General features: G+C 42.5%; 2 protein-coding genes across 2 annotated transcripts; one reads left to right on the plus strand and one right to left on the minus strand.

Moving 5' to 3' along the window:
* Positions 1-2,032: 2,032 nt before the first annotated feature.
* Positions 2,033-3,581, minus strand: GVQW3 (GVQW motif containing 3). Its single transcript, XM_049780559.1, is given in 5 exon segments — positions 2,033-2,257; positions 2,259-2,322; positions 2,324-2,514; positions 2,517-2,691; positions 3,313-3,581. Coding segments are annotated over 5 exon segments (924 nt in total).
* Positions 3,582-4,043: 462 nt separating this feature from the next.
* THAP12 (THAP domain containing 12) lies at positions 4,044-31,433 on the plus strand. The gene is made up of 5 exons (XM_049780263.1): positions 4,044-4,197; positions 18,677-18,797; positions 23,290-23,397; positions 27,262-27,298; positions 29,232-31,433. Exons 1-5 carry the CDS (start codon positions 4,109-4,111, stop codon positions 31,163-31,165), a joined length of 2,289 nt encoding a protein of 762 aa, XP_049636220.1. The 5' UTR covers positions 4,044-4,108; the 3' UTR covers positions 31,166-31,433.
* The last annotated feature ends 40,656 nt before the right edge of the window (positions 31,434-72,089 follow it).

Genomic DNA, 72,089 nt, shown 5'->3' on the forward strand with positions numbered 1-72,089 from the left:
ACTGGAAGATGTAATGATCCTAAAATAGAATGTCTATAAATTGCTAGATAGGCAAAACTATAAGTTCTTGCTTGGTTTAAAACACTCTTGTTATAATAATATCTTTTATTTGGGGGGCTAGGGGCTAGATTTCAGTGTACCTCAAAAATGACAGGCATTACATTAAGAACTTATGATTTTTTTTGGATAGGAGTAGAAATAATAGAAGAACAGAACCAAAAGTAACAGGGTTGAATAAGTAGATATTGGGCATCCCCTATCAACTCATATTGTCTATATATTAGTCTACTAGTAGAAAAAGGCTATTTGTAAAAAAAAAAACAACTCAGGTAAAACAGTCATTGGCTACTCCTATAAGAAGCTGTTACTCTCTATCCCACCTTCCCCTTGTTCTATCATCGGACATTCTGATACATTTCCTGTATTTGTGTTATTACTTGGAACCTGTCTGGAGAAATTTTCAGCCTGTAAGTTTTGGCAGAGGCAGAATGAGATAAAAGGAATATGAATTCACAGATTGCTTTTTGTAAGGTCTGATGAGAAAATCAGATGAGCAAATAAATGAATATCAGCCTGTCCATAGACCCGGGTGAAACAATATAAGAACTCCTGGCAGAGAGCTGGGCACAAAGAAGAGGAAGCAGATTACCCCTGTACAGCTCGTCTTTTGCAATTACCACTGTCATACTGTCTGACTTTGTGCTTTCAACAATTGCCATCATCTTCCTGTAGATGTAGGCTCAGAGTGGCATGCAGTCCTCCTGCCTGAGCTGCTCCTCACAGTAACTAGCCTCTCTCACTTTCCTTTTTAGATTCAGTTCAAAAACACTTCATTCAAAAAGCCCTTGAATATCTTGTCATTAATTTCAACTGGTTCATGTCCTGCAAGGTTCTAAAAACTTAAGTTCTCAAAAGACCTGATAACTTTGGCATTTGTTATGCAGGGAAGTGCATAACATACACATAAGCAGCATTTTTCTTTTGGGGGGGGAGAAGCACACTTGATAGTGCTCCAGGATCATTTCTGGTGCTGAGAGTACTGTATAGGGTGTCAGAGAACAAATCCCCATCAGCCACAGTAATGTAAGTGCCATATTCACTCTATTATCTCTTCATACAACAGTAGACTCTCTTAATTCAGCCTAGAGTGGCATCTGGTCTTCCTCCCCACAAACCACAGTCTGGGCCCGAGACCCTTGGTCTCTATTTCCTAGGTCCAGTTTTTTTGGTATCTTGCAGCAGAGCAAACACCCAAAGCTGTGGGTATACAACGAACAGGACAAAAAAGAAACACAGGCAGTTCTGTGAAGGGTAAGTTTGTGAGATCATTTTCAGCCAAGCCCTGAGTTCTGAAGGGTCATACTGAATCATCTAAATTGGAGCATACTTTAGCTTTGCATACCACATCACCACATCAACATGCCTTTTTTTTTTTTTTTTTTGGTTTTTGGGGCACACTCGGCGGTGCTCAGGGGTTACTCCTGGCTGTCTGCTCAGAAATAGCTCTTGGCAGGCACGGGGGACCATATGGGACACCAGGATTTGAACCAACCACCTTTGGTGCTGGATCGGCTGCTTGCAAGGCAAATGCCGCTGTGCTATCTCTCCGGGCCCTCAACATGCCTTCTATACTGTACTTCAGACCCTGACTATGAAGCTGGCTAAGAACTGCAGACCTTTGGGGATCCTCTCAGAAGACTTTGCCTTCTTTGGGAGGTTGTTTCCACCTTTCACTAGGATGGCCTCCCAAGGCTAAAGATCCTCCAGAGGCAAAGAAACAGAAGGGCCATGAGCTAAGGTCTAAACAGTAAAGAGATTTGAGATTCCAAATGGTTACAAAAGGAAACCAAGAAAAAGCAAACACCAAAATTCAACAGCCAAAGACACTTCAATATTGTGGAGATCAGAAAGACTTAAGGTCTGCCCCAAAGTTGAATATAGAGAGTCCATGGCACCTGGAGAAGTGGAAGGAGTGAAAAAGAAGACAAATAGATGAGCAGCCAATGAATGTGACAAACAGTAAAGTGAATTTCTAACTTGGGTTGAGCCATCTCATCAAGACTGAAACCACTCTTGAGCTGGCTCTCGTAGAAGGCTGGCTGAGGATGTGGCCTGCAGAAGGTGGCTGCCAGGGCAGGGCATCCTGTGATAGGATCCAGGCAGAGGCCTTTTCCCTGCTTTCTTGACACTGCTGAAGCATCCAGTTCCCAGAACTAGCTACCTTTTTCCCTAAGCAAGGATTACTTTTTTCCATTTCCCACAGAAAAATCACACTGTAAGTCTAGTTTTACAGATTGAGGCTCATCCTTCAAAGTACCAGATGACTCTTGCAGAAACTTTCTTCCTGTTCAAGTTTTCTTTTACAATGAGTCTGAAGGTTTCTATATCTAAACTTAACTCTTCAGCCATCCTCCTCACAGTGAGCTGCCTGTTTACATAAACTAAATCCTTGACCTCCTGTATATCCTCATCTGGGTGGTTAACTGGACAACTGCTCCGGGCATCATCTAGATTCTAGAACATCTTCCTGCTCTTTCCTGGCACCTTTTGTGCCAATCAAAAACCCTGGCCCTTGACATGATTTCATTCCCATAGGCTTCTTTTAAAGGACGATGAGTTTCATTTGCAGACTTTTTTAGATTCACGTAAAATGTGATACTAATCCTTTGTTCTAGAGCAGGGGTCTTCAAACTACGGCCCGTGGGCCACATATTGTATTTATTCCCATTTTGTTTCTTCACTTCTAAATAAGATATATGCAGTGTGCATAGAAATTTGTTCATAATTTTTGTTTTTACTATAATCTGGCCCTCCAAGAGTCTGAAGGACAGTGAACTGGCCCCCTGTTTCAAAAGTTTGAGAGGTCATTCATTTGGCTACCAAAACACAGGTATTGCGTGTGTGTGTGTGTGTGTGTTGGGGGGGGTAATTGTAAAACTAATCACCATACAGTTTCAGGTGGAATCATATTATCGCTTTTCTTGTTCCTCTGGAAGCTTCACGGGCAAGAATAATAGCTTTTACTTTTTAACAGTTTCTGCTTCTCAGCATCTTTTTTAAAAATGTATTTAATTTATTCAAATATAAACATGAGGATTTCTTTTTTCCTTTTTTAAATATCTTTATTTTTAATTAATATCTTTATTTAAACACCTTGATTACAAATATAATTGTAGTTGGGTTTCAGTCATGTAAAGAACACCCCCCCCCCCTTCACCGGGGCAACATTCCCACCACCAATATCCCAAATCTTAAGCTGGAGAGAACAATTCTGGAGAAAACTAAAGGGACCAACAAACAGTTAAGTTGCACAGCTGCGTCTCACAGAGAAGTCTGCGTGGGGTGTGCAAATCCATTAGCAGCGAGGTCCTTAAGCTTCTAAGGCGGTTTTTGCAATAGGAGCCAAAGCGGGGGTGACTTTTAACTGAGGAGAACCGCACCGGTGATGTAACGTGCAAGCTCACCCCTAGCTCTTCTGTAGACCCAATCGACGCTCGCCAAAACCACCACAAGCAAGCAAGAGAGCAAGTAAGCAAGCAAGCAGCCCGGACTTCGCTAGCTCGAGTCAGACGAGCCCGCATGCGCAAACCAATTCTCCCCCCCCCCGCCCCCCGCTGTTCGCAGGCGCACTGCGGCCTAGGGCACTTAGCTCCGCCCCCTCCCCTAGCCACACCTTTGTTTGCGCATGCCTAAAGGCCGCGACCTCGCGGAAAGGAAGGGGCGGGCCGGAAACAAACTGGGGGAAGAGAGGACCCTCGCCTCCCCCCGCGCGCCGAGGTGCATTGTGGGAAGGAGGCGGCAGCGTCCCGGGCGGGCGGGAGGTGCAGCGGCGGCCGCGGCGGCGGCAGCAGCGGTAAATCCTCCCGGCCGCTCACAGCACTGTGGAGCCGCGTCCCTAGCCCGGCCTCGCAGCGCGGCGCCCCTCCTGCCCCTCGCGGCTCCTCGGCCCCGGCCCCTCCCCTCCGCTCCCCGGCGCGCCGGCCCCAAGAGCGCTCGGCCGCCCGGCCCGGCCCGGCCCGGCTCGGCTCCCCTCCTCTCCCCTCCCCGGCCCCGACGGGCGTCGAGCTGCCCCGAGGCGGCGGGGAGGGGGGCGCGGGGCCGGGCGACCATGCCGAACTTCTGCGCGGCCCCCAACTGCACGCGCAAGAGCACGCAGTCCGACCTGGCCTTCTTCAGGTTCCCGCGGGACCCGGCCAGGTAAGCGGCCCGGGCCCCCTCCGCGCTGCCAGCCGCGGGCAGGAGGGACGGACGGACGGACGGACGGACGGACGGAGGGAGGGAGGGAGGGAAGGAGGGAGACGGGCTGCTCGCTCGCCGCGGCGGGAGCCCAGAGTCACCACGGACGGAGCACGTGCGCCGGCGGCCGCCCCTCCACGCCGGGGACACTGCGGGCTCTCGGCCTGGCTCGCCCGCTGTGGAGGTGGCCCCCGGGCAGGTCGCTTTTGCTCTCTGGGCATGTGGTTCTCTAGCTGTCACTTGAGGGCCGGGGTTCTCACCAAGCCCTAATCAATCAGTCAATCAATCAATATCTCTCCTCTCTGTCTCCCCCCCGTTCTACTGTGCTTTTCTCATATCTTCTCTCTCTCTCAGTTGAGGGCTGGGGTCCTCCCCAAGCTCTAATCAATAAATCAATCTCTGTCTCTCTCATTTGAGGGCTGGGGTTTCCCCCCAAGTCCTAATCAATCAATCAATCAATCAATCAATTTCTTCTGTGTCTCTCTCCCTCCCTCCCTTTCCCGCCACCCGCGGGACTTTTCTGTTTGGAGACGGGCCACCTTTGATCTCCAGCCTGGTGACAATTGCCTCCTGCTTGTTGGTGCTTCGTTCAGCCTAATGCCTCTAACCATCATTATTCACGATCTCTGCTGTTCCGGGGATAACTGGGACGCAGTGGTGCTGAGGCAGGGGAATTGGTGCTGAAACATTTTACTTGAGGCCGCCTACACGCTTCGGTTTCTTACTTAAGAGATCCGGAGTGTGGGAATGATTTGAATGGACGAGCATGTTCTTCGTGTTGGAGGTATAGGTCTCTGTGAAACGTCCTGAAAGGGGGTTCGATAGCAAACAAACTCCAGTGCAGTGTTCTGTTTCAGACTACATGCAGGCCCCATGGGTATACTGAAAGGCTTTAGCCAGGAGCTCAGTAGGGGTCCTCTTAGGAGTAGGGGACAGGTTTACATCATGTGGATGTAAGGGGGGGGGGACCCTCAACCTCTACCTATACTACAGCATTAGCTCTAGATGAGGTTAAAGAGACATGCATGCCCAACTGTCCACAGTGTCCTAGGCATGAGCCTAGGGAACCAAAAATGGTATCCAATTTAGCCAGACAGGGTGGGGACCTTCCCTCATCCTACTATTGTATGATCTAAGGCAGTACATGGCGTATGAGTTTGAACAGTTTACAATTACAAACATGGATGGTACAACTGGTTTAGTCCAACTCCTTGGTTACAGGCCATGAAAGGAGCTCAGGGAAATCTACCAGACCAAAGCAAGAGTGTGCAATAACGTGTTCACATCAACGGAACCAACTAACTACAGGCAAGAAATCAGCCAGGCAAGACAACAGGATGTGTTCTTCAGGTTAACTACAGCTTTGTGGATAAGGTCAGACACACCATTGGCAAGATAATGCCAACTTTGGAAGACTTTCTCCTCACTCTGGCAGACTACTGTCGCCACAAAGCCACATGGAAAGATGTGCTAATAGATGAAGCTGGGGAGTACAGAGAAAAAGTTTGTCACACTGGTGAAAACATATTTAATTGGATTGAAGAGAAGACCAAGGAGTATTAAGAAATGGTTTAGGGCATCTGCCCAAGATGTCTATTGCAAGTACAGGGTTGTGGACAACTACAATCATGAATGCCTGCATACCAGGTGGCTTACCTGTGAACACCAGATTAATATTTTCCAGGCTGATCTCTTAGGGTCCAAGTGCAGTGATAATATGTTACCTCACATCTTTGGGTCAGGGGATGACATTTTCCTGGTGTCCCTTGTGTTTCTGAGTGACTTCGAGCCTGAAGTAGCTCCAACCATATACCTGGCAACCATGGTTTGGACTTGGAATGAAGACCATGAAAAGATTAACTCAACAAGGTTACTGCCAGGTTTCAGTTTGACTAGGGAAAAACCAATCATCAGTATCGTCTCTGGATTTGTTTATGCAGAAGATGAATGGGTCTGCATCAAACTCAGTTGGTGGCCCATCCATAGCACCATTGAGGCACTGTTCTCAGAAATAATACCTGCATTTAGCCTACTAACTCAGGTATTAAGAGGGCTGTGGGCTCTATTACATCATATGGTACCATTGCATTTCTTAGTCTGTCTGGTAAAAGTGTTCAGAGGTCAATGGATTCAGGGGCTACCATGGTTTTTTATCTTCATAGCTTCCACAGAATCATATGAATTTCATGGTGCCAAAGGATTGGTACCTAAAGACTTGATGAGGGAGAAACCCAAGTGCCCAGAGTACATATCAGGGTGGCTCAATTGGAGAGATGGCAGACAATACATGAGTCTAGGGCATTTCAACAACTCAGTGTATGCCATTCACAAGTGGCAGTGTAGTTGTGGTGGGAAATGGTTGGATGATTCATTCTTTCAACCAGTTAAGGATGTTAAAGGAGAGAGGACCATGAACAAAGGCAAAAATGTCTTCAGATTATATATCAAACAATTCAAGAGGATGGCAAGAATAGAGTTCCACACAGGTTGGGACAAGACCAGGTACTACACCAGAAAACTTGTGCCTTGTGAAGGGAAGAACATAACTGTCATGGGAAAAAGAGGAGGTGGAGAAATGGCCTGGTGGACTGTGGAAGAAAACAAGAGGGCAGGCCCCTATGACTTTATGGGTGGATGCAGCTACTGGATGACATTAGATGAGGGTAAAAAAAGTGCATTCTGGCCCCTATCTTTGTGTGAAGAAGAAAATAACATCTTGAGAGCATGTAGGAAGAATTGCAGGGTGGACAGCTACATACAACTTAGTAGACAGGGTGATTTTGCATGTATGAGTGGGGGTAGGGAGTGGAGAATGAAACTATTCAAGCAACCATACACACCAATTTCTTGTGACCCAATAATCTCATCAAGTAAATCTACTAATGTCCCAGGAGAACGTATGGTCAAGTACAGCCAAGCACCAGGGAATAGGTGTTATGAAAGGAAAGACAAACACTGGAATATGGTTGTCAAGAAAGGGATCTATCAGTGTTGGTTTTCTATAAAGGGCAAACCACTAGAATTGCCTTCAATACATGAGTTGCTCCTGGTTATGATACTGGCATTGCTGGAGAACAAGTACATCCTGTGGGGGTATTTACTGTGGTTCTTGTTGAGTGCTGAATTCATACTCACAACCAGCGCAGTGGGTATAGAAACCATCTTGCTTACAGGAGCTTGGGAATTGGAGTGGATTGGCATTATCCTGGTGCTCTCTGTTGTGCTATTAGTCAAAGAATCTCAGATCTGCACTGCTGTGCTAGTTTTGATGAATGCCACTATAGGGCACTGGAGGACATTAACCATTGTTTTGCTCTTCCACCAAGCTGGTGGGGCTGAAGCTTGGGGGCTAGGAGAACCAATACCAGAATCAGCACTGGAGACAAAGCTGTGGAAAATCATATCTAACTACAATATACTGATCCCAACTTTCCTTTTGGTCAGTCTACTCACTGGTGGATTTGACTTCAAAGAGAAGGTGAGAGAGTTAGATCTCATGTTTGAGGCCAAGAAGAAGGGCAGAGTGACCAAGGAAGTCTATGAGATGACAGCAGCTAGAACCAAGCTAGATGAAGCTCCCGATGGAGTGATGATGTTGATAGCAGAAATACTATTGGCTATTATACTTTGTGTACAGATAGCTATGTACTCCTTGGCTGATCTTGCAGGATACTTAGTGGTCCTCCCATTTTTCCAAGTTGTCAAAGGTAGATATCTGCTATCTGAGACAGGGCAACGTTGGCTCGAACTTGAAGATGAAGATTGGTTTGTGTACAACAAATTAACAAAACCAATAGAGGACCTGTGGAGAGCTAGGGAAGGATTTTTCAGAACAGCAAGCTGTGAGAGGATATCTAATGTCAGGGCAAGCCTGATGTTGACACTCCGGTCTGCCCTAATAGTACTGCTGGGTTGGAGATTCCGTGTGATTATCCAAATTCAGTTGTTGCTTGAAGGCTTCCTAATCTTACATATAGTGTTCAGGAGAGAACTGTCCAGGGACACAGGACTCAAAGGCACAATCATATCCTGGCTGGCCAGAATAGAGACAGTTATAAACGATAAGACTATTTCTAAGCTTGAGAAGATCAAGATAATAGGCCGCAAGGGAGGGGAAGTGCTGATGAAACACAAAGTTAAGAACCGGTCACTAGTCTCTTGGTATGGGGAGGAAGAAATTTACGGGTCAGGAAAGCTGGGCATAGTTCTAACTATGAGGTTTACTGAAAAAGTGGCTCAAAACAAAGTGTTAGAGGCATGTTATGAACTCAAGACCAGTGAGAAGCATGATTTATATAATCCAGACAACTGCTCCTGCTCAAGCTGTACCAGAGACTGGATATGGACACACAATCTAACTTCTAGTCACTCACATTCCTTGAACAAACCAGACAACTTTTTGTCACAACGCTTGAGCTGTGAAGTACTGTTGGGTGAGTTGGCATTGAACACCCCAAGAGGGAAGAGACAGGTAACTTCACAAGACTTCACACTAAAAGAACAAGTCTTGACCAGTAAGTTGTGGCAGTCATTAAAGAGTTTACCCATTCTGGCAGTTAGACAAAACATGCTGTTAGTGGGCAATCTAGGCTATGAGTTAGCTGGATTCAGTAGTCATGGTTGGGAGATCAGAGTTCCTGAAATGGTACAAAGAATGACACAACATACAAGGACAGGCCAAATTTCTTAGAACAGGTTCAGCGCTTCGGGAAAATGCCAACAGCAGTGCCAAAAAGATACATGCAGTCTCCCCAACTGTCTGCTCTGGATCAAGAAGGAGTTTGAGAGAGGTGCCTATACCCATGTATGTGACAAGACCAAATGATTTGTTCTTCAAGACATCAGAGGGTGCTTTTAGGATAAAGATACACAAAGCCAGTGCAACACTGGACAAGGTAGGACATGGTATCAGAACTGACCAAGAGTACAGAAGGTACCTGGTGCCATGCCTTCAACCCAGAAGCAATAAATATCAAAGGTGACAAAAGGGTGGTCGTCCATCTGAGGAAAGTGAGGGCTGGATGGTTTTGCACAATGGCAGGAGGGACTAGGCTAGACAGCCAGTTCCAGGAACTTTAAGGGCACGTACCAGGACAGTTAGATAAACTAGCAACCGGGGGTGGGGGGGGGGCTGTGGGAGATAAACCTTATTAACTGCATGCCAAGGTTGTAGGTGCCCAACAGGTGCCCGAACCCCTCCTCTACTTCAGACAGCCAGTTTAAACCTGGTTGATGCAATATATAGTTTTGCCCCTAGACTGAACCCCCAGCAGCCCAATAAAAGGCTTGCAAGTCCCATCTGGGTGGTCGTCACCTGGGAGAGGTGCGGCCCTGCACACTGTTAATAAACTCCCCTGTATTTGCGTTACTGATTTGTCTCTTAGTGGTCTTTGTGGGTCGTATATCAAGTTCAGAGCTAGCACGGGGAACTCTGCTTCATCCATTTGGTTCAGATCAGTACTTAATGTGCTGAGCCTTGTTGCTGGAAATTTGGTGGTGAATATGACCAGCTGTTTCTCTCCATGAAATTGCAATACACTAAAGAGACAGAACCAGTCAATTGTATTAGCACTCCCAATTATTTACTTAGAGGTATAGTAGGTGCTTGGCAACTTTCTGAACTTTGGGGGCGGGGGTGTACAGAGTTGAGCCCTGCTCTCATTGGAGTTTACATTCTTGGAGGGGTGGGGAAGATAATAGATACAGGACGTTTTATATTAGTAGTAAATGCTATGGGGTGGGTAAATCAAATAATAAGATAGGGGTAGTGAATAAGGAGTATCTGGGAACCACAGTTGAGATTTTAAATTGAGGCCCAGAGTTACCGACAGGATTTGATCCGAGAACTGCCAGGAGTAATTCCTGAGCACAGAACAATAGTAAGCTCCGAGCAAATCCAAAACAAAAAATAAAATTGGATGTTGAGGGAAGCTCTCATGAAACATGAATTTGAGCAAAGATTAAAAGTAAGTGGGGAAACTTAACTATGGAGCTAGTTGGGTTAACATTCCAGTTTGTGGAAACCATCGAATATCAAGGCAGATATATTATTTACTGCATGAGCCAGAGGTGGGGGATGAGGGTAAGGGTAAAAATCGGGGTTGGGGAAAGTCTGATTCAAGGAAGATCAAGAGATGAAGTAGGACTGGAGCAGTGGTGTCAGAGGTAAGGTGTCTTGCCTTGTGCATGCTAGCCTATGCTAGGCCATGGTTTGATATCCCCCCCTGCCCCCCCCCCACCCCACCCCGTGTCCCATATGGTTCCCCAAGCCAGGAGCGATTTCTGAGCACATAGCCAGGAGTAAAACCTGAGTATCAATGGGTGTGAATGAAAAACAAAACAAACAAGCAAAAAGAGATCAAGTAGCCCTTAGGTAGTTAGCTGATTGGGGGCCACTAAGAAGAGCTGAGTGTTAGCATTGTAGACTGCAATTTTTAACTGAGATGGGAGCTGCCCCAGCAGTAGGTGGGTGATTGGGAGATAGATCATTTGAAAGCAAATTTTTATGAAGGTTGGAAAGGAAGTTGTGTTGTTAGCTTAGATGTTTCCAATTCACTATAATGGGCAGATGGGTATAGATGCAAATATATTAATGGTTGCCTAGGACTGGAGGAGGGGTTAAAGGGAAATCAGGGTGAGGCAAAGTAATGGACACAACAGGAAAAATATATGAATGTTCAGAAAATACATACACAACAGGAGAAATATATGAATGCTCAGAAAAGGGCCAGAGAGATAGCTGGAGGGCATGAGCACCTGCTTTGCTTTCAGAAGGCCTGTGTTGGATCCTTACCTTTTTGGTTCCCAAAGCACAGACCTGGGAGTAGCTCCCCAGGATCACTGGGTATTGCCCCAAAGCTCCCCACACGCACACAAAGGAGAGAAATCTTAACTGTCAACATAATGAAAATGCTCTAAAATTGTTGTGGTGATAGTTGTAAAATAAATAATCTTGGAGTTTTACTCTTAAAATAGTTTTAAAGGTAAAGGCAACAGGATTTGTTAATGTTTTGGGTATAGGTTGTAAGAAATTGAAGGGGTAGGGCTAAAGTTCATTGAACTGGAGCTCATGATTTGCAGGTGAGTTGCTGGGTTTGACCCAGCAACACTTAATAACTGAGCACTGAACCAGGAGTAGCTTTCCTAGGTATTCCTGGGTGTGAACTCAGGAAACAACCAAAAACAAAAACAAAAAAGTGTTCTTATTGGTTTTTACTCTGAAGATTTTTTTTTTTTTTTTGGTTTTTGGTTTTTGGGCCACACCCGGTAACGCTCAGGGGTTACTCCTGGCTATGCGCTCAGAAGTCGCTCCTGGCTTGGGGGACCATATGGGACGCCGGGGGATCGAACCGCGGTCCGTCTCCTAGGCTAGCGCAGGTAAGGCAGGCACCTTACCTCCAGCGCCACCGCCCGGCCCTACTCTGAAGATTTTTAACCTAAGTATTTAATGAACTAGGAAAAACTGGGAGGGACAGGTTTGGTGAAGGAATATTGGTAGTTTGTTTTGGGATATGTCAAGTTTGAGAAACCTAAGATGGTCAAGATTCTGGAATGAATAAAAACATAATGTTTAAAGAATTAAAACATAAAACAGAAGAAAGCATAGGGGTAAATTCTTGTCACAGATTCTTCTGTCACATTACTTCTTGACAGATTCATAGATATAACACCAAAACATGGGACAATGAGAGCTGGAGCGATATTGGATAGGGTGTTTGTCTTGCATGTGGCTTTCCCGGGTTTGATCCCCAGCATCGCAAGAAGTAATTTCTGAGTGCAGAGTCAGAAGGAACCCCTTAGTGCAGCTGGATGTGGCCCAAAAACCATAAAAAAAAAAAAGTAAATAAAACAAAAAAAAAAAAAAAACGTGAGACAGAAAAAAATAGATCAGTTGATCTTTATCAGAATTAGATTTTGGACCGAAAGCAAATTAATGGGGTTTGGAGGAAAAAAACAATGAAAAGATGGGATGGAAAAAGTATTTAGACAACAGGTCATGTATCTTATAAAAATATAGTATCTATGAGGTCAGAGAGATAGTATAGGTGTTAGGACACATGATTTCATGTTTGTAACTCACCCTGATTGAATCTGTCACCATAATACTGAGGGTGACCTCAGAGCACAGAGCTAGGAGTATCCCTGAGCAACTCAGATTGTGGCTCAAACAGAACCCTTCTACATATCCCCCAAAGAGCAGTATTTAGAATATGTAAAAATAAAAAATTTAAATTTAACAACAAAAACTCAGTAAAAAGGAACACATCAGTTAATGGAAGTTCAAATCAAAATGACAGTGAATTGCCATTTTACACCAGCATGGATGTAAAGAAAATCCGTGTTAAAGTTGTAGAGTTGTTCAAAACCTTGTATATTGTTAGTGGGCCACTAAACTTGAAAACTGGGGATTGTTATTCTTTTAAGAGTAAAAGCATAGAATTACGTGTATGTAAGTCGTAAAGAGATTAGTGTTCACCATGAGTGAACACCAAATAAAACAAAAGCATAACCAAGCAGTTCCACTCCTTGGTACATTTTCAAAACCATTGCAAACTGGTTCTCAAAAAAGTTACTATATGTATGTGCATATTTGTAGTAGCAAAAATACTGTTCACAAAAGCCAAGGAGTGGAAACAGCCTAAATGGTCAGAATGAATACACTAGAGTATATACATGCTGAGGAATAATAATGAGCCATAAAACAGGAATGAGGTACTGATAAGTCCTACAGCATGGGTGAAATGAAAAAGCATGCTAAGTGAGGGCCCAACTCTACTATGCTTCAGAAGTAAGTTATAGCCACCAACTTTTCCCAGGTAGTCTAATCTGGGCTGAAAACTCAGGCCTTCTCATATAGGGGCAGGCAGATTCCCCTTTCTGCCTGAAAGCACAGCAGCCCACAATTACACCCAATACCACTGACAGAAAAGGTGCACAATTTAACAGTTTATCAAACTGCCAGTTCACCACATTTGTTCAAGATGTATAGTCCTTTTCTGTGTGACTACTTGCCACCTCAAAATTTTAGTGTCATTCAGCCCAGTGGGTTCAGAGCAAATCTGATGGGAAAGTTGCATAGAAAACCACCAAGCCCAGTGAGCATAAACAGTTAGTTAGAAGGCTCAGCAACACCAACCAACACCAGTTGGTCCTCAACTAGCACCAACCAGCTCAGTAAATCCATAGATACTGACTTCAGTATCTGTTTATTACACTGGTCACATTGTTGAGAGATTTGATTGCAAATTGACCCTTATTGATCAGTTTTGATAATTCCATTTGCCTTTGTGTTATAATGAACAGTATAAAGTAAATTTGCACAAAAAAACCTGAAAGGGGTCTGATTAAGGTCGTGGGTTCAGGGAACAGGGGCCACTGGTGAAGGGTCACACTGGTGGTAGAGTTAAAGTTTGAACATTTAATGTCTGAAACAACTATTATGAACAACTTGGTAAATCAGTGTTTTAATAAAATAAGTTTTAAAAAAGACATGCTAAATGAAAGAAGCTAAAATACAAACTTTATTATTGTTCGATTCTACTTATTGGAAATAGAATAACTAAATACTCACAATAGCTAAATTCATAGAGACAAAGATGATAGGTGATATCCAGAGCTGAATGAACTGGACTACAGATTTCTCTTTAGGGCCTTGAAAACTTTCTGAATAGATAGAAATGTTTGTACAAGACTTTACTGCTACTTCCATTTTAAAATGATTGATTTTATGTTACATGACTTTCACTTCAATTTAAAATTTAGATATCTTGAGTAGTAGAGAATATATAAGCCTGGAATTCAGGAGTTAGATAACAGGTTGTAAATAAGGAATGTTCTCAGACCATAGAAGTAGGTAAGGCCATAGTACCTAGTGAATCTAGCAGAATAGACCCGAAGATTGAGCTGTGTAACCAATCTTCCACGAATTTAAACTTTGGGGAGATGAGGCATTAGTTCAGGAATAATTGCTGGTAACAGAAGGGCGTCTTACTGGAGCTTTTACCCCCTTTAAGCATTATGTTCCTTGGACTCAAATTTACCCAAAGGCATTTGGGGTGTGGGATGAAAAAGACACACCTGGCAGTGCTTGAGACCACTCTTGTTTCTGTGCTTGGGTCATTGGAGGTATTGCTGGGAGATCCTGTAGTTCCAGGGTATAAGCAGCTTAAACCCTGTACCTTCTCTCCAGCCCCAAGGGCCTTGTTGGGAGCATATTTTACTTGCACATTGAGGACATCAGTAGTCATCTGGATCATACTTTTCTCAAATGTAGTAAATTATTTTTGTTCATGATTACATGCATAGGAGAATGATATGTAGGGATTTATAGACTAAATTTAGGAAGTTTTATGGGGTTTTTTTTTGGGGGGGCGGGGTGCTGCCACACGTGGTGTACTTACTCCTGGAGTGCTCAGTACATACTCCTGTCTCAGGAATCACTCCTGGTAATTCTAAGGGAACCATATGAGGTGCTGGGGATTGAACCCATGTCCAGGTTGTGCAAAGTAAGTACCTTACCACTGTACTCACCAGCCCCAGCATAGGAAGTTTTGGATTTAGATCTAAAACTTGGTGTTGAAATTTTCTTATATTGTATTGGCTTTTAAAGCTTTTGTGGGTCAGTGTCTCCCTGAATGCCTTGTCTGCCTTTCATTTGGATGGTTTTTCCTCATGATTCTGTTAGCCTCTTCAGTTTTTCTTGTTTCTGTTTCGGGTTTTTGTTTGTTTTTGGGTCACACCCAGCAGCGCTCAGGGGTTACTCCTTGCTCTATGCTCAGAAATGGCTCCTGGCAGGCTCAGGGGACCATATGGGATGCCAGGATTCGAACCACCGACATTCTGCATGAAAGGCATAAATGCTATCTCTCTGGCCCTTGCTTGTTATTTCTTAATAGAGTTGGTTTCGTTCTATCTTTTGATTTTTGTTCTCATTTTATTTTTATGTTTATTGAAATAAATGTTTACCTTTTATCTTTTATCACCAAGCTCAAAGTTTGTTCTATTTTTAATATTCTTGTAACAAAAGTTCTTTCAACTTGTAGTGCATGTCTGGTGGTGGTAAAATCCATTAGCTTTTGTTTATATCTAGAAAAGCCTTTCCTTGATACAGGCTGAATTTTCTTTCATTCTGAAACAGCAGTTTTGCAGGGTAGATTAAGTTTGATTGGAAATTTTCCTTTTTAAGCTTTGTGAATATGTTGATTTAGTATCAGTTTTTACTTAAAAATCTGGGTTACCCTTGGTTGCTAAATATTATTTTTTTCTAGCAGCCTTTAATTTAAAAAATATATAACTGGGGCCGGAGAGATAGCATGGAGGTAAGGCGTTTGCCTTTCATGCAGGAGGTCATTGGTTCGAATCCTGGCACCCCATATAGTCCCCTGTGCCTGCCAGGAGCAATTTCTGAGCCTGGGGCCAGAAATAACCCCTGAGCACTGCTGGGTGTGACCCAAAAACCACAATGGGAAATTTTCTTATTTTATTGTGTCCTTTTCTGATATATGATAGTATTTTAGATTTATTTTTCCCTTAATCTTCTTCCTTTTTTTAAGGAAATGTTGTTTTAGGGGTTATGCCTCAGCATTGCATTCATGGATCACTCCTGGTGGGCTCTGGGAATGTGGTGTCTGGGATCGAACCTGGGTTAGCCACATGCAAGGCAAACAGTGCTTTGTCAGGAGTAAAGCCTGGTATGGCCCACAAACTAAAAAATGGAAAGAAAATTTCATTGTTTAAATTTTTTCTTAATTGTTCTGTTAAAATCTGATAAATTTTTTTCTTCCTGATATTATACAAAATCTTTTTTTTAAGCCTCTCCAGTTTTATATTAAGATTGTTTTCTGAGGAATTTTCTTTCTCATTCATTCTATCACAGGATTTAGCTTTTACCCCCATTAGGAGGTGCTGTGGGGTTAGTTTTGGAGATGTTTTCTTATTCGCTTATCTTGTTGGTGTAGAGATTGCTCTGTTGGAGGTTTTCCTTTTCTCTGGGGAGTTCCAGCCTGTATATATCCTGGGTATAGTAAGTCACTGTCCTTCCTCTGTGGCCATTGTTCAGGGGACCATATCTGATTCCAGGAATATGAACCAGGGTTGGCTCCATATGGCAGGCACCTTACTTAACACCTACACTTTCTCTCTAGCCCTAGAAATGTGGGACTTTATCCTAAAAATGATGAGAAGTCACATACCAAAGTAGGGAGAGATATTCTCAAATTGACTTTCCAGAACATTTACCTGTAGCGTGGTGAAAGATTTCAAGAACGTTAGAAGACCAAAGTGATCAATTCCTTCCACCATTGTTTTATTTTTAGTAAGAGAATTTTATTCATAAAATGTTTTAGAATCTCATTTTTCTCTCTTCCCATTACTCCTATGTATACACAGACTGTGCATAAAATAACTCACTTGATTGTAATTATATCGAATTATTAATTTCTGGTTGGGTTTATTGAATTATCTGTTAAATATGTAGCTATTCATGACAGAACTATTGTTTTTTGTTTTGTTTTTTAATTGGGGGAGGGGCTGAAGAGATAGTGTTATGACTAGAATACTTACTTGCCTTGAATATTGCCGATCCAGGTTCTATTCCCAGCATCCCAGATAGTCTCTTGAGCAAAGAGCAGGAGTAAGGCCTGAGCACCTGCTGTGGTCCACAAACAAACAAAAACACCTTTTAATATATTGGCCACACACAGTGGTACTTAGTGGGGCTACTTCTGGCATGGTACTGAGGGCCTATCCTGGTAGTGATCCCCAGCATTGGTGAAAATGATGCCCAGCAGTGTTCAGAAGACATGTGGTGGCTGGATTCAAGCCCAAGCCCACATGTAAAGCTTTTACTCTAGCCCTTTGTGCAATCTCCCCAACCCTAGTAACTATTACTATTAGAAAAAGGAGGGGCCGGGAAGGTGGCGCTAGAGGTAAGGTGTCTGCCTTGCAAGCGCTAGCGTAGGACAGACCGCGGTTCGATCCCCTGGTGTTCCATATGGTCCCCCCAAGCCAAGGGCGATTTCTGAGCGCATAGCCAGGAGTAACCCCTGACCGTCAAACGAGTGTGGCCCAAAACAAACAAACAAAAAAAAGGATTGTTGATGAGTGAGTTAGAGAAATAGCTATACCAATAACTATCATGACAATGGTATTGAGTGAGAGAAATAGAATGCCTGTTTTGAAGACCGACAGGTGATGGGGAAGGAGGGTAATAGAGAGCATTGATGGTGGGAAGGTTGCACTGGTGAAGAGGGGTGTACTTTTTATGACAAGAATCCAACTACAAATATGTTTGCAACCATGGTACTTAAATAAAAATATTTTAAAAATAATAATAATAAAGAAAAAGGAGTGGGCCTGGAGAGATAGCACAGTGGTGTTTGCCTTGCAAGGAGCCGATCCAGGACCTAAGGTGGTTGGTTCGAATCCCGGTGCCCCATATGGTCCCCCGTGCCTGCCAGGAGCTATTTCTGAGCAGACAGCCAGGAGTAACCCCTGAGCACCGCTGGGTGTGGCCCCCCCCCAAAAAAAAAGAAAAGAAAAAGGAGATTGAAAGAAGAATATTGTAACCTTTAGCCCATTACTATTTCATTGGTTTTACTTTTTATCTACACACTAGGATAATAAACCATATTCCCTTTGAAAATGATTTAGAACAGTGTCTGGCTCTTAATAAGTAAACTTTAGTAAACCTTACATATTACAAGCACCAAGAGAGAATGAATGCTGTTTTGTTCACTATCCTCCACACCTGTGTACTAAATTGTATAGACATAATTGCTGCATTCATGGAGCTGGCAGTCTAGTCTATATATTTTATGCTTACTCATTTCATAATAAGACAGATTAGAGGCAGCCTTCACTTTTCCTTTATGAACCCTAGTTATTTATAAAATATTTGCTATATATATTTTTTCTAGCGATGGTATTGTTCAGATGATTTAGATATTGGCCTATGGTTGTACATTGTTTTGAAATTAATCGGCTTCAAAGTATGTCAGATTCTGTGGATAAAGGGAGATAGAAATCTGTTATTCATTTTAAATTTGTCTGTAAATATAAACATACACACATGCATGTGCACATCTACCCTAAAATTGAATGCTGGGGCCGGAGAGATAGCACAGCAGTGTTTGCCTTGCAAGCAGCCGACCCAGGACTAAGGTGGTTGGTTCGAATCCCAGCGTCCCATATGGTCCCCCGTGCCTGCCACGAGCTATTTCTGAGCAGATAGCCAGGAGTAACCCCTGAGCGCCGCCGGGTGTGGCCCAAAAACCAAAAAAAAAAAAAATAGAATGCTGAGTTCAAGAATATTGCTAGTGTAGCACATGCATCTACTATGAGAACCTGAGTGTTTGATAGCCAGCACCAAAATAACAAAAATTGCTGAAGAGCAAGTTCTGAATTCATATTACAAAACAATAATTTTTTGTTTTATTTATAGATGCCAGAAGTGGGTGGAGAATTGTAGGAGAGCAGACTTAGAAGATAAAACACCAGATCAACTAAATAAGCATTATCGATTATGTGCCAAACACTTTGAGACCTCTATGATCTGTAGAACTGTAAGTAATTGTAGGGTTTGGTTTTTGGTATTCTCTCTCTCTCTCTCTCTCTCTCTCTCTCTCTCTCTCTCTCTCTCTCTCTCTCTCTCACACACACACACACACACACACACACACACACACACACACACACACACACACACACACACACACACCCTCATTGTCTGTTTGGAAATACACGTGTTTTTTTTATTATTTTTTTATTTAATTGGGAGGGGTTCTTAGATCTCTTCACTTTTTTTTTTTGAAAGATGAAGACAAATTTGGAACTGGATAAAATAGTATCTGTTTTGTTTTTTAGATCCTGTTTGAGGATGTTTTTGGAGGGCATTACCCCCTGCGCCATTTCTGATGCCCAATGTCTACTCACCAAAGGCAACCACATTAAAACTTTTTGTTTAAAAAAATTTTTTTAATGTTTATTGTAGATAAAGTTAGTATTTTTATTTGGAGAGCTTCTCAAGAACTTTTTTTTTCTTTTTAAGAATGTTATCTTTGAGAAATGGAGCTTTTTGTTTTCACATCTACTAGAACTGACCCCAACTTTTATGTTGACTCAACTTTTTATGCTGGGTGCTACATAAAATTCACTGGAGAGAAGGGGGCCGGAGAGATAGCATGGAGGTAAGGCATTTGCCTTTCATGCAGAAGGACACTGGTTCGAATCCCGGCATCCCATATGGTCCCCCGTGCCTGCCAGGAGCGATTTCTGAGCGTGGAGCCAGGAGTGACCCCTGAGCACTGCCGGGTGTGACCCAAAAACCAAAAAAAAAAAAAAAAAAAAAAATTCACTGGAGAGAACATTTTCACCAGTGATTAGCAATTTCACCTCTAGATCTGTGTCTTGTAGCTGTGAATTTTACCAGTCACCTCCTCTCAGTTTGCTCCACTTTCTAATGAGATTAGATAATCCCTAAGGTTTAAGATTTTTAACGCTTCATAATTTTATTATCATGATTCATAAAAGGTTTAAATAGAGCAGACTTGCTTGCAATGAAGCAGACTTGAAACACTTTTTAAAGCTAGTTAGGAAAAACAGTTATAGTGCTGTTTTGGTAAAGCTTATCTCAGATATTGGGATAGACAAACTTGATTTGAAGGTACGCTATATATTGTTATGTAGCAATATATTTTGGTATTTTATTTTTCAGATATATTTTGCAGAGGCATCAGGAAACTAAGGAATGATTGGGTTATTTTATTTCTCAAATTAATTGAAGCAAATACTTGTGAAGTCATTGGGAGGTGAGCCAGTGCCGGTTCAACAGTTTATAATCACAGATATTTGAGGGATATTTTTGCCTGTTTTGTTAAGAGGATAGTAATAAGCAACCAAAAATGAAATTTTGTAATGTTTAAAAGGCAAACTACTATGTTTTTGACATTAATTAAAATTAATCCATTAACTGCATAAGCCATTATTTTAGCAATATCTGTGGCCTTTTTATTAACTTGTACATTCTGAGCATAGTACAGAAGCAATATTGAAATGAATATTGACATTATTGATCAGAGATTATATCTAGCCTTTGGGACATATGGGCTTATAAACACTTATAAAAATTGTATGCTTTTCATTCACATTTTGTATCCTGATCTGTAGTATCTTTTTCATAGTAACTTTTATTTGAATTTTTAAAATTATTTAGAGTGCTGTATGCTGCCTCTCCTTAGATGTTTGCTCAGTAAGAAAGATGCAATGCTTTGAATATAATATAGCTTTTGCTCCCTTTATTGTTTATGTTTTTAATCAGTTCTGGAATTAAACCCCTGGCCTATCATTAGAAGCTAATGAATGTTGTGAAGAAATGTGTTTTTTTTTCTTTCTATGAAGCATGGGATTAAACCAGAAAATACTAAATCTGAATAGAAATTTTTCCCAAATGAATTAAACATTTTTTCAATCAAACCAAGGAAAGATAATATGTTTCTTTTAAATATATGTTTTTCTCCCTCATTTCTTTCCTTCCCTGGAAAGAAAGGAAAATAAATTAGCAGATATTTTTGATCTGGCAGTTTTGGAACATGTTTTAATAACCAACGTTGAGGTAAGTACTGAGTTCCCCATAAATATTCGGGAACAATTTTTTTTTCCAGATTTAAAGAACAATCTTTAAACTAGGTGAAAGAGAGGTCAGAGTAGCAGTTATTTAGATTTTCTAGCTCTTAAATAATTTGTCCCTCCCTTACCTCCACTGGGCTGGCTGTGAAAGAATGTTAACTTTTTAAGTATACAGTCAACTTCTAGTAGAGTGAATTAGGATTGTCAAAGATTAGAAAAGCAATCACTGGGGCTGGAGAGATAGCATGGAGATAAGGCGTTTGCCTTTCATGCAGAAGGCCATTGGTTCGATTGACATCCCATATGGTCCCCCATAAGCTTGCCAGGAGCGATTTCTGAGCATGAAGCCAGGAGTAACCCCTGAGCACTGCCAGGTATGAAACCCCCCCCCAAAAAAAAAAAAAAAAAAGAAAAGCAATCACTGTTAGCATTAATAGCATTAGAATAACAAGGGAATTTAGGACTGACAAGGTAGAGCAGATAGGTGTTAAGTTGCCTTGAATGAGGCCAACTCCCGTTCAGTCTCCATCACCCAATATGATCCCGTTTCTCCAGCACTTGGATTTGCACACATATGAGTATGACTCAAACCCTTTACCTCCCCAAAGGAATTCAGAAATAACGCTTAGCTATTGATATGATCTAAATTGTGGTATGAGTGATTTCGGGTGACACTTCTGACTCTCTTTAGAAATTTTGTAATGAATATTAAACATGCAAATCCTTTAAAAGTATTATTATAGTTTCATTGCTTAAGATTGTTGATTAACTCTTATAGGCAATGGATTCTAAGAAAGTAAAGATGATCATAAAACTGAAATGACAATCAGTAATGTAGTATAGCAGTAACGTTCTAAAAAATATTGATTCCAATTCAATACTGGAAACTTAACTCAAAAGAGGAAATTTAAGGTTCAAAAAGAATGCAGTTTGACACCAGGGTCTCCAAGTGAGTCACTGTGCATTTTGATCTGGACTTATGGTTCCTGGGTTCCTATCCAATATATGTCACTGTGCCTAAATGTTACACAGTAGAAGCAGATGGAGTCAACAGCAAGTAAAAGAGGGAATATTTAGTATGGAATGTATGAGAGGATAGATTATTTGAGAAATGTTTGTGCCTGTTGTAGATTTGGTGGGTTTATGAAGACTAATTGAAGACTGAATTAGAATTAGAATGTACAAAATGCAAATACATCTTTTTCTTACAACTCTCTTCAATTTACTTCCTTAATTTATAATAGTTAGAAATAGTAACCTCGGGGCCGGGCGGTGGCGCTAAAGGTAAGGTGCCTGCCTTGCCTGCGCTAGCCTTGGATGGACCGCGGTTCGATCCCCCGGTGTTCCATATGGTCCCCCAAGCCAGGAGCAACTTCTGAGCACATAGCCAGGAGTAACCCCTGAGCGTTACTGGGTGTGGCCCAAAAACCAAAAAAAAAAAAAAAAAAAAAGAAATAGTAACCTCATCTGCAAGTCTCTACCCTTTTGGAATTGGAGTTGGAGTTAAAGGAATACTGGGGATTAACATGGAATTTTATTGGGGCTGGAAAGATAGCACATTGGTAGGGCATTTGCCATGCACACAGCTGATCCAAGACGGATGGTGGTTTGAATCCAGTATTCTATTCTAATCCAGAATCCTATTCGCGATGACAAACCTATGGCATGCATGCCAGCGATGGCACTCGAAAGCCTTGCAGCTAGCACATGGGAAGGTCCGCAATTAAAATATGTGGCCCGTGCCGCATAGTTTTTAGATACTAAATTTTTTTTTTTTTTTTTTTTTTGGTTTTTGGGTCACACCCAGCGGTGCTCAGGGGTTACTCCTGGCTGTCTACTCAGAAATAGCTCCTGGCAGGCACGGGGGACCATATGGAACACCGGGATTCGAACCAACCACCTTAGGTCCTGGATCGGCTGCTTGCAAGGCAAACACCGCTGTGCTATCTCTCCGGGCCCAGATACTAAAATCTTGTTAATAAGGTTTAATTGATGTGCTGGCACTTTTGAGGAAATTCTTTGGTTTTGTGTGGCAGTTTGGACACGTGGGCTCAAAAATGGTTAGCCATCGGGGCCGGGCGGTGGCGCTAGAGTTAAGGTGCCTGCCTTGCCTGCGCTAGCCTAGGACGGACAGCGTTCGATCCCCCGGCGTCCCATATGGTCCCCCAAGCCAGGAACGACTTCTGAGCGCATAGCCAGGAGTAACCCCTGAGCGTCAAATGGGTGTGGCCCCCCCAAAAAAAATGGTTAGCTATCACTGTGACCTATATGGTCCTCCGTGCCTGCCAGGAGTAATTTCTGAGCACAGAGCCACCCCTGAGTGCCACTGGGTGTGACCAAAAAAAACAAAAGCAAAAACAAAAGAATTTTTTTATGTGTACTATATAGTCTTCAGTACTGTCTTTAAAGTAACATATTTTTCTTTTTCAGAGTCCTTATAGGACAGTTCTTCGAGATAATGCAATACCAACAATATTTGATCTTACCAGCCATTTAAACAACCCACATAGTCGACACAGAAAACGGATAAAAGAATTGGTATGTCTCCATGCTTTCAGCTTTCTCATACCCTAAAATACTATGATGCATAGTTGCGTTTATGTTAACATTGAACTTGGTTACATTTTCATTTCAGAAATAGCATTATGGAAAACAAACTCTATAACTTCTTTCTGAAGTATGAATATCAGATATTAGTTTGTCTCATATTTTTGTCTCTCTAACTCATTGACTGAGTAGGAGTGTACTATTAATTATAGGCCACCGGATTCATTCTATTCTGGTAAGGAAAAAAGCAAAAAGTAATAACAATTTAATAAAACTTTAAGAAAATAGTAAGGTTAAGGAGGCCTGAGTTGGTAGAATACTTGCCGTGCACTCAGCCAAATCAAATTCAGATTGGATCCCCAACTTCCCTGAACACCATCAGGAGTAATTTTGAATGCAGAGCCAGGAATAAGCCTTGAGTACAGTCAGATATGGCTCCAAAACAAAACAAAATTTTAAAGGAACATATATATATATTTCTAGAATTCAGTACAATGGAATGAAGAAAAGGAAATAGAAAATTTCAAACAAAATATTAGAAGTAAAGATTTTTAACTCTCAGGGCCGGAGAGATAGCATGGAGGGTAAGGCGTTTGCCTTTCATGCAGAAGGTCATCGGTTCGAATCCCAGTGTCCCATATGGTCCCCCGAGCCTGCCAGGAGCTATTTCTGAGCAGACAGCCAGGAGTAACCCCTGAGCACCGCCGGGTGTGGCCCAAAAACCAAAAAAACAAAAGCCAAATATATGATTTAATTGTTTGGATATGAAAACCTTCTATTTTCCCTACTTGTAATATGTAGAATTGTTGAATTTTGTTTTATTTTGCTTTTTTGGACGACACCCAGCAATGTTCAAGGGATTACTTCTCCTGGCTTTGCACTCATGATTACTCTTGGGGGACTACATAGAATCCCAGAGATTGAATTCAAGTTGGCCCTTTGCAAAACAAGTGCCTTATCTGCTGTACTTTGCCCTGGACCCATAGGATTGTTCTTGTTTGTTTGTTTGTTTGTTTGTTTGTTTTTAAAGAGGCTTATTTTTGGGTGCCAGAGTGATAGCACAGCAGTACGGCGTTTGCTTTGCATGTGGCAGATCCAGGATGGACCTGGTTCGATCCCCGGCGTCCCATATGGCAGAGTTTTTAACTACTGTGCCTAGGCACACTAGTGTGCCGTGAGATTGTTTGGTGTGCCATGGGAAAAATTCCAATTTTACCCATAAAATGCAGCTTCAGCTCACAAATAGACTAATCATTAGATTGTTTCATAATATAGTAATTATAAAATAATTCTGTGTGTTTATTTGATTTCTATTCAAGAGAATTACTTTATATATAGTCAATATAGGCACAGAGTTAAATTTTTTTTAACATTTTCTTTTTTATTTTTGGTTTTTGGGTCACACCCGGCAGCACTCAGAGGTACTCCTGGCTCTATGCTCAGAAATCACTTCTGAGCTCAGGCTCAGGGGACCAAACGGAATGCCAGGATTCGAATGGCCGTCCTTCTTCATGCAAGGCAAATGCCTTAACTCCATTCTATTGCTCCGGCCCCTTTTTAACATTTTCTAATGATGCTGTGCCTTGTGGGGGGGTTTTCTTGAAAAAAGTGTGCCTTTGCACAAAAAGGTTGAAAAACACTGCAACATGGTCCCCCTAGCCAGGAGCGATTTCTGAGCGCATAGCCAGAAGTAACCCCTGAGCCATCACTTGGTGTACCTCCCCAAGCTTCTCCCCCCCAAAAAAAAGAAAAAAAATTAAAAGGCTTATTTATAATTTATTTTATTTATTGTAACCATGGTTACAAAGTTGTTCATACTATAGGTTCCCCCCCCCACAGATAAGTTGTTCATGATTGAGTTATAGTCATACAATATTTAACAACCTTCACCATTACACATTTCCTGCCACCAATGTCAGCAGTTTCCCTTTCACCCTCCTTGTTGCTCTCTTTCCTCCTAAGAGGCTTATTTTTAAAAAAAATTTCACACCACCAATTTTAAGTTTTACAGTAGGGTGTATATAGTTTCTGTGCCATATTAATTCTTTATAGTTTTTATGGAGAATTTTTGCATTCATTATTATAAATCTGGTGCCTGATTCTTGTTTCCTCTACCCTTTTAATTTTTTTGGTTTTGGGGCTGTATGCAAGGCAAATGTCTTAACTGTCTTTCCAGCCCAAGGTCTTCTTTTTCTCTCAATACTTAAAACATTTTTTCTTTATAGACGGCATTTTAAATTTTGCTAAGCTACTCAATTTTTTTTTGTTGTGTTTTGTATTTTGGGCGACAAATGGCACTGTTCAGGATTACTCCTGGTTATGCACTCAAGTTACTTCTGGCAGGCTCGGGGGACCATGTGGGATGTTGGAAATCGAACCCCAGTTGTCCGTATACAAGGCAAAGGTCTGTCACGAGCCCCAAGATTTTTTTTTCCTTAACCCAATTTAAATTTTTAAGTTATGAGATACCACCTTTTAATTATTTTTATGTAAAAAAGGTTTTATTTAGAAGTATTGAGGAAGGGGATGGAGATGATAAAAAAAAGAGAGAGTAACATGTTATGCTCAAGAGAGTGAAAAGGCATCTCCAAAGATGGAGAGAGCCCTGGTATACAACCCAGCCCAAAAGTAGGAAAGTACACATCTCAAGAGGGGAGATGCAGATGACATGTGCTCATGTCCCCCCCCCCCCTTGTTACTCCACACTTTACTTCTTTTTTTTTTTTTTGGGCCACACCTGGTGATGCTCAGGGGTCCTGGCTATGTGCTCAGAAATCAGACCTGGCTTGGGGAACCATTGGGATGCCGGGGATTGAATCAAGGTCTCTCCTGGGTCAGCTGCATGCAAGGCAAATGCCCTACCGATTCGCTATCACTTTGGCCCCATCACACTTTAATTCTTTATGTCATTCCATCTTCATTTACTCATACTACTTTATTTACTTCCCTTCATTTACCCCCTTCACTTAAGTCATACAGACAACAGTCCTCTACTACTTTAGCTTTTTCAGTAATACTGCTAGAGGTAAAGAACTTAATCACTTTCCATTGTATAGCTCTTATTGTCCTGTACTCTACCCTTTGGGAGTCCTAAACATTTCATATCAGGTATGATCTTCCAAAACTGCTTCCCTGTAACTCTAGTCCACAGCAGAAGGGGGGAAATATGCTTAGGTGGTTAGTTGTCTATACTTCTCCTTACTAGTATCATCTTCCATGCTGTCCAGTAAGTAGATAATCTGTTGTCTGCAGGTTTTGCTGATAGCAATTTTTCCTGCCACAGAAATGGATTGTGGTCTTAGCATTGTAGAGGGCTGGAAGGAGTAGAAAGGACAGCTTAAACCTTTTGTGCTGTTTGACTCTTGACCTCTGTATCCACTTCTCTTCTATACTCATTCTCATTTGCTGCTTCTCAGGAGTTCTCTCATACTGTTTATATTAGGTTCTGGGATTCAGCAACTCTTCTTAGTCATGTCCCATAAGATTTGATTGGTGGACAATATGATTAGTGTTGCTCAGATTTGTGCCCAAGCTCTAAGGTGTTCATGCATGCCTTTTATTAATCAGTAAGCACATGTAACCCCAAATTATGAGGATTGGATTTAGGTATAAAATAACTTAAATGATATATTTTTCTTTAGTATTTTATTATAAACTTCAACCTACTAACAAAGTAGTATTATGGTTTTACTCATTTATTTGAAATATACATTCTTTATAAAAAATACATGCTCGTGAAAGAATTAAGATCGACTCAAAATAGCTGTTTCCGTTTGACAGTCTACAATGACATATAAAAGTTCTATTTTCTTTAAAGAAGACTTTTTTTTTTTTTTTTTTTTTTTTTTTGGTCAGAGTGAAGATGAAATCAGGACTCTGAAACAGAAAAAAAGTAAGTGATAGTGTTAATGACTCAACTTCTGAATGCCTTTTTAAAAGGCCTTGATCTGGTAAGGACTAATAAATATGTTTTATGTTCAAAACTAAAGTGTGAATGATTGTAAGAATGTGTAGGCATTTCTTGTCATCTGAAATTATTAGCTAGTCATTGTTTTGTACTTGAGTGTTGCTGCACCATGCACTTTGCCTTTTCCCCTGTATATAGGGTGGGAGGTATTTGTGTCTTCATAGGGACAGGAGGGTAACAGGAAAGGATTTTTGCCCCAAACATATGTGATATTTAGTTTTATATAGCCTTTCTGTAGGTGCTGTTGTTTAGCTATGTCTCAAAGGAGGCCACTTGAACTTCTTATCAGTTAACACTGTTATTCCTTCATCTCTTCCTCTGCATATTGCTTAGAGCTTGTTATTGAGTGCTTAAATGTGCCAAGTCATTAATTCCAATGCTTATATTTATTTATTTATCATTAGAGCCCTCAGATGCAATGAGCTTAGACAAGAAAGGAAGGACATATACTTTGCAAAGCATAAAGACTTGAAACAGTACCACATTTGGCGAACTAAACTCCTTTTATTTTTCAAGCATCTGATAATGCATGATGGGTAGAAGATAAAACCATAGGGGCCAAAATTTTTGTAGGATATTTGACTTCAGGATTCTACTTTGCCATCTAAATGATAGTAAATATTAGCCTTAAAATTATGCTAATATGTTTTATATTTTTATTTGCATAACTTATGTCTCTTATAAAAATAGCTTGTCGTTTGATAATGGAAATAATATAGATAAGCTTGAATTTGGATTTTACCTCCTCCTCCCCCTTTTTTTTCACCATACTTGGCTCAGTGCTCAGGAACCATACCTGGCAGTGTTCAAGGGGCCATATGCAGTTATGTAATGTGAACCAGTGTCAGAACTGTAGCTGCGTGCTATGCAACTATTTTAATGTTTTCTGTAGATTGAGAAGGTATAACCAGAGTAGTGCTTAGGAGTCCCAGAAATCACTCCCAGTAGTACTCAGCCAACTCATTGGATATTTTAGTTTTGGCATCCAGTGATTTGGTACTATTCATAGTACCTATTGATAGTTTCAAGTGTTCCCAGGGCTGCATACAGCAGTGCCTGGTGGAGAGGGGGGATAGTGTACAAACCCTCCTTCTACGTGCACCTGTGGCTTGGATAGTTATTTGTTCTCATTTATGAAGTGGCATTGATACAACCTGATAAAGTAATGTGATACATATAAAATACTATGGCATTGAGCTTGAGAGATATAGCAGGTATAACAGATAAGGTGCTAGCTTTGTATACAACTGATCTGGGTTCAATCCCTGACATCTCACATGGTCCCCTGCACATCACCGGGTGTGGCCCAAAATTTTAAAATAAAATACCATGACAGTGCCTCAGTAAGAATTAGTTTTCTGGGGCTGGGCGGTGGCGCTAAAGGTAAGGTGCCTGCCTTGCCTGCGCTAGACTTGGACGGACCGCGGTTCGATCCCCCGGTGTCCCATATGGTCCCCCAAGCCAGGAGCAACTTCTGAGCACATAGCCAGGAGCAACTCCTGAGCGTTACCAGGTGTGGCCCAAAAACCAAAAAAAAAAAAAAAAAAAGAATTAGTTTTCTTCCCCTTTTTCTGCAGGCATGGGTTGTTTTTACTTTATTATATATGAAATCAGTTGTTTTTATTAAAATAATTTATATAATAGCATTTTCTATATACTGGGTTAAAATATATCTTCTCAAAGCATTTCTCTCCCACTAGAGTGTGTCTTATTTTGATATCTGATTCCTAGTGTCTAGTCTGTCCAGTTAAATGCCTGTGAGTATTGAATGTTTGTTATTTAAATACTTAATCAAATAAGTAAAATTTTTGTTGGCATGGTTTTTCATGGCTTGTTTACAAAATTCTTTGTTCTCCAGTTGAAGAAACGTCTGAACAGGAACCAAAACATAAAGAAATAAACAACAGCAACCCTCAGAACCCCAGTGCTGAAGAGGGGGGTGAAGAACAGGATGAAGATATTTTACCTTTAACTCTTGAAGAAAAGGAAAATAAAGAATATTTAAAATCTTTATTTGAAATTTTGATTCTTATGGGAAAACAAAATATACCTCTGGATGGACATGAAGCTGATGAAATCCCAGAAGGTCTCTTTACTCCTGATAACTTTCAAGCACTGCTGGAATGCCGAATAAATTCTGGTGAAGAGGTTCTAAGAAAGCGCTTTGAGACAACAGCAGTTAACACATTATTCTGTTCGAAAACACAGCAGAAACAGATGCTTGAAATTTGTGAGGGCTGCATTCGGGAAGAAACGCTCAGGGAAGTAAGAGACTCTCACTTCTTTTCTATCATCACTGATGATGTCGTAGACATAGCAGGGGAAGAACAGCTGCCCGTGCTGGTGAGGTTTGTCGATGACTCACATAATCTGAGAGAGGAATTTGTTGGCTTTCTGCCTTATGAAGCTGATGCAGAAATTTTGGCTGTGAAATTTCATACTACGATAACTGAGAAGTGGGGGCTAAACATGGAATATTGTCGTGGGCAGGCTTACATTGTGTCCAGTGGATTTTCTTCCAAAATGAAAGTTGTTGCTTCTAGACTTTTAGAGAAATATCCCCAAGCTGTCTATACACTCTGCTCTTCCTGTGCCTTAAATATGTGGTTGGCAAAATCAGTGCCTGTTATGGGAGTAGCTGTTGCATTAGGAACAATTGAGGAGGTTTGTTCTTTTTTCTACCGATCACCACAATTGCTTTTAGAGCTTGATAATATAATTTCTGTCCTCTTTCAGAACAATGAAGAAAGGGGTAAAGAACTGAAGGAAATTTGCCATTCTCAGTGGACAGGCAGGCATGATGCTTTTGAAATTGTAGTTGACCTTCTGCAAGCGCTTGTTTTATGTTTAGATGGAATAACAAGTGATACAAACATTAGATGGAATAACTGCATAGCTGGCCGAGCATTTGTGCTCTGTAGTGCAGTAACAGATTTTGATTTTATTGTTACTATTGTAGTTCTTAAAAATGTTTTAGCTTTTACAAGAGCCTTTGGGAAAAATCTTCAGGGACAAACCTCTGATGTCTTCTTTGCAGCCAGTAGCTTGACTGCGGTTCTGCATTCACTAAATGAAGTGATGGAAAATATTGAAGTTTATCATGAATTTTGGTTTGAAGAAGCCACAAATTTGGCAACCAAACTTGATGTTCAGATGAAACTCCCTGGTAAATTCCGCAGAGCTCAGCAAGGTAACCTGGAGTCTCAGCTGACTTCTGAAGGTTACTATAAAGAAACTCTCAGTGTTCCAACAGTGGAGCACATTATTCAGGAACTGAAAGATATTTTCTCAGAACAACACCTAAAAGCTCTTAAATGCTTATCTCTGGTACCCTCTGTCATGGGCCAGCTCAAATTCAACACATCAGAGGAACATCATGCTGACATGTACAGAAGTGACTTGCCGAATCCTGATACTCTCTCAGCTGAACTGCACTGTTGGAGAATCAAGTGGAAACACAGAGGGAAAGATATAGAACTTCCTTCTACCATCTATGAAGCCCTCCATTTGCCAGACATCAAATTTTTTCCAAATGTTTATGCATTACTGAAGGTCCTGTGTATTCTTCCTGTGATGAAAGTTGAGAATGAACGATATGAAAATGGGCGGAAGCGACTCAAAGCTTACCTGAGGAACACTTTGACAGACCAAAGGTCGAGTAACTTGGCTTTGCTTAATATAAATTTTGATATAAAACATGATTTGGATTTAATGGTGGACACATATATCAAACTCTATACATCTAAATCCGAGCTTCCTACAGATAATTCAGAAACCATTGAAAATACCTGAGATTTCTAACAGGTTTTCTCTTCCTGTTGAAAACTAATAAGTTTGAAATATTACAGAAAAGTATAATATATGTAGGCCACTTTATCACTGACTATCTTTAGTAGGCCTCCCATTGAGTATACTCATTAATAATTTGCCTATTTAAATGGCTCCAATTTGAGCTCATGCTTTGAGACCTAACTGTTCTTCCAAAAGATAACATTAAAAATGCCACATCACATTTCTGTGTGAAATCTGCTAGTGGCACTTTGGAGTTGTTTTTAGTTAATCATTTTAGATCTAACATTATCACTGGATGCAATTTTTTTTTTCGGTATTTGAGTTATCAGTTCTTTGAAGAAATACATTTTGTGACGTGTCGGAAAAAGGAGTACATTTTATAAAATGTTATACAATGAAGCTCACATTGACCTTTGTCTGATGAGAGTTCTAATCTGTGATGGACAGCTAAGAGAATGACCAGACAGAAAGGTGAGCTTGCCAAAGGAAGGTTTCAGTGTGTATTTTTTCTTTATCAAATGAACTTAGAGGGACAAATTGCAGTTTAAATGGACATGTCTGTCATTATTGTTCCGTATCTGTTGCTGTTTACATTCCTTTGTTGAGCCTTCAGAAGCTTTTAGCAGGTTTATATTTAACACCTCTGTTTCATGGTCAAGATAGGATCAGATGCCATGTATACTGACAACGGATTTGTTTTCTGTCTTTTCTCCATGACTATATCTACTGCCTCGTCTTGATTTATAAGCAAAACTTGGAAAACCTATAAGAATTATTGTTTTGTGGGTTTCCAGGAATAATATGAAAATATTGCTGTTATTTTTGGTGAAGAAAATCAATTTTGTATAGTTTATTTCAACCTAAATAAAATGTGAATTTTGTTTAAAGTTCAGTTACCTTATTTTGGGGGGAACAAAATGTTGTGATAAAAATCACTTTTTAAAGCTACTTTGGTTATCACCATCACATTTGAAGATAGTCCCCCTTTTTTTTTTTTGATAATATGGTTTACTATTTGGTATATAAAAAGACATCTTAATTGAGAAACTAGTTGCAAGGTTTACCGTATTTAAAAAATATATACTGTATGATTTCTTTGTAAATGGTTAGATAATAGTTGATGACCAAAATATTACTATAATTGCAGAAATGAGTGTCATTGAGTTATTTTATTGTTGGCATGTTAGAGCTTAATAACAGTGCTGGAATGTTCAGTCTTAGTAGTACAGTTCCAAATTTGTTAAATCAGGACACAATTCCCATGCAGGTTACTAAAAAAAAAAAAATAGTAGGTTTATCTTATAAGCAGATCTGACAGATTTTTCTGTTCTTGAACCCTAGGACAAGATGGCAGGTAATAATGAAGGAGACATAAAACTGGCCATTTAATACCAGCATCTTTCTTAGAACACAGAACAATATGACCTTTGCAGTTTTATAACCTGGGTGATCCCTAAGGGGCCAAAGTGATAGCACAGCCAGTAGGGCTTTTGCCTTACATGCAGCCAACCTGGATTTGATTCTCAGCCTTCCATGTGGTCCATCAGGCCTTCCAGGTATAATTCCTGAGTGCAGAGCCAGAAGTAACTAACCCCTGATCACTGCTGTATGTGGCCCAATAACAAACCAAAAAGTAAAGTGATCCCTGAGTGCAGAGCCAGGAGTAACCCCAGTGCATAGCTGAATGTGTCACCAAACACACAGACTCCAAAAAGAAAATACCTCAGCGACTTAAGAGTCAGGGATATTACTGAAGAGGTTAGGGCACCTGCCGACCATATAGGAGGTCCTGATTTCAATTTGTCACCACATGGCCCCTTGAGCATTACCTAGCATAATCATGGTGACACTTGAATATGGACATTGCCAGTTCCACTTAATCACCAAGAGTAGCCTCTATTAGAGAACAAGACTTTGCTACTTACAATACCCATTTATCATATCTCAATTATGTATTTGGTATAGTGGATATTAATTTGATCTGGGCTCTTCTTTTTGTGGTCAAATTTAGTGGGGGTTAGTGCAACTGTGCCATTCCATGTGTTCTTTTATCTTGGGTTCATGGCATGGTAGTGGTTTCAAAGTATACATACATACAGTTGAGAACTTAGAAGGTTACATTTAGCAGATTCTTGGTCAGTACAAACCAGATTTAAGGAATGAAGAAATGAAAAAGGTTTTATAGAATGGGACTATAAAATTCAGCCTTGTTTTCAGTACAATAATAATGTATCCAAAACATTCCTACAGAAGCATTTACAGGGTAAATTAAAGAAATATATTTATTTAAACACTGGTTTATAAAATTGTCCATAATACAGTTGTTTCTGGCATTCAGTGTTTTAATATCAATCCCACCATCAGTATATGATTTGCTCCACCATTGTCTCCAGTTTCCCAACCACCCCCAAGCCTGCCCCCTTGGTGGCAAAACAGAATAGTTTGCTATATTGCTTGTAATTAAATTGTAATGGAATTATTGGGGAATAAACTTAAAGTTTGTAAAATGTATTACATCTCACTATGGAGACATTAAGTCATTGAAGGTTTGCTAAGTTGTTAATTGCTCGTTGAGTTTTCTGTATCAATGGTTTTGTTTGTGGAGCTTAGGTGACTTCTGTGCTATATACATATCTAATTTGGTGTGTAACTACCGGCGTCTCAGTATTGAGGGATTTGAGGGTGTCACATGACCACATATGCAGTTGCCACTCGAATTTCCAGGATCTGAGGAAGTAGGCCATTGAGCTGACATGGCAGTGGCTATGGGATATGGGGAGAGGGTACCTTCTTATTACTCTTAGGCCCGGACCAATAGAAAGGCTCAGCAAAAGGTAACAGGAGCCGGGAGTTTCTGGCAATCCTACAAAAACTATTCAGCAGAAGCAATCCAGCAGGGGCAACAGCAGCAGATAGTCTCCTACCCTCTTCCCACAGCACTTCAGCCTAGGGCTTTATATACCCCTGAGCAGAAGCACCAGCAGCAGCAGAAGCAGACAGTCTTCTACCCTCTCCCCACAGCAGTTCAGCCTGGGGCTTTAAATACCCCTGGGTCAACTCATCCTGATGGCCAACTGTCATGGGGCAGTGGCAGTTACATAGGGCTGGTTTCTGGTAATTGATGTCTTCACCCTTAAAGGGTCAGTAACACACTTATGGCTGACCAGGGGGGCATAAGTATTGTGTTTACTTATATCCTCCCTTTCCATAGAAAAAAATTAGAGGAGGGGAGCAATAATAAATAACAATATCTTGGGGCCGGAGTGACAGCACAGTAGTGTAGGGTGTTTGCCTTGCATGCTAACAACCTGGAGGGACCTGGGATTGGTCCCTGTCATCCATATAATCCCCTGAGCCTGCCAGGTGCGATTTCTGCATGCAGAACCAGGAGTAACTCTTTAGTGCTGCCAGGTATAGCCCCCCCCCCCCCAAAAAAATACAGTATCCACGTATTGTTCTACACTGCAGATCAGGTAGGTCAGATCCAAAGAACTTCAGCTGAAGATGTAATCTGTCAGTGCAGGACAATCAGGAAGTCAGTGGTCCTCTGCATGTCAAAAGAGCCAGGTCCTTGAACCAAGATCACAGTTGAAGAAGCCAATTTGAGTACGTGGTAAGTGGTGAACTGGTTGCAAGCAGCAGTTATTTATTCCTAATTGGGGGGGGTTGGCACCCCATTACCAAGGGACCAGAAAAGAAAATGAAACTTTGTTTAGGAACAGTAAAAATAGCGACTAAAAGGAAAACTAATATCTATAAAAGCAACCAAAACAAATAGAATCAGAAAATAGCCTATAAGAAAATTTGAAACATCAAAGAACTAGTTAGAATACTTTGGGGGGGGGTCACACCCCGGGTTATTTCTGGCTCTGCTCAGAAATTGCCCCTTGGCAGCCTCGGGGGACCATATGGGATGCTGGGATTCAAACCACCGTCCTTCTGTATGCAAGGCAAACGCTTACCTCCATGTTAATCTCTCCGGCCCCACAAACACTTATTTTAAAGGTGACCTAAGTGCAGAGGGTTGTTAAACTATACCAAAAAAAAATTGGTGAATTGTTTTCTAAGTCTACATCTTTAAAGTTTTTTTTACCAGCTTGTATGGGGTTGTTTTTGTTTTGTTTTTGTTTTTGGGCCACACCCGGCATTGCTCAGGGGTTACTCCTGGCTATCTGCTCAGAAATAGCTCCTCGCAGGCACAGGGGACCATATGGGACACCGGGATTTGAACCAACCACCTTTGGTCCTGGATCGGCTGCTTGCAAGGCAAACACTGCTGTGCTATCTCTCCGGGCCCTTGTTTTTGTCTTTTGACACCAGATTACTCCTGGATATGTGCTCAGAAATCACTCCTGGCTTGGGGAACCATATGGAACGCGGGGGGGGGGGGGGGTGTCAAAAAGTGGTCAGTCCGAGGTCAGCCACGTGCAAGGCAAACGCCCTACTGCTGTGCCACCACTCCAGCTCGTCCTTGGGGTAAATTTTTAAAAAATCAAAGAAAATAAAAAGAAATCAAGTTAGGCATACACCCCTTTTCTGTTTCGTTTTTGTTTTTTTTTGGGGGGGGAGGGGCCTATACCAGGATGCTCAGGGGTTACTCCTGACTATGCACTCAGAAATCTCTCCTGCCTAGGGGGACCATATGGGATGCCAGGGGGATCAAACTGGTCTATCCTAGGCTAGTGTGCACAAGGCAGACGCCTTATGCCCTGTGCCACCGCCCCACCCCACCCCTTTTCTGTTTTTTAATAGTTGAGTTTTGAGAGTTCTATGAGCACATTCAACAATGGCTTCTCCCTAGGGGATTAGAGGGGATACCAGTGTTATGTTTGATTTGCCATTCTTTGCAAAAAATGATGGTTCTTTGAGCCTTCCAACTGTAATTCTTTTTTTTTTTTTTTTTTTTTTGATTTTTGGGCCACACCCGGCGTTGCTCAGGGGTTACTCCTGGCTGTCTGCTCAGAAATAGCTCCTGGCAGGCACCGGGGACCATATGGGACACCGGGATTCAAACCAACCACCTTTGGTCCTGGATCAGCTGCTTGCAAGGCAAATGCCGCTGTGCTATCTCTCTGGGCCCAGAGTTTGGTGTGTGTGTGTGTGTGTGTGTGTGTGTGTGTGTGTGTGTGTGTGTGTGTGTGTGTGTGTGTGTGTGATTCAAACCAACCACCTTTGGTCCTGGATCAGCTGCTTGCAAGGCAAATGCCGCTGTGCTATCTCTCTGGGCCCAAAGTTTGGTGTGTGTGGTTTTTGGGTCACACCCGGCAGTGCTCAAGGGTTATTCCTGGCTCCAGGCTCAGAAATCACTCCTGGCAGACACGGAGGACCATATGGGATGCCGGGATTCGAACTGATGACCTCCTGCATGAAAGGCAAACGCCTTACCTCCATGCTATCTCTCCGGCCCCCCAACTGTAATTCTTGAGCGCAGAGCCAGGAGTAACCCCTGAAAAGTTTTATTGGTGGAGACAGGACCATTATCAGTTTAAAGGTATTGGGAACACCCATTGCAGTTAGAACTTGTAGAAGCCCCAGATATCCACCATGTCTAAATTGATCTTCATTGTAGTGGAACCACTCCCAGGCCTTGTGATCTGCTCACACCATAACAGCTTGATCACTACCATTCTGAGAAGATCTTAGAATATTCAGCCCAAACCCAGCATGCCTGTAGTTGTTTGTTTAGTGTCTGCACAGATGAAGCAGTGAGATTGGGCTGTTGACTAGCAACCATTGTATGCCCAGGCTTTGGCAGGGCTAGAATTTGGCCTGCCCCACTCCTGAGGGCATCCCAGAGTTTTCAGGGGCAAGACTGATGTGACACTGAGTAGAATTATAATTTTTTTCTTTTTTTTTTTTAATATTTTTGGGTCACACCTGGCAGCGCTCAGGGCTTACTCCTAGCTCCATGCTCAGAAAATCGCCCCTGGCAGGTACCGGGGACCATATGGATGCTGGGATTTGAACCACCATCCTTCTGCATGAAAGGCAAATGCCTTACCTCCATGCTATCTCTCCGGCCCCATAATTTTCTTAATTTCTTATTAAGATAGTAATTTCTTAATGTAATCTGTGTTAGCTTAGTTAATTTAGGCACTCACTGAAAATTTGAAAACCTTTACTTGACTCATTTTTGCAAACCCCACCCAATCTTTGTCATTGATTTCATCAATCAGGCTTCCCACAGATTAAATCATTTTTTTTTCAAGTCGAAATAAAAAATGATAGGTGTACACTCATACTTCTTCCTCAGGGCAGCCTAAACTCTAAAATAACTTATTTTAACCAAAATGCAGAAGTGATTTAATTAAGAAAGGTTTATGGATTTCTAATATTTTATGAGATGCACTTTATGAGCTGTTCTGACTTGGAAAATTGTTTTTATACAGAAAGGCAAAACATCTGGATTTTTATTTGGAAGGGAGGAAGGGTGAATTGGGGCCAAGCTCAGTGATACTCAGGGCCTCGCCTTGGCTCTATTCTCAGGACTGACCCTGTGATGCTACTTGGGAAACGAGGTGCTAGGTCAGAATACAAACAGGTCAGTAGGCAAGTGTTTTAGGCCCTGGATTGTCTCTTTACAGCCCAAATTAGAGTAGTTAAACGTAAACTCTCCTTAGAGGAGATTTTTGCTTACGTACTGATTGTATCTTCCTGCAACTGCCCTTTAGGTCAGCAACAGAGGTGGGGATGTATTTCATTATCACAGGTATATGAATCTTTCTGTATGGCTTTTATGCAGAAGAGGCCAGACATACACTGACTTAAGTCTGTGCAAGGTTTTAAACTTATTACACAAGGGTAAAGGGTTCTAAAATGAAATTTCATTTATCATTCTTATTCTGATTCCTATTGCCATAGGGTTTAATATTTATGTGTCTTAAATATTTAACTTAACCATACTGGTTACCAGAAGATGGGGGAAAGAAGAGTGATAAACATCAGGCTAAGGAGATTTTTCCATAATAAAAACCTGAAACAATATTATAGTGCATTGTTACTTCATTAAAAATTGTGGATTTGAGGGGCCAGAGAGATAGCACAGCGGTATTTGCCTTGCAAGCAGCCGAACCAGGACTTAAGGTGGTTGGTTCGAATCCTGGTGTTCCATATGGTCCCCCATGCCTGCCAGGAGTTATTTCTGATTAGATAGCCAGGAGTAACCCCTGAGCACCGCTGGGTGTGGCCCAAAAACAAACAAACAAACAAATTGTGGATTTGAGGGGCCGGAGAGATAGCATGGAAGTAGGGTGTTTGCCTTGCATGCAGAAGGATGGCATCAAATCCCAGCATCCCATATGGTCCCCTGAGCCTGCCAGGAGCGATTTCTGAGTCTACGTAGAGCCAGGAGTAACCCTTGAGCACTGCCAGGCATGACCAAAAAAAATTGTGGATTTGAGGGGCCGGAGAGATAGCATGGAGGTAGGGTGTTTGCCTTGCATGCAGAAGGATGGTGGTTCAAATCCTGGTACCCTATAGGGTCCCCCAAGCCTGCCAGGAGCGATTTCTAAGCATAGAGTCAGGAGTCACTAATAAGCGCTGCTGGGTGTGACCCCCCCCCCAAATTGTAGATTTGAGAGCCGGGCATATTAAGCTCTTGCCTTGCATGGTTGAGGCCTTGATTTCAGAAAGACATCTGTAGTCCTATGTTTATTGCAGCACTATTCACCATAGCCAAAATATGGAAACAATTCAAGTGCCTAAAAACAAATGGAAAATATGCTACACACAACACACAATGGGATACTACTTTGCCATTAAAAAAAATGCTACTACAAGGATGGATATGGAAAGTATCATGCTGAGTGAAATTAGAGGGAAAGAGACCAAATGATCTCTCATATGTGGGACATAAAGAAATAGGTATAACAAATGTCCAAAGACAATAGAAACAACATGAGAACTGGTCTTCAGGAGGAAACTTGGCATTGGGGGTGATGAAGTCACTCTGGAAGAGGAGGGTCTGCTGGCAGGTGGCAAAGTATCATGAAAGAGTATCAGTAACAGTATTGTAAACTACAGTTCCTAAAAGAAGAAAAGGTGTCTGCTATAGGGGCAGACAAGGGAGTTGGAAATGAAATGGGATATTGATAGAGGGAAGAGAACACTGGTGAACTGAATAAATAAATACAATAAATTGTATGCCTGAAACTCAACCATGAATAACTAAATCTTGGTCGTGTGTGTGTTTGTGTATTGTGTGTATTGTGTATGTGCAAAAGAACTGTCTGAATCATTTGCCAGAGTGCATGTTCTGCACATGGTCCCCCTGAGCATTGATGAGAGCAACCCTCAGGCACTACTAGGTGTGACCTGAAACCCTCCCTTCAAAAGAAAAATATTTTGAGAGAATAACTCCTGTCAGTGCTAGGACAGGTAAAAACCCAACTCCTACAGCACTTTGTAACCACTAGAGCCATTCTCTGCAGTGCTGGGGAAGCAGAAATTGGGGGGTGGGGGTGCCTAGAACCATTTCTGGTCCTCTGGGAAGTACCTGGGATAGCTACCATTTAGAATTTCTAGTTAGGGCCCGGAGAGATAGCACAGCGGTGTTTGCCTTTCAAGCAGCCGATCCAGGACCAAAGGTGGTTGGTTCAAATCCCGGTGTCCCATATGGTCCCCCGTGCCTGCCAGGAGCTATTTCTAAGCAGACAGCCAGAAGTAACCCCTGAGCACCGCTGGGTGTGGCCCAAAAACCAAAAAAAAAAAAAAAAAAAAAAAAGAATTTCTAGTTTGGGCCCGAAGAGATAGCACAGCCATGTTTGCCTTGCAGCCAATCCAGAACCAAAGGTGGTTGGTTCGAATCTCGGTGTCCCATATGGTCCCCCGTGCCTCCCAGGAGCTATTTCTGGCCAGACTAGTCAGGAGTAACCCCTGAGCATTGCCGGGTGTGGCCCAAAAAAAAAAAAGAATTTTTAGTTTGACATATACCCTCATTGTTGGCTCTGGACATAAAGTTTATTTCCTGTAAAATGAGAACAAATGCTTTGTATTGAGTTTTCCATGTAATTCTTAATAAGAAATGTCTGGGAGTAAATAAGAGTTTACTAATTTGAAATATTCCTCCTGTTGAGGCCAGTTTTCTGCAGCATCTTGGTTGGATGTGGCTTGTTTTTGTTTTATATTAAGGACTTTTTCCCCAATACTATTTAAAACAAATAGTTTATCAAACAGAAAAATACTTGCAGTGTTGGTCGATATTTCTATATTTTAGAGCTTACAGCTTATAAAGCCCCTTGAGTATATCACTCAAGTGCTCAGAGAAACACAAGTATTACCCTATATTTTTAGTTAAAATATCAAGTTCACAGGGGTAAATGAATTGTACCCAATTATTGTAACTAATAAATGCCAGAGCCAGGTACATTAGTCCATTCGTTCAATCTCCAAGTTGATTGTGAGAGCCATTTCATTCTTGGGTTTATAAAAGAAATATTTGCTTTAGTAACGGGTTCCTTTTATGTTCTTGCTTTATCTACTGCCAACTTTCAGCACAGCATCTCTGAAATGCTCTCATTATAGTTGACGTGGGTCCCTTGCAAAAAAAAAAAAACAAAAAACTCCCGAGGCCTGAAACTTCTGAGACTTTACAAACTGCATGTAGAAATGCTGCCACTTTTGTTTGGCTGCCAAGACACCATCACAAAGAACTGTAGGTCCAGGTCCATTTATTACACCAGAGTGGATGCAGCTGTCTTCATACCATAATCAAATACTCCTCTGTTTTAGCTTTATTTGGTATTTTTTCGGGGGCTGTATTATTTTGTGTGTGTGTATGAAGAAAAAGCAAAGTAAATTTTAGTATGTATTAGCATAAAAATAAACTAGATGGTTGCAGAAAACAATTACTAAGAAACAACAATAAGATGATCTGTAGGTTGATAAAAATGAAAATTTTCAGACCTTTTAAAATGTCCCTTGTTTCTTTCTTTTTTTTTTTTTTTTTGGTGGTTTTTGGGTCACACCCGGCGATGCTCAGGGGTTACTCCTGGCTCCATGCTCAGAAATTGCTCCTGGCAGGCACGGGGGACCATATGGGACGCTGGGATTCGAACCGATGACCTCTTGCATGAAAGGCAAACACCTTACCTCCATGCTATCTCTCCAGCCCCATGTCCCTTGTTTCTACCATGAAATTATATATAAATAGAATGAGCTATCTGCCACCATATTTAGTTTCATAAATTTTTGGATAGAGTGAACAACAGACTTCAAAACTCTAGGTAGTAGTAGTAAATCTCTGCCCTTTTTAATGAGTTTGAATCTACAGTAGTAGTTTAAACATCTGGAAGTTTAAGGTCTTAATTCATTCCAAATGTTCAAGAAGGATATACGGCAAAGAGGATATTGTAATTGGGGGATCAAGAAAACCGTTGACTCAATCTGAAGCCTTTCTAATTTTCTCTATATACATTAATCACATAAAAGTTAAGAAGCTGACAGTTCAAAAAGAGAAGAGAGATGGACCTAAATATCTAAGTTGGCATACTTATAGAAGAGTCGTTTTTTTAAGGAGACATTTATAAAACACGGATAAGATTTAAATGCCATCACTTTACACATTTAGGATGGGTGTAGTTCTGTGTTCTCTAGTCAACATTACTTATGAATGGAGTGGGTCTTAAAAATTGATATTTTAAAAACAATGAGTCATACCTTTTGATCTTTAAATTATAATTTTGAGTAATGCATTTTGTAATCCATAAATCTGGTCAGGAGTCACAATCTAGCACAAAATCAAAATTTTTGTTGAGCGCAGTGTTTTCTCAACATTTTCCAGCAATGGCCCCATTCTGACCTCATGCCCTTCTGATGACTCTTCCTCCAACACACACCCCAGTCTCTTGCCATGACTTCACAATTTTCACCTGTGGTCCTATTGGGATATCTTGGGGGTCCCCAGAGGGTCATATGACCTCTGGTTAAGAAATACTGACTTGGGGGACCGGAGTTATAACAGCAGGTAGGTTGTTTGCCTTGCAAGTGGCCTACTGGATTTGATCCCCAGCATGCCATATGGTCCCCAGAGCACCACCAGGGATATTTCCTGAGTTCAGAGCCAGGAGTCATGTTTAAGCAGCCTCCCTCAAAAAGAACAAAAATGCTAACTTGGTGTCTAATGAGTCCCAACAGAATGGAAGCTGGTTAGATGTTGATTTTTATTTTCAAAGAGCATCTGAGGTGCCTGAGCGGGTGGCACAAGTGGTAGGTTGTCTCTGCCTTGCACTGCTAACCTAGGACGGACCAACGTTCGATCCCCTGGTGTCCTATATGGTCCCCCCAAGCCAGGAGCAATTCCTGACTACATAGCCAGGAGTAATCCCTGAGTGTCACCAGGTGTGGCACCAAAACAAAAAACAAAACAAATAACATCTGAGTCAGCCATCACTGCCTGCAGTAGAGGCTAATACTCTGTTCTCTAGTGCCTGGATTCTTTCACTTAAACTTCCTTATCCTGGTACTAGAGAAATATATACATACATCAGGTAAAGTATTTGCATGCCTTGTACGCAGCCTACTTCAGTTCCATCTGTCACCAACCAACAGGAGTGACCCTTGAGTACAGAGCCAGGAGTAAGCCCTGGACACTGCCATGTGTGTCTGCCACCAAAAACAAAACCAAAACAAACAAACAAACAAGCAATAAACCATCACTTAAAAAGGTATATTTTTTCCGATGAAAAAACCTAAAAAGGGGCTGGAGAAAGGCATTTGCCTCGCATGCAGAAGGACAACGGTTCAAATCCTGGCATCCCATATGGCCCCCCGAGCCTGCCAGGGGGCGATTTCTAAACATAGAGCCAGGAATAACCCCTGAGCGCTGCCAGGTGTGACCCAAAAACAAAAAAGAAAAGAAAAAACCTCAAAGATTTGAAGGCCATCAAAAGCCAGTGAAATTAGAATTCCAACACAATGTAGAGTTGCAAGTATAATATGTCGTCAACTTTGGTTTTCATTTTAAATATTGTATTAAAGTATGAATTAAATATTTTTATTTGGTTTTGGAGCTTCACCCAGCGGTGCTCAAGGCTTATGGCTTTGCACTCAGGAATCACTCCTGGGGGGAGGGGTTAGAGGGAGGACTCTGAGGTGCACTGGGGATTGAATCTATTCACTGTAATGTCACTTTGTCCCTTAAATATTTTTGTCTTAGGCTGAGGTGATCACTGTATTTAGCCTCAGGTGCAAGGCTAGGTTCTATAAAGATGAATGAACTCAAACTGCCATGGTCATGGAGAAAAAAAGAGGGGGACTAGGTGGCCTGCAAAGGAAGCTTCTCATTTCCTACCCAATGAAAGTAAGACTATTCTATTAGTATTAGAAATACTCCTATGGGGCCGAAGCGATAGCACAGCAGCAAAGCATTTGCCTTGCACGAGGCTAACACAGAACAGACCCTGGTTTGAATTCCGACATCTCATATGGTCCTCCGAGCCTGCCAGGAGCAACTTCTGAGCGCAGAAGCCAGGAGTGACACCTGAGCGCCGCCACTGGGTGTGACCCTAAAAACAAAAACAAAAAAAAAGAAATACTCCTATGGCACATGATTCCACCGCCAAGAAAAAAAATCTATGGATTATCATTATAATAACCCATATGCTATTTAAGGTTTTTAAGGTTCCTGATCAAACCAGTAGTATATATATATTAAAATCTGCAAAATGGTACTTTTAAAACTAGGATGACAGGCTGGAGCAATACTACAGCAAGTAGGATGCTTGCCTTGCATGATGCTGCCCTGGGTTGAATCCTTGGTACTCTGTGGTGTCCTCACAGACCTGCTAGGAGTGATTCCTAAATGCAGAGCCAGGAGTAAGTGTCCTGAATATTGCCAGATATGTCCCAAAACAAAACGAAATTAAAACTAAAATGATTGGGACTGGAGAGATAGCATGGAGGTAAGGCATTTTGCCTTGCATACAGAAGGACGGTGGTTCGAATCCTGGCATCCTACATGGTCCCTCGAGCCTGCCAGGAGTAGCCCCTGAGCTCTGCCAAAAACCAACAAACAAACAAAACTAAAATAATTGCTGAAGATTATGTAGACAGCCTTTTCCTTCCTTTTTTTTATTGGAAGCGGATGCCTGAATAAAACCAGCAAGCTCTGGAATTTCTGACTGATCAAGAGTGACCCTGGGTGGTGCTTGGGAAGCCATAGATGGTGCAGGGGGCTGAATCAAGTTTGAAGGAATGCAAGGCATACAATATAACCATTGTGCTACCTGGCCCCTCAAGGGTCTTCCCACTGGTAGTCCATATGATGGGATTGAACCCCTGTCTCTTACATGTGCAAATCACACTCTAGTCCCTGAGCGCTCTCTCTCTCTCTCTCTCTCTCTCTCTCTCTCTCTCTCTCTCTCTCTCTCTCTCTCTCTCTCTCTCTGTCTCTTACATGTGCAAATCACACTCTAGTCCCTGAGCGCTCTCTCTCTCTCTCTCTCTCTGTCTCTTACATGTGCAAATCACACTCTAGTCCCTGAGCTCTCTCTCTCTCTCTCTCTCTCTCTCTCTCTCTCTCTCTCTCTCTCTCTCTCTCTCTCTCTCTCTCTCTCTCTCACCTGGCCCTTCACTTAAAGCTAGACAGGAGACTTGCTCAGAATCATATTCAGTGATGGCAGAACAGCAGTCAGAGAGCTGAAGTGTCCCACCTGCTGTGCTACCACATTGCGCACAATTGAAGACAGAAGGTCTGACAGGACCATTTCTTGGCTAGTGAGCAGTGCCTGCTCCATAAACTGTTATTAATGCAAATGGTAATCCCATAAGTATGTCAGTTTTATATGAAGGAGATTTATTAAGCATGCCAGTGTCTGGATTCTTGGCACATTCTGTATTGTGTTACTGTAAAATTTTGGTTTTAAAAATATTTGGTATTGCTTACATCTTATTTGGGCAATTACCGTTCTTGGTATTATTTTTCTTTGGAAGAGTATGTGCGGTTAGATTATGGATTTGCAAAAGATTTTCCTTTTAAAAATTAGATATTTAAGGTATTCCTTTCAGTGACATCTTTTGGGATTTGAACTTCTTTTCATAATAGCAACTATTCTGTATGGAACATTTAACATGTATCAAGCACATTCTGTATTAATCATTACATTTAAGTTCACAATAGCCTAATGAATAGATGTGACTGTCCTCGTTTTGTGGATTCAGAAGTGACAATGTCCGGGGCCTTTCGGTGAAAGAGCAGAATCCAAACCCACATTGGCAGCTTCTGATAGAGAGGCCATTGCACAGAGAGAAAAATACTCATTTTTTCAAACAATACAGATGTAAAGACCAGGGGAGAAGGAAATAAAATCCTAATGTTTGTCACAAGGTGTTAGGAACATAAAGAATTCAAAATTTTATGGCATTTCAAATTTGACAGTTTTTCTATATTGGGCATGTTTTTCCTATCTTGGAAAGGATTCTGAGATAGAAAACTAAAGGGTACTTACATAAAAATACTTTTCTTCAAAATAATTGGTAACTGGGTTGAATCAATAGTACAGTAGAGCATTTGCCTTGCATGTGTGCTGTCTAGGTTCAATTCCCAGTAACCCATATGATTCCCTGAGTACCCGGAGTAATTTCTGAATGCAACTAAGAGTAACCCCTAAGTATTACTGGATGTGGCTCAAAAAGAAAAAAAAAAGGTAACAACTACTTTTTCAGCTCCACTTAACAAATGTCATGCAAGATACTATACCAGGTTATTTGCTCCAAAGTTAAGACTGACATGGGTGTCAAGTTCTTGGGGCTTATGATGCAGGGTAGAGTTCCCATGTCTCCAGGTACCCCTGTTCATACTGCAGGTACAAGCCACTGTCACCTCATAGCATCCCTTTAAGGTAATTTCTCACAAACAGCAGTCATCATGAATATTTTCTTCTCAGCTCTCTGTAGTAATCTTTTGGGGGCTAGGGAGAACACATCTAGTGGTAGTCATGTAGCACTAAGGGTTGAACCTGGGTTTTCTACATGCTAAGCATGTACTCCGGCCCATGGAGCTGTCTCCAGTGGGTTTAGACCAAAATCCAAGTTCCTATAATCGGGTTGACTCTGAAGCCCAGAGCTTCATGATTTGGTGCCTGCTAATCTCTAGCTTCCTCTAGAATGGAGACTGATTCATTCTGCCTCACTCCTGTGGTCCCTCTTTGGTGCCTCCCACTCACCAGGCTCATTCAGAGAATCTGTTCAAGACCTTTTAACTTGCTGTGCCAGGAAAGTGGTTAACCCAGTTAGCTCCTTGCCCCCTGTTGGCAGCTTGCAGGTCTTGGCTTCAATAGTATCGCCACAAGGAAGTTATCTCTCAATTCCCTTTCAAAACTAGCCTGTCTAGGCTGAAGCAATAGTACAGCAGGAAGGTGCTTGCCTTGCATATTGCTAACCTGGGTTCAATGCCTAGCATTCCATATGGTACCTTAAAGCACTATCCTGAGTGTAGAGCCAGGAGTAAACCCTGAGTATCATCAGGTGTGGCTCCAAAACAAAACCTAAATAAATAAAAACTGGCCTGTCTATTAGAAATCAGTTGTCTTCTTGCACAAATGTATAAGTGCTACAGGGTCTGGAACCTGGTTGTATTTAATGTGATTGTATCCCATTGCCTCCAATAGTGGTGAACATGCTGCAGATGCTAGATATTTGTTGAAAGAATGGAAACATGTTATATTGTAGGGCTACATGGCCAGTGAATGGGGTGAGAGTGAAAAAGCATTTGGAGGGAGTAAAGCGATTATACAGCAGATAGGATGCTTACCTTGCATGTGGTCAACCTAGGTTCAATTCCTGGCTTCCCATATGGTCTCCGGAGCCTGCTAGGAGTGATTCCTGAGCACAGAGCCAGAACTAACCCCTGAGTATATCTGGGTGTGACCCAAAAAAAGGAAAAATGAGAAAGCATTTGTGGATCACTCCATGAAATTTCAGCCTGTGGGATTCATACTTAGGGGAGTGTTAGCTCTTACCCTGTTGTGACAGGGATGCCCCTGAGAGAAGCTGAACCTGGAACTCTGGCCCATATAAACCAACTTTAGGAGCTGCACCCTTCATAGGTGAGAGATGTGTGGCCAAGTTCAGTCTGCCATTTCCAGACATGTTTAGAAAATGAGCAAACACAGTTAGATTCCAAAACAAGCTCTAGATTGGTCACTGTTAATCATAATAATGTCTATGATTTGTGTAGTCTCTCTTCAGCATTTTCTGAGCTTTGAGACATGATCCTTTTGGTCCCCCCCTTGGGTCCTACCACAATAACGATCTTGGCATGTGACTCACCACCCTCCCCTGCCATATAAAACCCTCCTATTTATCACCGTCTCACCCCTTCCTTTCCCAGTCAAGTCATTTCTGCCTTGTTTTTCCTTCTCTTCCCTTCTCAAACCACAACCCATATAATTTTCATTGCCCTCTTTAGAACCTGCTTGTGTCTTCGTCGCAGTCTTTTTATAGCAAAGGGCCCAGACCTGAAACAGTTTTGGTGAGAGAGATGTGCTCTTTAAAATGACCTCTCCTGTAGTGGGCTTTTCCTTTGGACATGCAAGACTTTTCTAGGTGGGACAAGGAGGGGACACACCTAGTGATGCTTGGGGGCTACTCCTGGCTCAATGCTTGAAGGTATCTCCTAGCAAGGCTTGGTAAAACATGTAGTGTCATGGATTAAACCTGTTATTCATGCACTCAAAATACTCTTGTAATCTGACTCCATTGACTTCCCAGCTTTACAGTTTCTTGATGAAGTTGCTTTTGAATCATTAGAGATGGAACCAAGACAGTACATTGGGTAAGACACATTCCAGAAGGAATGAACCCTGAGTGCTGAGCCCGGAGTAAGTCCTGAGCATCCCAGGTATGGCACCAAAACAAAAAGTATTATAGAACTCTGCTCACTTTAACAACCTTCCCATTGATGCATTAGTGTTCATAAATAATATAACTGATGTATTGATTTTGCTTGCTTTGTATACTTATTAAATACTTCTTGTATGTCAGACACATTGACATTCTTTTATGTCTATAGTCCCAGTTAAAGTTGAGAATTTTGATGAATTTAATGGTATGTTGTCCTAATAAGAACACTGAGTTGCAAAGAAATTGTGTTTTGCTAGACGTCATACAGTCTCTGCCATCTAAAGCCAGAGCCTGTCCTTGCTTTCCACCACACAGCTGACCTCAGCATGCTGCAAACCTTGAAAGAGACCTGAGAATCTGCAAGACTCATGCATCTTCATTTTTATTTCCTGTAGTTTTTTTTTCCTTTTGACTTTTGAAGTTACATCAAGCTGTGCTCAGAGATTACTCCTGGCTCTATTCTCAGGGATCATTTCTGATGGGGCTAAAGGAACCATATGGGATCCTGGGAATTGAACCCAGGTTGGCTATGTGCAAGGCAGGTGTCTTACTTACTGTACTGTTGTTGCAACCCCCTTTCTAGAGTCTTAAATCACTTTTTTTGGTTATTGATTTTTAGCTATACCCAGTGATGCTCAGGGGTTACTCCTGGCTGTGCATTCAGAAATTACTCCAGGCAGGCTCAGGAGACCATATAGGATGCCAAGGATTGAACCTGGGTCAGCTGCGTGTAAGGCAAATGCTCTACTCACTATGCTATTGCTCCAGTTCCTTAGTTCTTTTTAAAATTAATTATGGGAGCCCAAGAGGTAGCACAGCAGGTAGGATGTTTGCCTTGCACGTGGCCAACCTGGGATGGACCCGGGTTCAATTCCTGGCATCCTATATAGTTCCCCAAGACTGCCAGGAGCAATTTCTGAGTGAAGAACTAGGAGTAATCCCTGAGTGCTGCTGACCCAAAAACCAAAAATAAATTGATTATGACTTTGGTTTTCCTACCAACCTGTCAGGCTTGTTGCGTCAGGTCCATGTGACTTGCTGAAAATGCAGCAAAGCTGGGTCACAGCTTTGTCTCCTTTCCTCCAAGTCTGTCCCTCCACTGGGGTCAAGTCCTATGTTTCTTTCTGTCTTGTGGGAAGTATTGGCCCCAGCTCTAGAAGAGATTGAATATTAGTGTTGTAGGAACCAGGTCTCTGAGATGTCCATATACAGGATTCCAGTACCTGTCTTCTCTAGGATGCCTAACCTGGCCTCCTCCTGCAGATGAGAGCACATGCAGGCCTGAACTCAGCAGGAAGTGTCAGAGTTGGCAATGGGGCAGGTTGGACAATCCATTAGTGAGAAGCAAGGGGAAGAGCTGGGATTTGGTGTGAGGAGATTTCACCTAAATGCTACTGCTTAGGGCATTGGGCATAGCACTTCACCTCTGCACCCACATGTCACAGAATTTTGTTTATGGGCCACCTATGGTGGTAATCAGGACTGACTCCTGGTTCTACACTTAGGAATCACTCGGGGTAGTTGGGGACTTGGGGGACCATATAGGGATTGAATCCAGATTGGCTGCTTGCATGGCAAAGTCTCTATTCCCTGAACTATCACTCCAGCTTCCCAGATGTCATGGTTTTTATTGCATGGTCAGTGACAAACTTCTCTATGGCCGAGAGTCCCTCTTTCTCAGAGGGAAGGTTTGGCTCCTAACTTTTTAGTTGTGGTTAATTATCTTGGATCAATCATGGACTATGGACTGATGAGTGTAGTCACACTTCCTTGCCCCAGTGTGATCTTGTCAGATCTCATTCTTCATCCCCAAAGCAAGGATGTTGTTATCATCTGGGATAAAGGTAGCGCTGTGCCCTGCCTGTCATTACACTGAAAATCTCTAATAGAAAAGGGTAGGATGATAGTACAGTGGGTAATGCATTTGCCTTGCATGGAACTGACCCAGATTTGTTCACCAGGATCACACATGGTCCCCTGAACACCAATGGAAGTAATAACTGAGTGCAGAGGTAGAAGTAATCTCTGAGCACAATTGAATATTCATCAAAACAAAAGAAATAGAGAGTTCCCAAAGCCTATTTCACCTGTGCAATATAGAATCTGGACATGCCCTGAGAAATTTCAATAAAATATCCTTGAATGGGGACAGAGAAATAGGACAGGGCACTTACCTTGCACATGGTCAACCTAGACTTGATTCCTGACACAGCATATGATCCTCTAAGTCCCTCCAAAAGTGATCCTTGAGTGCAGAGCCAGGAGTTAGCTCGAGAAACACTGAATGTGGCCTTCCTCCAAAAATAGGGGAACAGTAAATGGGGAAACCTAGATAAAAATTACTATAGGAAGTTTCAAATAAAAGGGCCTGGAAGACTTCTGGGAAATGCATGAACCAAGGCAAGAAGGCTGGGAAGGGTGAGGAGGGAAGGACGCAGAATTGGGGGGTGGCTCAAGCAAAGGGCCTGGTGGGAAGTACCACTCCTTCCCGCCTCACTACATCAAGTTCTCACTTCCCACCTCCAGCCACCACCCCTTCTCAATTATGAGAGAAAATTAAATAGCAGCTTTCAGGCAAGTGAAAGACTTCTATAAACATATATTGGTTTGTAGCTATAGCCCAATTTCAAAACCATTAAATTGTGGAAAGAAAGTCTATCTTAAAATGGAGAAAATATAGAATGTCACCTGAGGATGAATAAGTACTAAAAAAAGAGTCCATCATGTGGACCTGGAGACCAATGTCCGTGTTCCTGTTCTGCCACATACTCGAAATGTTATTCTAGGCACATTGCTTGCTTTCTCTCAGCATCGATTCATTTTTTAATGGTCTATAAATTGCCTGGGCATAGGAGGTAAGCAGTTAAAATTGTTTGAACATTGATTCATTTTGGAAAGAGGCCTACAGAGAGTTTGAGCTAAATTCTGGGGTTTCCATATTTAAAGAAAAAGCTATCGTCACTTTAGGATAAGTATTAGCAGAGTTTCCAATTGGTGTGGCTTTCTTTCCCTCTTTCTCCCCACAAAGTAACAGCAATGTTTGGAGGCGTTTTTGCTTGCTTGAGCTGGGACAGGGTCGAGGAAGGGCACAATGTGAGGAAGCTAGGGCACTGCTGAATACCCTAACTTGCTAAGGACACCCCCAGAACAAAGCATCTTCTGGCCCCACATGTCAACAACACATTTAAGAACCCCTGCTTAAAGATACTGAATACTAAGCTAACAAGATAGTACAGCATGTAGGGTGCTTGCCTTGCATGCAATTGACCTGCGTTTGAGCCCCAGTACCTAATATGGTGCCCTGAGCCCATCAGAAATGATCGATGAGTGCAGAGCCAGGAGTTTCCCCTCAGTATTTTCAGATATGGCACAAAATAAATGAATGAATAAACAAACATATAAAAAATGAAGATGGGACAAATGCTGATGGTGGTCCCTGACTCTCTGGACATGAAACCCTGTTCCACTGTCTCATAGCAGTCTGTCCTTAAGACCATAAATTCACCTCTGTCACATAGGAGAGTGCAAGTGGCAGTTTCTGCTCCTTAGTGTGGTGTAGAGGGTCACTGAGACTTAGTGTAGACAGGATATTTGGAAATTTTGAGCAGAGATAGGCTTCCCTAGATGCCCCTTGGTAAATCCAAGTGCCCTCTTTTTGTTGTTGTTGTTGTTTTGGGCCACACCCGTTTGATGCTCAGGGGCTACTCCTGGCTAAGCGCTCAGAAATTGCCCCTGGCTTGGGGGGACCATATGGGACGCCGGGGGATCGAACCGCGGTCTTTCCTTGGCTAGCGTTTGCAAGGCAGACACCTTACCTCTAGCACCACCTCTCTGGCCCTCTTTTATATTAAGTCGTTGAAGGCACATGAGAGTTCCCAAGACTACCTGGTATCCACAGCCTTCATTACCTTAGAGAATGTAGTACTTTGCTCCTTGTACTTCAGTTCCTCCATCTGCTTAAAAACTGTTGTGGTGGGGGCCGGGCGGTGGCGCTCGAGGTAAGGTGCCTGCCTTACCTGCGCTAGCCTAGGAGACGGACCGCGGTTCGATCCCCCGGCGTCCCATATGGTCCCCCAAGCCAGGAGCGACTTCTGAGCGCATAGCCAGGAGTAACCCCTGAGCGTCACCGGGTGTGGCCCAAAAACACCAAAAAAAAAAAAAAAAAAAAAAAAAAAAAACTGTTGTGGTGGTCAAATTAAATGGAGGCTATGATAAAACTCTGGAAACAGTGGAAAATCTTACAAGTACATTTGTATCATCATTCTTGCCTCAGATTCCAGAGTAAGAGAATGTTCTGGGGTGAAGCAATAAACTCTCCTGGGCCAGGCTGTAACTCAGCAGCAGGGACAGCCAGAGAGGAGGTGCTCAGAGCCGCTTGCTACAGGCCCAGCAGTGGATCGTGCCTTAAGTACATCCTCAGCTGTGAGTGCAGGAAGCAGCCTTTATGGCCCTATTATGTACAGACTGCGCCCCAGATTCACATACCACTTTCCCCGAAGGAGTGCCTGCCCAATCAGCATCCACTTCTGCTCGGCAGGCTCCAAACTTGGGGAAACAACAGCTTCGATGCAGAGAGAGTGCCCAGAGAGTCCTTGGCAGGGACCGGCTTCTCCTGCCGCACTTCAGTCCTCCCTGGCCCCTGGACTCACTCTCTTGGATGAAGGATTCAGAAACACTGGCCTGGGCTCCAAAGCCTGCTGGAGCTCACACTTTAATCAAGAAGGATCCTGTGGGGATGTGTTTGTCTGTAGACATGTGAACTAACAGCTCCTTTGCAGGACTGTGGCAAGTGATTTACATAAAGTTGGTCATGGAATTCAAATAATGACCGTGTTACTGATGATGTGACTGTGGCTCAAAGACACAAAGGTCTTGCCCAACAACACAGAGCCAGATGCACACCATTCTTCGAACACTGCCCAAGCCAGAGTGTGTGAAGAACCCAGATAAATAGTTAATATTTGCTCATTGAGTTTGATGCAAACCTGAGAGCATGACCTACCAGCTCTGCCACCTTTGCCTCTCATAACCTCCTCTCCAGTCCATGCCTTGCTCACAGGTCTGCTCACTCTCCAAGCCTACACATTCTCAACAGCACACAGAGCATATGTGAGAAAATTTCAGGGGATACCTGCACATAGACTAGCCTTCCTAACAGTTGCACCTAGCAAGCTTGCTCCCAGGACACCTTCAGTGAGTCTTGGAGACATAAAATGGATTCAGCTCCAACACCTAATCTGGGGAGGTTGGATGGGGTGAGAGGAGAAAACCAGCATCTCACAAACAGAATGCTCAAAGTAGACTTTGAAAAGAAAAGGCCTTTCCTGGCAGTTGTGTTTTGAGATCTGCATGCCTGTACAGACTGGACATCAGCCCCTTGACCCAACCAACCAATGTTTTCTTCTTGATAGCAGCTCAAAATTAAGGCGCAGTATAGTATACTAAACTGAGTAGAGTGCTTGCTTTACACAAGGCCAATTTGGGGTTGATAACCACTTGACACTGCCTATTGAAGCTGAGCCCACCCACCAGGAATGATCCCTGAGCACAGAGCCAGGATCAGGCACTGAACATAGCTAAGTGTGACCCAAAAACCATGGGAGGGGTTGGAGCTGTGGCACAAGCAATAGGGCATTTGCCTTGCACGTGCTGACCTAAGACAGACCGCGGTTTGATCCCCTGGTGTCCTATATGGTCCCCCAAGCCAGGAGCGATTTCTGAGCACATAGCCAGGATTAACCTGAGTGTCACCAGGTGTAGCTCAAAACCAAAAACAAACAAACAAAATAAACCAAAATCCATGGGAAAAAATAAGGAGAAAATCAGCACTGGGTAAAAGAGAGCAAGAATCTAAGTACCTGTTATGTGCCAGCACTTTCTAGGAAAAAGTGAAAATGAATTAGCAAAAAGGAGAGATGAGGGGCAGGAGAGATAGCATGGAGGTGTGTTTGCCTTTCATGCAAAAGGACGGTGGTTCGAATCCCGGCATCCCATATGGTCCCCTGTGCCTGCCAGGGGCGATTTCTGAGCATGGAGCCAGGAGTAACCACTGAGTGCTGCTGGGTGTGACCCAAAAACCAAACCCCCCCCCCAAAAAAAAGGGAGATGAAGAAATTTGACAATTGGTTGGAGGTTCTGGAGGAAATCGCTTGTTGGAAAGCTAGCTTAGAACAGAACAAACAGGTCTATGGACTCCTTTTCCATTTTTCAGTCCTGTTCAGGTTACTTTCATGGTCCCAGAGAGGGGGAAGTATTGGGATACTCAGAGAGCACAGAATCCAGGAGGACTGGGAAGGGCAACCTGGTGTCTGCACATATTCTTTGGCCAACAGAACTAAGCAAGAGGAGAAGGTGCCCTGGAGGGCAAGAGTTCATTATGTGGCAAGATACCTCCAGAACACATCCAAAGGTGGGTGACTTTGCTTGGTAGGGCTTCATATAGAAATGAAAGTTCCAGGGTTTTCAGCAGGTAGGATGCTTGCCTGGACATAGCCAACCCAGGCTGGATCCCCAGCATCCCATATGATTCTGTATCACCAGGAGTGATACCTGAATACCACCAGATGTAGCCCTAAAACAAAACAAAACAAAACAAAACAAAACAAACAAACAAAAGAGGAATGTGAACCCCAGGAATAAGTTAGGATAGACCAGCCCAGAGCAGGCCAACAAGCTGCTTTGGAACACTGAGACCTGCAATGCTAAGATTCATGACTGGAATTGTGGATACTGGTACAAGGAGCTGTTTCATGGCCACTCATGAGCCCAGGAATGGTCAACCAATCAATTCACTCTAATCCACCCAGTTCCTCCCCTCCCTGTCATTCCTCTGTTGCACTCGGTACTTTCTTTTAACCATGCAATCCAAGAAGCCTTCATCATGGTGCAGAAAGCCTGAGCCCAAGCCTTGATGGATGAGTTAGAGCTTTGGCAGGCAGAGATGGTTCCAGACAACAAACAATCTAGTTGGAGAAGCATTAAAATATTAGAGAAATGTGAGCAATAATTTGTCAGCCACTTTGGCAGGAAGTATTACTCAAGAACATTTGACATGAAACAACTCGCAAGATTTGGGTGTCTGGAGATGCTGCTGCCTGTGTGCATGGGCATCTGCACTTGTGGGTGCATGATGGAGAATAGTGGGAGCAATAGCAATTTACACTTCTTTCCCGGTCTGGAGTAAAGTACAATGGGTAGAGCATTTGCCTTACACACAGCTAATCTCTGTTCAATCCCAAATGTCCCATATGATGCCCTGAGTATAGCCAGGAATGAGCACTGAGTACCACCAGGCATACCCCTGAAAATTACATTTTCTCCTTGGGGTGAAAGTCCCCAGTGAGAATGTGGCTGAGAGAATGTGGCTCCATTACCTCATTGGGTTTCTTCCTGGGGTTCAGTAGGCTGGTTCCCCCACCTCAAATTCTTCCTGCAATTTAACTTTGAATCTTCTTGTGTGAATCAAACTTACTTTGCCACAGCTCCTTTCATTTCAAGGATCATCTGTATTGGAAAGCTCATGTGCTTATGTAGTTAATGAGTACATTTTAGTATTAAGACTTTTTTTTTTTTTTTTTTGGGCCACACCCGGTGATGCTCAGGGGTTACTCCTGGCTGTCTGCTCAGAAATAGCTCCTGGCAGGCACGGGGGACCATATGAGACACCGGGATTCAAACCAACCACCTTTGGTCCTGGATCGGCTGCTTGCAAGGCAAACACCGCTGTGCTATCTCTCCGGGCCCAGTATTAATACTTTCAGCAGTGCTGGAAACACCTGGAAGTTGTCCTCATATTCTGGTTCTCTTCACCTCTCAGTTTCTTCCTTCCACAAGAATCATCTGCAGCACTTCTGAATCCTTCCAGGGAATTCTTGGGTACACAGATGCCCATGTGAGCAACACAGATGAAGATGAGTGAAGAATTCTCTTCATAGTCATCCTCAGGTTGTGTCTGATGTCCTGAGTCATGCCTCTTCTGGTGTTTATGATATTGTTCCTAAAAAGGCTAAACTCTCACAGACTAATAGGCCTGCAGTCTAATCCCAGCGTAGGTCCTCAATTTTATTTATTTATTTATTTTTTTTGATTTTGGGCCACATCCTGTGGTGCTCAGGGGTTACTCCTGGCTCTATGCTCAGAAATCGCTCTTGGCAAACATGGGGGACCATATGGGATGCCAGTATTCGAACCACCATTGGTCCTGGTCTGGCTGCTTGCAAGCCAAATGCCCTACCACTGTGCTATCTCGCCAGCCCCAGGTACTCATTTTTTACATTAAATGAAAAAATACAAAAGGATATATATGGAACTGAGCAGGGGGAAAATTGATATATATTTTTGTTTGTTTTTGTTTTGTTTTGATTTGGGACCACACTTATTTCTACTCAGGAGTTGCCTCTGGCTCTGTACTCAGGAAATGCTTCATTTAGGCTCAGAGATGGGATGGGATGAGATGGGATGAGATGCCTAAGATCAAACTCTGAGTTGGGCACATACAAGGCATGCTTTCTCCCTCTATACTATGAATCCAGCAGCTAAATAATATTTTGTGACACACAAAGTATCTGAAATTTAAACATGAATGTTTCATAAGCAAGATTATAATTGAACAACCACACCCATTTATTTGTTGTTTTGTGTTACAATGACATTGTTTGCTAAGTAGCTGCCAGGAGTCCCACAAACCAAAAATACTTGGTAGTTGGTTGGTAATTTATATGACATTAAACAATGTAGCAACAGCTATCCTTTCCAATTATTGCAAATGTGCAATTAGATATCTCATATTATCCTATTCCACGTTAAGCTAATCTAAGAAGCATAACTCAAAAACCAAGCTTTAGAGGATTTTTACTTTGAGACTAAGCATATTTTTATTTGTTTTGGGGCCACACTCAGTGGTGTTCAGGGGTTACTTCTGAGCTCTGAACTTAGTAATCACTACTGGCAAGCTCTGGGATGCTGGGGATTAAACCCAGGTCAGCCCTGTGCAAGGTAAATGCTCTGCCCATTGTACTATCGCTCCTGCCCCAGAGACTAAGCATCTTTTCATAGATAAAAATGTTTATTGGACATAGTTCTGAAAAGCTAAGGCAGGCAGACAGCCTTGCAACAGGATCCTCTTTGTGACTCAGGAGAGACATTTTCACACCCTAGTCAGTGTTCCAGTAGAGAAAGAGAAGCCACATAGTCCCAAGAAACTTATGCAGACATACAGCCTAGCAGCAAGGACCTCCTTGTGACTCAGAAGAGTTATTTTCACACCCAGGTCAATGTACTCTGAGAATTTCTTCCAGTCAGTGAGCTACACAGCAACACACACACACACAAAAAAAACACTACCATACTGCAACAGAAAAATGATGCTGAACACACCCTACTTTAGTGAATAAAGATGGAAAGTTCTGAAGACCCAACCAGTATCAGCCACCTATATAGCCTCTTTGATTAAAAAAAAAAAAAAAAAAACCTTTGGAGAAGAAATGTTGCAAATGCTCAAGGAACTCAAAGAAACCATGGAAAGAACGGCCAATAAGACTCAAGAGGATATGAGAGTAAAAATGAGAAAACTTCAAACAGAAATGATAAAACTGAAAAACACCAGGCTGAATGAAAGGTTCTCTGGACTGGAAGGGGGTGCATTGGGAACTATTCCAAAACCAAGAGCATACAATGTTTGATGCAGTCAGCATACAGGGACCCAGACACAGCTCAAAGCAAGACGGAAGATGGGGTACAGAGCCTCTCTTCAAGTCCCTGAGTGGACAAAAGGCTACTCACCAAGTCCTGCTCACAGCTATAATGCCATCAGAGAAGGGAATGTAGGTCCCAGTGGTGTGGTTACAGTAGGGTACAATAGCAATGGGGGCTACAGTTTCTCTTACAGTGAAGACTTCTCCTCAGCACTTCACGCTGCCATAGGCAATCAATGAAAGAATCATGGGGTGCAGCAAGCAGAACACAGAGGAGGAGGGGTAGACTGGAGGGATAGCTGAAAGCAGACCCCAAGCTCAGATTTCTGGAGATGATGGAGGCCAGGGATCCTGGGGACTGTTTCCCTGCCTGGAGTCCAAGGTGGAGAGGCAGTTGTGAGGAGAGCCAAGAACTCATAAAGGTTCTGCTGTACTTGGCCCAAGGAGTTGATTCCAAAAGGGGCTGCAGGGGGCTCTGGGCCAGGCCTCAATTGCTGCCCAGCATGGTCCCCTCATTCCAGCTTCCCATCCCAGCCAGCTTCCTTCCTCTTTAAGTTGGTGCTCCCAGACCAACTTAAAGCCCCAGTAGGGCTCTGCTACTTTGAGCCCAGGACTTATCCAATCCAGGCCCTTTTTCCCAGAGGCCTCAGCCAAGAAGCTCTTAATGGAGGAAGAAACGCATACAGGCTCCACTCCACTGTGCCCCGAGCATTGGGCAAGGACCTGCACTTGGAGTAGTCACATGTGATCCCCAACTGCCCACCAGTTTGATCCCAGGCATGAATTAATTTCATCATAGAGGAGAAAAAATGAGTCTTTACAAAGCTAAGGAATTGCCTTGGCCAGGAGTCAGTGATCAGACCAGCTTCCAACTCAGGTCTACCTGCTTTAATTCTAATCTCTTTTATCCCATCCTGCTCAGTCCAGGAAGTGGCCCCAGCCTTGCTTGTGTTGGGTACAGAGTGGGGGAAAAGGTTTCAAAAAGAGGACCACATGGTGTATCTTGTGACTCTCACAGCAACCCGAGTGGTCAGTAATGACTCCAGCTCAGAGGAGCTGAGCAGCTTGCCAGAGGTCACATCCTATGGAGGATATGGGAGGTGGAGGGAAATTCAAGAGGAAGACAGTGAATGAAGTAAGCTAACCTATGAAGTGATGAGAACTTTCACAAAGTCTGAGGTACCACCAAAGAGTCTGGGCTTGTTCTTGGAAGCTGCAGGCTGAAGTGGAGTTGGGAGCTGCTGGAATGCTCACTTCTGAAGAGCAGCTGTCAGAGGCCTGGCTCAGGATGCCTGCCTGGCTGCCGCCCAGGACTGTCACCTTCTCTCTGAGGAGAGCAGCTGGATGTGGGCTTTGGTTTTCTTTTTCTTTTTTTCTTTCTTTTTTTTTTTTGTTTTTTTTTTTGTTTTTTGTTTTTTGTTTTTGGGTCATACCCGGCAGCGCCCAGGGGTTCCTCCTGGCTCTACGCTCCTGGCAGTCTCTGGGGACCATATGGGATGCCGATATTTGAACCACCATCCTTGTGCTTGCAAGGCAAATGCCTTACCTCCATGCTATCTCTCCAGCTCCTGGTTTTCTTTCTCTCTTTTTTATTTTTTTTAAGAGGTAGCACCTTCCTTTAAATACATTTTTGCAGAACCTTAGCAATCTTTCATTTATAGGGAGGCACATGGGTCTGCCTGGCTCCCCTTCCCAACAAGAGCCACTGTGACTGGGATGTGACAGGAAGAATACCTGTTCCTCATCTGAGGGGAAGGATCTGTGACTGCCAAGACTGACACCCTCCTACAGTCACATACCTTTTGGCCATTGGACCAGGTCAGGACCTCTGTCCACAGGAAACTCAGCTCTTTACTCACTGCCAGTCACATCAGATGACAAGGCCCAAAGTCTGGGTCTGGCCCAGGGGCCTTTGAAGGACCACTTTATGGCTCTGTTAATCAAAGCAGCTTTGAGGAGTTGGGAGACCGGACATGTGTCTGATGGGGAGAAATGAGCAGGAATAAAGACCTCCAGGAGGGATAAATGCTGCTTTGTGGAGGCCCAGCTTACCCTGCCTGGCCAACAACCTCCCCATTTCCACCCCTGCCAGCCCCAGTCCTGAGCCAGGGTGTCAGCTTGGGGGAGGGGTTAGTAAAGGCAGCCCCTGAGGAGTTGTGGGGTGGCTGAAGCCCTCCATTGTAAAAGTCTGGCATCTTCCCTGAGCGCCGCCTCACCAGGTTGTTCTCCTGCCAAGCTAGAGAGCAGCTGGCTCCTGAGGGGGACATTCTCCTGTTCAAACTGGCACCAGCCCATCTCCTGCCACCAGAGCTGTGTGCTGCTGAGTTTATGGCCACATGATGGGACCTGTGAGTGGTTGTGAGGGACAGGAGAGGAGGCCAGAGCAGGGTGGGAGAACCTGAGCTCACAATCCCAAGACCCTGTTTCCTCCTTTCCTGTCTTTTTCACTTCTATGTGACTGAGAGAAACAACTCCTTTCTCTAGGCCTGTTTTCACATATGGGAATTGGACAGAGGGGGTCAGTTCTCTAAAGTCGGCAATGAACTGTTTGGACAAGGCATATGACTAGGTCTCCTGGGGCTTTCAGGGAAAGGTCTCATTACAGTTCTCTTTTGATCTCTGGGTAACACCCAACAGTTCTCAGGACTTGGGGCACCATGAAGTATAGGCCATTGAATTCAGAGAACACAGGTCTCCTGCCTGTAAAACTCACACTCTAGCCTATTGAAACATCTCTCTGGCCCAGACTTTGCTTCAGTTCCAGGCATGGCACCCAGGATACCTTGGGGGCTGGGTAGGGGACATCTATAGTGCTCTGCTATTGAGTCCTAAAATTTATTGAGGCCTAAAATTTAGGTGTTTTCTTGGTTGGAAAATCAAATATCCATGTGGGATGACTTTTAGGCACCAGCTAGCAGACAGTTGGCCTGATTTGGGGAACCATCCACTCCACCCTGGGGAAGGAAAGTAGGGAAAGGCAACCTAACATTTCTTCAGAACAGGACTCAAGCTCACCATCAAAGGGCAGTAAATAGGAGATGCCAGGACAGATAAGTTCTCCTATCTGAACTCTCTGCAGTGACTTCTCAGGACCCACCCACTACAGTCCCAAGGCCAGGTTGCCATCACTGCTCCCAGATCCAAAGGATCATGTGTTTTGTTTTGTTTTTGTTTTAGGGCCACATCCAGTAATGCTCAGGCACTACTCCAAACTCTGTGCTCATGAATCACTATAAGGGCTCAAGGAACCATATGTGGTTCCAGGAATTGAACCTGAGTTAGAAGTGTACAAGGAAAGTGCCCTACCCATTGTACTATTACTCCAGGCCTCCAAGTTATCATTCTTGGTTCCCTCTCCGACTTTACTGACCTGGTGGAAGGTTGGCAACTTTCTGAAAGGTAAAGTACTACATAGTAGGGCCAGGAGATAGCTCTGATGATATAGCCTGAATTGGATCTGTGGGAGGCCCAGATTTGGTTCTGGCACTTCATAGCCCTCCAAGCACCCGTAGAGTGACATTCACTCCACCCAGGCAATGTGTTTGTCAGGGAGCTGATTTGTATCATGACAGGTAACACAATTCTTGTTCAGGAAATAGACAAGCCATCACTGAGCCTCTCGCTGAGCTTTGACCATTAGTGGATTCAGCAAATGGTCCTAGCAACTTCTCTGTGTCACTTGGCTGAAACTACTATCCTCTGGATAGATGGCCTCAAGACTGAACAAAATAATTATAGTTGAAGATGTCTGAGATCCCTGTCATGAGAAAGGGACAAGGATGGCGATGGGTGGGAGATTTCCATGAGCTTTTGAAAGACCCTTGAGCCTGAAGGCTTCTAGAAGACAAGGCACTTGAATTTCTTATTTATTCATTTATTTATTTTGGTTTTTGTTTTATTTTATTCTTTGGGCCATACCCGGCAGTGCTCAGAGCTTACTTCTGTCCAAAATGAGTTACTTCTAGCATTTCAGAGTTGCTTTGCATTGGGCTAAACCTTCTGTGAAAATGACTGAATTACAAGCTTGTCACTCCTATTTTTTAAAAACGTATATATAGATGAATAGGAAGGTCTACAAGGGAAGTGTCTCCAGCACCTTCCCTCACACCTTTCCACAGGTGAAGCAATTGTTTTTTAGCTCTAAATGAGGTGTTTGAGTATTTTTAGCCTGTCTTTTTCTTTCTTTTCTTTCTTCCTTTCTTCCTTCCTTCCTTTCTTCCTTCCTTCCTTTCTTCCTTCCTTTCTTTCTTTCTTTCTTTCTTTCTTTCTTTCTTTCTTTCTTTCTTTCTTTCTTTCTTTCTTCTCTCTTTCTTTCTTTCTTTCTTTTTCTTTCTTTCTTTCTCTTTCTTTTTCTTTTTCCTTCCTTCCTTTCTTTTTCTTTTTCTTTCTTCCTTTCTCTCTCTTCTTCTTTCCTTCCTTTCTCTTTTTTTTCTTTCTTTCTTTTCTTTCTTTCTTTCTTTCTTTCTTTCTTTCTTTCTTTCTTTCTTTCTTTCTTTCTTTCTTTCTTTCTTCTTTTTCTTCCTTCCTTACTTCCTTCCTTCCTTCTTTCTTTCTTTCTTTCTTTCTTTCTTTCTTTCTTTCTTTCTTTCTTCTTTCTTACTTTCTTTCTTTCTCTTTCTTTCTTTGTTTCCTTCTTTCTTTTTCTTTCTTTCTTTCTCTCTCTCTATCTCTTTCTTTCTTTGTTTCCTTCTTTCTTTTTCTTTCTTTCTCTCTCTCTTTCTCTCTCTCTTTCTCTCTCTCTTTCTCTCTCTTTCTTTCTTTCTTTCTTTCTTTCTTTCTTTCTTTCTTTCTTTTCTTTCTTTCTTTCTTTCTTTCTTTCTTTCTTTCTTTCTTTCTTTCTTTCTTTCTTTCTTTCTTTCTTTCTTTCTTTCTTTCTTTCTTTCTTCGTTGTTGTTTTGTGGCCACATTCAACTCTGCACTCAGAAATTATTCCTGGCTGTTGGAGTTGCAGGGGTCAAACCAGATTGGCCACATGCAAAGTTTTACTATCACCCTGGCCCCAAATGAGGTGTTTCTATGAGCTGTTACACCATGGTTTGTTAGTTTGGCATCTCTCCCTTCCTCTTCTTCTACTCTCTTCACAGCCAAATGTTTATTTTGTGGGTCCCATCTGCCCCATGCTCAGCGGTATCTTCCCAGTACAAATACAACTTTGGTGGGAAGAATTTTTTTTCTGTTTGCATTATTAGGCCATGTAAATGCTATCTAGAGCCAGGTAATATGTGATGATTACTTTTCCTTTCCTGCCTAATACAGACAGACCTGCTAACATTTAAATGCATGGGTTAGAGACCAGAGCAATAATTGTACAGTGAATAGGGCACTTGCCTTGCACGTGGCCAACCTAATTTTAATCCTTGGCATCCCATATGGTATTCTGTGCCTACTAGGAGTAATCTCTGAGTGCAGATCCAGGAGCCAGGGTGATTCCTGAGTACCACGGGTGTGGTCTCCAAACAAATAAATAAACAGATAAATAAGTAAATAAATACATGGGTCCTTCCACCCATTTTATCTTCCTCAGGGAGCCTCTCCCATCCTGTTGCTTTCTTCTATGCCCTAATCTCCTCTGCCACTCCATGGTTTGCTCACTCATTGGACTTTGACTCAAGATAAAGCAAGAATAGCACAGTCCCACTGCTTCAGCGAAAATGTGCAGAGGCCAAACATGTCTTCCTCTCTTCGCACCTTTGGCAATTATTTGACCAAAAACAAAATTCTGGGGTGTAAATAGTACCTCTTAGAATTGTTTGACTTTTTTGGTAAGGTGTAGAGGAAATATCCGGTGATGCTCATGGGGTTACTTCTGTCTCTTTACTCAGGAATTTCTCCTGGTCGTACTTGGGTCACCATTTGTGGTGTCAGGGATGGAACCAGCAAGGCAAGTGCTTTTCACCTGCAGTACTATATCTCTGTGTGAATTTTTGGGCTTTTCACCCTTGAGCCTAGTTCCCATCTTGCTTCTTGAGAAATGCAATGTGGGGCCGGAGAGATAGCATGGAGGTAAGGCGTTTGCCTTTCATGCAGGAGGTCATCGGTTCGAATCCCGGCGTCCCATATGGTCCCCCGTGCCTGCCAGGAACAATTTCTGAGCCTGGAGCCAGGAATAATCTCTGAGCACTGCCGGGTGTGACCCAAAAACCACAAAAAAAAAAAAAAAAAAAAAAAAAGAGAAATGCAATGTATCATCATGGATTTTTTAAAATTACTTTATTTGGGGCCAGAGAGATAGCATGAAAGTAGGGCATTTGTCTTCCGTGCAGAAGGACGGTGGTTTGAATCCCGGCATCTCATATGATCCCCCGAGCCTGCCAGGAGCGATTTCTGAGCGTAGAGCCAGGAGTAACCCCTGAGCGCTGCCAGGTGTGACCCAAAAACAAAAAACAAACAAAAAATTGCTTTATTTGTAAACATTGTGGTTTACAAAATTGTTTATCATACAGTTGTTTCTGACATTCTGTGTTCTAACACCAATCGCATCACCAGTGTAACATTTCCTTCACCACTGTACCCAGTTTCTCATCTCCCTCAAGTCTGCTCTCTTGGCAGGCACAAAAATGATTTTCTTTATATAGCTTGTTACAAATATGTGGCTTATAGAATTATCAAAAAATACTGCAGTAAAAGGAAATTTGTGTCAATTGTTACACCGTATGGCCATTAAGTCATTGAGGATTTACTAAACTGTTGCTAGTTGAGCCTTCTGTATTATTGTTTTGTTTAGTTTATAGAGATTAGTTGACCTCTATACTACTTTCTCACCTAATTTGGTGTGCTCCTACTGGGGTGTCAGTATTGAGGAATATGAAGGTGTCACATAGCTGCAAATGTAGCCACACTCTCCAGGAACCCTAAGATCTATAGAAATGGGCCTATGAGCTGATATGTAATTGGATGTGGGATGTGGATTTGGTTACCAGGGCTTCCAGTATTACTGTCAGGGGAGTGGGTTAGGGGGAGGCTGCCCACCCCAATTCTAAGAAGATCCCAGAGTTTTTAGACCCAAAACTGATGCACTTGGAGTTTGTATTAATTAGGTATCTCTGTAGAGATTGGAAGCAGAATGTGAGGGCAATCTGGCTTCGACATCGGTCACTCCATTGATTGCTAGAGTTGATCCTGCTGATCTAGCTGGCTAGGCGGGTGTCCACTTCCTCCCTCAACGATGAACGTGTGACCTCCTATGTAGTGTACCTGAGACCCACTCATTTCTGGGAGGGCTCGGCTCGGCTCGGCTCAACTCTGCTCCAAAAGCGGCAAGCCTGGAATCCACCCTCCAGATCACAAAGCTAAAACAGCGTGATCAAACCGGCTGCGAACCTGGAACTACGGAAGGAAGCCACGTGGTGAGATCAGCGTGGGACAAACCAGCATCTAAACTTATAATTTTAAGTATAGGAACTAAGCGGGTAGTCTTATATTTTACTAATAGTTGGTGATGGAATAAGTTTTAGTTAGTTAGTGGTTAAAAAATAAAAAATAAAGGGAGGTAATACAGCTTAGCCCATCTAAACATCTGATTTCTAACCACCTGCATCTTTGTCTTAGTCATTTTCTTTATAATTTAAATGTGCTTTGTTGTCTTTCATGGTTAATATTTTCAATTGCAAAATGTTTTACTGTATGTATTTTAATGTACTTAGCCTGTTTTTAAAATGTATGTTAAGCATTTATGCTGTAGTACTTGTGTATAGGGAAGGTATAGGAACAAAAGGTTCCCCCAATATAGTTTAAAAATATAGGAACATAAAAGTTCCAAAATAGTGCTTGGTAAAAAAGCATTAATAGAATTTTAGGTTACAGGTATAAAGTATATTTTGCAAAAATATTATGTTTTTAAAAAGGGCTGGTATATTAATTTTCACTTTATTACGTTGGTGCATAAAAATATTAAGAAAAGGAGGAAATGTAGTGTACCTGAGACCCACCCATTTCTGGGAGGGGTCTTGGGAACTGAATAGTAGGTGTAACCTTACCTGCAAGACCCTCCCATTCCTGGGAGGGGTCTTGGAAAAGATAGATAAAGCTGGAACCGAGGGAATTCGGCCCTTTTTGGCTCTTTGCCCTTTTGGCCGTTTCCTTTGGCCCTGAAGATGGCTAAAGTGAGTTAAGACGCAGGGCTAGCCTAGAATGGCTGAATGCTTGAAAGGTTATGAGTAGGCCACACACATGTGGTGAATAGGGCATGAATAAAGTTGTTGCTTCCTGACGCCTGCCTGTGAGTGAGTGATTTCGCGTTTCACCTGGGCCTGAAACTCGCCGGTTCATGGGGTTGCTGAGCCACGTGGCCTGGGATGGCAAAAAGAAATCCATCGCCATCCACCACCATCCAGCCCCATCGTTAATTATTTCAGAGCAGGAATTTTCTTCTGCCAATGCATAAAAGCAGAGTAGAAAGGAGCCAGTCAGGATCATACCCAGCGGATTTTGACTGGTTGGGACCTTGTAAAATCCAGGTGAAGTTGAGCAGAAACAAGGTAAGTTGTAGAACACATGCCACATATGTGTTTGATCTCTGCACCTCAGGGTTCCCCATGGAACTGAACTGTCCTGTCTCTGTAAGAGAAACAAAAGTCCAGATCAAACAATTCCATGGCGATGCCTGTCTGAGTATCTTGTGCTACTTCTGGAGGTCCTGGAGGTGGGACTCAGGGATAATTTTTTTAATTTTTTATTTTTAATTATGAGAACAAAGATGCAAAGAAAGAGGACAAGGTAAAGTTACAGTGGAAGGACAATCACCCATAACATAATTCTCAGAAGTCCCCTTGCTATATCTTAACTTTGAACTTTCAGCCAAAGAACATTAAGATAAATAAAACAGAATTCATGTACAATTACTTTGTCCCTCAAGTCCTCAGATTGTAACACATTATAATATTTTAACAGCACACAAGGCAATCTATAGCCATAAAACTTACGTAACTCCTTAAACATTAGAAGCATAGTATTTTTTACATTTCCATGTATATGCATATTAGCTTAAGTTAACCTGAAATTTTAAGTTTTTTTTTTTAAAGATTAGAGTCAAAGGAGCACAGTAAAAATGATGTTAGAGTGGCAATTGTTGTTTGCATAGGCCCACTAAAATATGAGGGGCATGGAAAGGAATAACCTTGGCCTAAATACAAAGAGACTATACCCCTGAAGTTTCCTGGCATAAGACCAACTCTAGGCTCCAGGCAAGCTAGATCGTCTAATCCAAGACATTGTCTGTAGTGCCAACACACTTTTATTTTTCACACAGTCTCTGTTGTTGGTATCATGTTTCTGTATTAAAGATGCTGGAATCTGTATATCCTACATTGAAGTCAGGGCATGTTTCACCTCACAATTAAAGGGTAATGCAGGAAGCCCTGTCCTGTAAGCAGGTTGTTGTCGTTGTTAAGTCTTCTCAGTGTTAAGGGAAGTCTCTTGAGCAGGTCGATGTCTGAGCAGTGTTAGGGTCTTCCGTGGTAGAGGATTGCTTCCAGGTGATGTTATAGACAAACCTGGATGTTTCGTGGATGGCTTCCCTGGTTCAGGGGTAATGGAAAATGCCCTTTCTTCTGAGGCCTGTGCCAGGTCGTTATGTCAATGTTCAGGGTGTAAGATCATCGGGGTAATAATTTAATCCTTTGTACACAAAGGGGTCACTTTGAGAACAGAGAAAATACTCAACGTGTAATATTCTTTCCTTTCCTTTCAGTAGCTGTGATGGAACCCCGAATCTTCTGTGTGCAAGGCAAAGGCAATGGAACTTTGATCTACTCCTGATCCCCAGATTTTTGGGGGATGTCCAGGGTATACCCATGGTACAGGGGTTGGGGAACATGCAGTACTGGGGATTGAGCTCTGATTCCTGAACCATTTCCCTGGCCTGGGACAGTGATTTTCTTTAGGAATTGGTGAAAAAAAAAAAAGAGAAATGTTTCCCAGAATGCTAAGGAAGAAATAAAAATACTCATAATAGTATTTTTGTACTGTTTTAAAATCTACTATTACAAGCTCTATCCAGACTTATCATAAGGTAAGTGGAAACCCCCTTCTTATGATCCTGCAGGAAATTTGTATGGATGTCATTGGGCTATGCAGGAAACCACCAACAAGAGGAATCAGGTGAACTGACTTGGGCTTGGGAATAGGGCACTGTGGAGGACCTGTTCTTTCCCAGAAAAGAAGCATAGGATCTTCTGGAAATCCTCTTTCCTGCTCTCTCCTGCTCACTATTTCCTCATAGGCATCATTCAGGTCCAGAACGTCGACATTTGTACTTGGTTATTTACTGACTCGTGTTATTCTAGAATTGGTTGAGCCAATTCTGCTTCCAAGGAGCAGTGTGGTTAAGATCACATTAATATCTATGGTGGTGGGAGGAAGTCAACCAGGAGGAGAGGTGGTGCTGAATGGTAGTAAAGTGTCATGTATGAAACACTATCAATAATAGTACTGCAAACCACAGTGCAGAAATTTATGGGAAGACTTTCTTTTTTTTGGGGGGGGGGGGCACACTGGTTTGATGCTCAGGGGTTACTCCTGGCTAAGCGCTCAGAAATTGCCCCTGGCTTGGGGGGACCATATGGTATGCCGGGAGATCGAATCACGGTCCTTCCTTGGCTAGCGCTTGCAAGGCAAACACCTTACCCCTAGCACCACCTCGCCAGCCCTGGAAAGACTTTCTATTTCCAACATTTGATGTGCCCATTCTAAAAAGAAAAAAGCCACACCCCTTTTTCTTTTCTTCTTTTAATTTTACTTCTATTCTAGATAGGGTCTCCAGCTTTTCCATAGAACCATAGTATTTGAATCGCTTTACTCTAGCTCATATTTCTATGTCTTTCTACAAATTGAGAAAAGAAAAAAATGTAGATGAGGCCCAGGGACCAAGTGGTCTCAGGAACATTGAGTGTGAAAGAAAAAAAAAAAAAAAGATCAGATCTAAATACCCAAGCCAAAGTCAATGACAACGGAATCGAGACACAAACTATAACAAGCTAAACACAAAATGGACCTGTTACATTAGTAGTCCAGAGGGCTATGGATGTATAGGATGCATGCAGGATATTATGGTGGAGGGAGGACAACACTGGTGGTGGGAATGGCCTAATTCACTGTCACTTAATACCTGAAATACAACTGTGAAAGACTTGTAATTTACAATGGCCTCAATAAAAAATATTAAGCAATATATCATAGTTGAGAATCATTAAAAATATTTTAGGAAGAAATTAGCACCTCTTTTAGAAGCAGATTCTTAGGTGGGAGGCAAATGGAGGTGGAGACGACATTGGTGAAGGGAAATGGACACTGGTGAGAAGATCAATGTTGAGACGTATATTTGCTTTGGTTCTGTTTTTGTTTTGTTTTTGGGCTACACCCGATGACGCTCAGGGGTTACTCCTGGCTATGTGCTCAGAAATCGCTCCTGGCTTGGGGGACTATATAGGATGCCAGGGGATCAAACACACGGTCCCTCCGAGGCTAATGTGTGCAAGGCAGAAGCCCAACTGCTTGTGCCACTGCTCTGGCCCCGAGATATTATATATTTGAAAGCTGATCATAAACAACTTTGTCATTTCCCAGTGACTAAATTTAAAAATATTTTTTAAAAATCATATTAAGAGATAGCATGGAGGTAGGACGTTTGCCTTGCATACAGAAGGATGGTGGTTCGAATCCTGGCATCCCATATGGTCCCCCAAGACCATATGCTGCCAGAAGCAGTTTCTGAACATAGAGCCAGGAGTAACCCGTGAGTACTGCTAGGTGTGACCCAAAAACAAAACAAAAAAAAATCATATTAAAAAAAAAATACCAAAAAAAAAAAGGGGCCGGGTAGGTGGCGCTGGAGGTAAGGTGTCTGCCTTGCAAGCACTAGCCAAGGAAGGACCGCGGTTCGATCCCCCGGCGTCCCATATGGTCCCCCCAAGCCAGGGGCGATTTCTGAGCACATAGCCAGGAGTAACCCCTGAGGGTCAAATGGGTGTGGCCCAAAAACCAAAAAAAAATCATATTAAAGGTCTTGAGGGTGGAAGGGAAGGTGATCAAAGCGATATTACAGCAGGTGATTTGCCTTGCAAATTTTCCTTGCCAAATGACATTTGCCTTGCATGTGACCAACCAGGTTGGGGTGCCAGGTTCAATCTCTGGAACCCCATATGGTCCTTTGGGCACCAATGGGAATAATTCCTGTGTGTAGAACCATGAGTAGATCCTGAGAGTTGCCAGATGTGACCCCAAAACAAACAAACAAAAGAACTTGGCTCACTGCCCTGGCATTGACTTACTCCAAAGACTGTTCTCTTAATACCCACATGACTTAGCAACAGCAACAACTTGCTTGCAGGGCAGGGCTCTCCGCATCTAATGGTGAGGTGAAACTAGAGGATGCTCCACATCATTCTGACTTCGATGAAGGAAATGAACAGAAACCAGAATCTTGAACTACAGACACCTGACACCAATAACAGCTATTGTGACAAAAAATTTCACTGGGACCACAGAGAATGACTCAGAGGTTGGTCAACCTACTATGCCTGGAACCTAGAGTTGGTCTTATGCCAGAAAACTTTAGGGGTAAGATCTCCTTATATTTAAATCAAGTCTTTTTTTTCTCTTCCCATTTTCTCCATATTTTGCTGGGCTTATGCAAACAAATTGCCACTCTCACACCGTTATTATTGTTGTTTTTTGTTTTTGTTTTTGTTTTTTTTTTGGATTTTGGGTCACACCCAGCAGTGCTCAGGGGTTACTCCTGGCTTCATGCTCAGGTGGATGCCGGGATTCGAACCGATGACCTTCTGCATGAAAGGCAAATGCCTTACCTCCTTGTTATCTCTCGGGCCCCTATTACTGTATTTTTTTTTTTTAACTCTTATCCTTTAAAAAAGAAAAGAAGAGGGGGCCGGGCGGTGGCGCTAATGGTAAGGTGCCTGCCTTGCCTGCGCTAGCCTTGGACAGACCGCAGTTCGATCCCCCGGTGTCCCATATGGTCCCCCAAGCCAGGAGCAACTTCTGAGCACATAGCCAGGAGTAACCCCTGAGCGTTACTGGGTGTGGCCCAAAAACCAAAAAAAAAAAAAAAAAAAAAAAAAAAAAAAGAAAAGAAAAGAAGAAGAAGGAGCTGGAGAGATAGCATGGAGGTGGGGCGTTTGCCTTACATGCAGAAAATGGTGGTTGGAATCCGGCATCCCATATGAGCCTGCCAGGAGCGATTTCTGAGCATAGAGCCAGGAGTAACCCCTGAACGCCTCTGGGTGTGACCCAAAAACCAAAAAAAAAATAAATAAATAAATAAGAGCTTACTAAACTTAAAAAAAAAAAAAAAGCTACTTTAGTAAAATGCCTGTCTCGAATACAGGCAGGGGATGGGAAGGAGGGAGGGGGCATTAGTGGTGGAAATTGTTGCACTGGTGAAGAGGGGTGTTCTGTCAATGATTGAAAACAACTACAATTGTGTTTGTAATCATGGTGCTTAAATAAAGAGTTAAAATTATGAGAAAGAAAAAAAGAAAGAAAGAAAGAAAGAAAGAAAGAAAGAAAGAAAGAAAGAAAGAAAGAAAGAAAGAAAGAAAGAAAGAAAGAAAGAAAGAAAGAAAGAAAGAAAGAAAGAGAGAAAGAGAGAGAGAGAGAGAGAGAGAGAGGGAGGGAGGGAGGGAGGGAGGGAGGGAGGGAGGGAGGGAGGGAGGGAGGGAGGGGAGGGGAGGGAGGGGGAGGGAGGGAGGAGGGAAGGAAGGAAGGAAGGAAGGAAGGAAGGAAGGAAGGAAGGAAGGAAGGAAGGAAGGAAGGAAGGAAGGAAGGAAGGAAGGAAGGAAGGAAGGAAGGAAGAAGAAGAAAGAAAAGAAAGAAAGAAAGAAAGAAAGAAAGAAAGAAAGAAAGAAAGAAAGAAAGAAAGAAAGAAAGAAAGAAAGAAAGAAAGAAAGAAAGAAAGAAAGAAAGAAAGAAAGAAAGAAAGAAAGAAAGAAAGAAAGAACTTAGCTCAGCTGGCTGCACCCTGGCTCTGTGACCTGGAAAAGCCTTTCCTTTTCTTGTTCTTACTGTCACCATCTACACAATGGGGGCATTGAGCCTCTCTCAAAGGATCCTCTCAAGTGGGCATGTGGTATGTGCTCAAGAAGAGAGTTTTTTCCACTAGCCTTTGTTAGCCCATGACTGACAAGCCTAGCAGAGGGGCTAACAGAAGAATTTTCAGATTCTGATGTGGAGCATCCTCTAGTTTCACCTCACCATTAGATGCGGAGAGCCCTGCCCTGCAAGGAGGTTGTTGCTATTGCTAAGTCATCTGGGTGCTAAGAGAACAGTCTTTGGAGTAAGACAATAAGTCAATGCCAGGGCAGTGAACCAAGTTCTTTTGTTTGTTTGTTTGGGGAGGATAGACCCCAAGGCCACTACTATTGTCTTTTGGCCACCCAGTG

This window comes from Suncus etruscus, chromosome 9, assembly GCF_024139225.1.
Source record: "Suncus etruscus isolate mSunEtr1 chromosome 9, mSunEtr1.pri.cur, whole genome shotgun sequence".
In the NCBI taxonomy this organism is placed as follows: domain Eukaryota; kingdom Metazoa; phylum Chordata; class Mammalia; order Eulipotyphla; family Soricidae; genus Suncus; species Suncus etruscus.

Coding starts and splice junctions, on each gene's coding strand:
- THAP12 (XM_049780263.1), top strand. CDS start 4,109: ATGCCGAACTTCTGCGCGGCCCCCAACTGCACGCGCAAGAGCACGCAG. Junction 18,798..23,289: donor CCTCTATGATCTGTAGAACT/GTAAGTAATTGT, acceptor TTTCTTTTTCAG/AGTCCTTATAGGACAGTTCT. Junction 23,398..27,261: donor GAAAACGGATAAAAGAATTG/GTATGTCTCCAT, acceptor TTTTTTGGTCAG/AGTGAAGATGAAATCAGGAC.